Consider the following 66,048-nt stretch of genomic DNA (forward strand, 5'->3'; position numbering starts at 1 on the left):
CAGATTTGACTAAAGGAAAGACTATTTCCTGGGGAGCGGGGACAGAATTTGGGTGGAAAGTCACATAGTATAGAAATAAACAACACAAAGTACATAAATTTAAATTTTGTTGCCATGAAATAGTGTCTAAACAAAATGGAAAAGTGTCATGACCTCTTTATTCTACTTCTGAGTTTTCTCATCTGTAAAGTAGACATAACAATGGTACTATCTCATTGGACTATAAAAATGAAATAAGATATTGAATGCAAAACACTTGCAAAAATGATGCATAGTAAGTACTAATAGGAGGTAGCTATTGTTATTTTTAGGGTAGTATTAATACTAGTAACAGCAATAGTAAAAATTAAAATGTTGCCTTTAAGTTAGGAGAAAGAGAAATGAAGTTCTGATTTGGATTTAACAATCTTTGCAACCTGTTTTTTTTTTCTTTCTTTATCTCAGCCTCTCATGGAACGACACAACCACTCAATCCTGGCTGAATTTGTGTTCCTGGGCTTCCCCAGTGTGAGACACATCAGGGGCTGGCTCTTTGTCCTGTTGCTGTTGGTATACCTATCCACCATATGCGGTAACATGCTCATATTCTTAGTCATACGACTGGATGCGGCCCTCCACACACCCATGTACCACTTTGTCAGTGTCCTCTCCTTTCTAGAGTTGTGGTATACAGCCACAACCATCCCCAAGATGCTAGCTAATCTTCTCAGTGAGAAGAGGACCATTTCTTTTGCAGGATGCCTTCTTCAGACCTATTTCTTCCACTCTCTGGGGGCCTCTGAATGCTACCTTCTTACAGCCATGGCCTATGACCGTTACCTGGCCATCTGCCAGCCCCTCCACTATCCTGCAATTATGACTGCTACACTGTGTGCCAAGATGGCTGTAGGATGTTGGACTTGTGGTTTCCTGTGTCCCATTTCTGAGGTCATCTTGGTTTCCCAGCTCCCTTTCTGTGGCTACAATGAAATCCAACACATCTTCTGTGACTTTCCACCTCTGCTGAGCTTGGCCTGCAAGGACACATCCACTAATATTGTGGTGGACTTTGCCATCAATGCCTTCATCATCCTTCTCACCTTCCTCTTTATCATGGTTTCTTATGGAAGAATCGTTGGGGCTGTACTGAAGATCAAAACAGCAGCAGGAAGAAAGAAGGCCTTTTCCACATGTGCCTCACATCTCATTGTGGTCCTCATCTTCTTCGGGAGCATCATCTTCATGTATGTGCGGTTAAGGAAGAGCTATTCACTGACTCTCGATTGGATGCTTGCTGTTGTTTACTCTGTGCTGACACCACTGGTCAACCCAGTTGTCTACAGTCTTCGTAACAAGGAACTCATTAAGGCCATCAAAAGGACCTTCCGGAAGGGGAGGAAGGCTAGTCCTATTCACCACTGACTTTCTTCCAAGGTCCTTCCTCCACCTCCTTGTTGACTTCATAAAAGTTCTACTTACTTTCGGCCTGGTCTTGGTTTGGTGGCAGGCTGCTTCTAGTCTGCCATTGTATCCCCAACCCTTTTACTTTTAATTTATCTAAGTTTTTATTTAAAGTGGATTTTATAGACAACATAATATGTGTTCATAGAATTTCTGACCAATCTGAAAAGCTTTCTTTTTAATTGGTATATTTAGACTATTTCTATTTAATGTAAGTACTAATACATTTAGATTGAACTCTATCATTTAGATAGCTACTTTCTCCTTGTTCCATTTGTTTTTTTACTTTTAATTTGACATCTTCTTCTGATTTATTTTTGGTTTAGTAATTTTTGACTCCATTTTATCTCCAATATTGATCTATCATTTATGCCACCTTCAAAGATTTATTTAGTCTAACTTAGGTACAACAATATCTGTAATTAACTAGAAATTGCTTTGTTGATAATATACCACTTCATGTGTAGCACAAGGGAAAAATACGATAATGTATTTACGTATTAAGGTTTATAGGTATCTATTTATTGCAAGAGAACAGGTCCTAGCTGATCTTGGCTGACCCAGCTCTCCTCCTCTCCATTTTCACTTTTCTTAGTGTACTGAGAATGCAACATTCTAGGATTAGATTGCTCATCCTAAGTGCTGCGATGTCAGTGATCCAGGCTGCCTTAGCTTGTATAAATTTAGGGAAGGGTGCTCTTTTGGTTAACCAACTGGGATGCAATATGGACATGTATAGTGAGACTCCATCCACTCTGGGCAACTTTCCCAAGCCTTGGAAATGTGCTTATCATAGATCCTAGGCCTCCATTTATCTTGTACGTCTGTCTGTGAATAACCAATCTAGATATCCTGATTTGTTGTGTGACTGTTCTGTCTCTCTAAACTCATACACTTGGTAGAGAACTTCACAACTCTATGTCTGTCTTCAATACCACTTTCTTCTTGCTTTGGCCACACTATTTTACCCTATATATTTTTATACTTACAATGAACACACAGTATATTGTTACTGTTTTTCCTATAAACAATCAGTTATATTATTGTAAATGGATGGGAGTAAAAGACATTGCAGGGTGATGAGAGGTTAGTGAGTACTGAGGAAGGTGATGGAGCTGTGTGTTGAAGAGATGTGACGCTGTAAGAGAGCTAGCAGCTATGTGCAAGGTCCTACTGATACCAGTTCTTGAGAGCTCATTGCTAAATTATATGGAATTTTGTAAACTAGTACCTTGAAATCAGATGTGGTAAGAGAATTAACAGTATGTAAATCAGCAAATGCTACAAATCAGGGCCTTTTCTCAAGAGGAGGTTATGTCAAAGATAAACAAAGCCAGACACCAGTTAAAGTGGTAAGGAATAAGGAAGAGGGTCCACTGTAGGATAATATTTAGAAATAAACTTATCCTACATCAAGCACACAAAGTAAATTCAGTGTGAGTTTAAAATGACATGCTTTTCTTCCAGAGGCTTAAGACGCTTGGACCCCCCTGGATTACTCACAGAGTTGGGTTTTTTTGGAATTGTAAAAATTCCTTAGGCCTTTTCTCTGAAGCAGTACACCCCGTGAAGCCTGAGATCCAAGGGCATGCCACCCTTCCTCAGAGATACGGGCCAGAGGGTTGACATATGTTAACAGCATATTGTCAGAGGTCTATAGGTGCTCTGCCCTGAAGGAAGGTCACAGTCATTACTTCATACTGAGTAAACTGAGTGAATGCTTGAAGATATTATTCTATTAACTCTGTTCCCCTATAGCTGTTTTCGTCTTTGTGCCCTGCTCGGAAAACTAGTCACTGTTTAGAGGAAGAGATTTACTACACAAGTGGTTACATTGATATGAGAAATATTCAGAGATCTAAAAATAGATCTGCCATTCAATCCTGTAATTCCTCTGCTGGGCATATACCCAGAAGACCAAAAATCACAACTTAACAAAGATATTTGTACCAGAATGTTTATTGCAGCCCAATTCATAATAGCTAAGTCATGGAAAAAGCCCAAGTGCCCATCGATCCACGAATGGATTAATAAATTGTGGTATATGTATACCATGGAATACTATGCAGCCTTAAAGAAAGATGGAGACTTTACCTCTTTCATGTTTACATGGATGGAGCTGGAACATATTCTTTTTAGTAAAGTATCCCAAGAATGGAAGAAAAAATACCCAATGTACACAGCCCTACTATGAAACTAATTTGGGACTCTCACATGAAAGCTATAACCCAGCTACAACTTAACAATAGGGGGAAGTGGGAAAGGGGGGGGTGGGTAGAGGGAGGGGAATCGGTGGGATCACACCTGTGGTGCATATTATAGGGGTATTTGCGAAACTTGGTAAATGTAGAATGTAAATGTTTTGGCACAGTAACTGAGATAACGCCGGAAAGGCTATGTTAACCACTATGATAAAAATGTGTCAAATGGTTTATGAAGTGAGTGTATGATGCCCCATAATCATATCATTGTATACAGTTATGATTTAATAAAAAAATTAAAAAAAAAAAAGAGAAATATTTCCTTTCAAGTTAAAATTCAGCTAATAGATAATGGATTAGGTGTGTACGTGACTGGAAGAGTATAAAACTTAAACTTGGAATAAAGAACTTTGCTATATGCCATCCCACGGTGTATAGTCTGTTTCTTGACTTAATAATTACAGGAGCGAGTTTACACCTACAGCAAAGCTGCTGCTCGTTCACATCTCCGTTCACGCAACAGTCCACCCTGTGCTGAACTCAACTTTTATCTGCATGGGAGGTAGCTGAGTATTTTAAAGAGAGAATGAGTATAGAGAGGGGGAAAATAGGGGACTCACCAGAGTCAAGAGTAGAGAATTACAAAGGGTTGGTCAAGATAAATGCAACTAGGCCAGCTACATCTGCTAGCTAGCAATTATTTAATTTGTATTCTATCCTCCCGCAGAGTGGAAAACAGAAGCCCTATTATATGTGATGATTATATTGCAAAAGATGGCTTTCACATGGCTTGAGAAAGACACTCCTGAGTTGTAAGAAATTCATATACATCTCAAGAGGATAAAAGAAAGCTCCACAATTGCTAGCCATTTTTAGTAACTGCTCTAATAAAACATGGTTAGCTGCCAGTTGGCTAGAATAAACCATAAATTATTCTGGTAGCCCTGGACTTTCTCCAGTAGGCACTGGGGAGGAATTACAATCATCTTAAGAATGTGACCCTGAACTATTAAAAACTATGTCAGTGTTCGTTTAAATCTTTTAACGCATCTGTGTTGTGAGGCAGAAGGTGGTTGGAATCATTTTTGCTGACAGTCTACAGTTTTTATAGACCAAATTTGAAGTTTAGTCAAGAAATGGCTTCAGAGACACATGGCTAGAGTTTGACTAGGGAGAGAATTTTTGTTAGGGAAAATCCAGCTATTAACATTTACCCCTACACGAGTAGATATAGGGCATCATTTGAGAGGATATAGCAGAATTGGTGGAGATCTTTTAAGGTTAAAGGGTAGTCTAGTCTACAGAAAAGAAATTATTGAAAATAAAATAGAAAAGGGTAGAAAATTTAACTAAAAAAAAGATGGTGGTTATTTAGTGCATAACTGCCTTATAAAGATTTAGGCAACCCGAAGAAATCTGTAGTCATTACATAAATTATTAGTTAAAATATAGAACAATCAAAGTAAAAATAATAGTGATGCAAAAATTAAATTATTAGTCAAAAATCTATCACCACACACAACCAAATTCTTGCAACTCAGTTTCAAAAAAAGAAAATCTTGAAGGAAGAGATTAAAAAACAGAGAAGAAAAATCAGGCATGGAAGTGTGAAAGTGAAAAAAATATTCAGACCTCCTCACAGTACATATTATAGTTAGTAAGTACATTTTCGACATTTATCAGTACATTTGATTATTACTTTCATAGGTGAAAAGTAATATTTTCTTTATACTTCTAAAAACGTTTAACTGATAATAATTATACATATTCATAAAGTATAATACAATGCTTTAATACATAAAATATAGTGGAAATGATCAAATTAGGCTAATTAACATATTCATTGCCTCACATACAGTACTAATCATTTCTTTGTGGTGAGAATATTTAAAATCCACTCTTTTGGCTACGCTGCAATCAAACATTCTAGGAGGTGGCTAATGTCACGTAAATAGTTGGAAGAACAGCTAAGATTGAAGCCCAAGATTGTGAAGCAGGGCTCTTTCCAAAGAAAGATAACACTGCACAAAATAGGAAACTGCAGTGTGTAAGAGAAGATAAAACCACTGTAGACATGAGCCACAGACAAGAACAGGAGCCTGCCCCCATGGTAGTTATGTCCTCTGCCTGTGCCTGTCCTCAGCCTTCTGGGGTCCAAGAATTCCAGTCACATTTTAGAAAAGGTCCTATCATAATTGGAAGGCATATACAGGGTGCCCATAAAGTTCATGTGCAATTTTAAAACAGTGTGCAATTTAAGATTATACATGAACTTTATCGCCACCCTATATTACTCTATATGCATTCTCTCAAGTCACATAATACCCATTTGAACCCAAAGTTCCCACACCGGTTATTGTTTATTTTACTGAAGAAAATTATTGCCTTGAGAGATACTCAATTCCAACTTGGACTGGTAGTGAACTAATAGGTAATGAGGACCTTATTGAACTTGCTGTAAGTCAGTTCCCTTCCTGAGAGAGCACTTTAGTGACCCCAGGAGATCTGCTCAGATGGCCCAGGGGCTTCTGCCTTTGTAAAGGCCCTATAAAGAATCCAGGTCATGGGAGAAGAATGTTTTATGGCTTGACTTCCTCCCACAGCTTCCATCAAAGTGCTAAACTTCAGCAAGAAGCAAGAAGTGAGCAGGGAGTTATCTTTCATCTCCAGACACTAAGCAGGGGCTGTACTCCCAAGTCAAGCCTGGGCAGAGCTCTCCCCAGCACCAAGCTCTGGGTAAGGGCCTTGTCAGGCAGGTGTTGTCATCCTCACATTCTTTTCTAGTATGAGCTCTGGACAGAGACTTGGAGCATTCAGAGATAAGGAGAATTTTTTTAAAAATGAGGGTCCACAGACTACATCATTCAAAATACAAAAACTATGTTTTTTTTTTTTCTTTTACAAAAAGATATTCTTTTCAAATGCTATAGTGAAAATTCTAGGTTCTAAATTCTCATGTTGATGATGCTTTTAACTAACTGTGTTACCTTGAGCAAGTCATCTCTCCTTTCTGGGTCCCATTTCCTTATTTTACAAAATGAAGACATTGAATAAGGTGATCTCTGAAGTTATGTCGCCCTCCTCACCTTATTCAAAGAATATGTATAAATCATAATATAATCCTTGGAATGGGAATCTTTAATTCTATAGATTTCACTAAGCAGGACAATTGGGTTACAGAATGGATTGTGCAGGCTCAAAATGAGTTGTGTTAATCAGGGAAAGACATTTTAAGTTTAATTATTAATAGAGTGGATATTCTAAATCAGGCTGCTGACTGGAGCTGCAGGGAGGGATGGAATTGAACCAGCTTCTCCAAGCATTTCCTGGGTGGACTTTCCTCTGCAGGTAACCTAGGGAAGGCAATAGAACTTTGATGGCTGCCTTCCTGTTAGGACATCTGTGGCTCAACTTACTTCCCTGTCCATCTATGCTTCACATTCTAGGGACCTGAATGGTGAGCAATGTACACAGGCAACTGGAGCCAGGTGACAGAATTTGTCATCTTGGGTTTTCCCCATCTCCAGGGTGTCCAGACATACCTCTTTATCTTGCTACTTCTCATTTACCTCACTACCGTATGGGGAAATCTGCTGATATTCCTGGTGATCCGCCTGGACTCCCGGCTCCACACACCCATGTACCACTTTGTTGGTACACTCTCCTTCTTGGAGCTTGGCTACACAGCTGCCACCATCCCCAAGATGCTGGCAAACTTGCTCAGTGAAAAGAAGACCATTTCCTTCTCTGGCTGTCTCCTGCAGATCTATTTCTTTCACTCCCTTGGAGCCACTGAGTGCTATCTCCTGACAGCCATGGCTTATGATAGGTACTTAGCCATCTGCCGGCCTCTGCACTACCCCACCCTCATGACCCCAGCACTGTGTGCCAAGATTGCTGTTGGCTGTTGGCTGGCAGGCTTGGCTGGGCCAGTGGCTGAAATTTCCTTGGTCTCGCGCCTCCCATTCTGTGGCCCCAATCGCATTCAGCACATCTTTTGTGACTTCCCTCCGGTTCTGAGCTTGGCCTGCACTGATACATCTATCAACATCTTAGTGGATTTTGTTATAAATTCCTGCAAGATCTTGGCCACGTTCCTGCTTATCCTCAGCTCCTACGTGCACATTATCCACGCAGTCCTCCGCACGCCTTCGGCCGCGGGCAGGAGGAAGGCCTTCTCCACATGCGCCTCCCACCTGGCCGTAGTCATCACCTTCTACGCGAGCATCCTCTTCATGTACGTGCGTCTGAAGAAGACCTACTCGCTGGACCATGACCGTGCCCTGGCAGTGGTCTACTCAGTGCTTGTCCCCTTCCTCAACCCCTTCATCTACAGCCTGCGCAACAAGGACATCAAGGAGGCGGTGAGAAGGCAGCTGAAGAGAGCTGGGGTGCTGGGGTGAGCTGAGGCAGCTGCCCCGAGAAGGCCAAGGCTGGGCTGAGGGCGTGGGGACACTAAGGGTCAGCTGCAGCAGAGATGATACACAAGCATTTGGCCCTTTTCTGCCCTGAAAGGTGCAGCCTGGCTTTCGGGGCTTCAGCTTCCAGCAGCTTCTGCCGGAGCCACACTCAACTTTAGGATGAGAGACTAGAGAGGGGCGCTTTCTCTCGACATGGTGTGATGCGGGGATTTTAAAGCCCCAGAGATTTATGCACTATACTTAGGATTTGGGTCAAAACTGTGTTTTACCTATTATATGTATATATATTTTTCAAATTTACTGGACTTCACATAAATATATTTTGTCATGTCCTATGCAAGAATATGCATTAAATAAAACTTAGACGATGTAATAAATGATTTTTTATGTACCAATTGTAATCACTTTATGTGGAAAAGACTGGTATAGCATAGATAAAAGTATGATTTTTATAATCACACATATACTGGATATAAATCCTGTTTCGTTTGGTCACTTGTTAATCACATAATTCTTGGAAAGTAATTTAGCCTCCCTGAGTCTTAATTCCATCATTTGATAACAATGCTTTCTTGAAGATTGTTCTGAGAATTAGTGATAAGATTTGTAAGCTACAATATGCAGTGTCTGGCATATAGGATGACAGAAAAAAAAAAGTTGCACTTATTTTCATTTATTTTATTCTGCCCATACCTCTCATCACTACTCTTAGACTTAGAACAATATCCAGTAAAATATAAATAAACAAAAATACTTCCTAGGTACTTTTCCCCAAAGGAAAAAAGAAATAAACCAGCTGTCGGGAAGATTTGTGAGAAGTGGGTAATGGTCACTTTTGGTTTTGACAAGTCCCAGATGCATCTCTTAATAGTCCTGCTATCTGGGCTCAGTATAAAGTATGAAAGTATAGAAGTTGAGTTTGTAGCAGGAAGTAACATTATTATCTTAGTTCAGCTCCTTTGAATTCTGCCTCTGTCTAGCTGGCAAATCCTCCATCCTTCATTCCTTCTCTTTTTTGCTGACTTAGGCTTATGTACAAGCATGTGTACTGCTTGTCATTGACATCAAAGACAAAACCCTTTCTCTCTGTTTCTTTTGCTTTTGCAAGCAGCCTGTTAGTGAATTGATCTACTAGCCAACAACAAATCTTGGAAAGTCAACACGTAATTTGCAGAGTCCTATGCTAAGTGTCTGACATTCAAAAGGATGAGGAAATCTTTTTTCTGCTATTTGTGTCCCCTTACTATCGGGAAATGTGGGGCAAACAACATGACATTAACTGTAATAAAAACAAAAGATAGAAAAAAAGTCATATCAAAATAAGGGTTGTTATTGGTTCTGACATCAGTGCCAGGGATATTAGAAGTAAGAATCTTTCTTGAAGATTGCAGTTATTTGGAGGGGAGTTAAGAAGCAGCAGGCAACAGTGTTAAAAGTAATCATTTCTGGACTTTAGTGTTAAAGATTAAGGATGTCCTTGTGAAAATAATCAATGTGCAGAGTTGAGAGAGAGAAGAGGATAGAAAACAGCATACATTCAAAGAGATGGAAAACATAAGAAACAAACTTTGGAACATATACAGGAAGTGAAATAGCCTAAATACTGGGAACAATGAGACTGGTTGGATTATCACATCTCATGGGAAGGAAAACAGTAAACTCAATGGATACTGACATTATTATTCTTAACAGCAATAATGATTCATTAGACACAGAGGCCTCCAAAGGCCAAGACCACTTATATGACAGTCAGTCAATGAATCCTGTGCACCTTCCCTCCCTAAGAGAGAGCCTGATGCTGAGTTACTACTCAGACTTTAAAAAAATAAGACTTGAAGACTGAAGGATAAACCCTTTCACTCCTTTAAATAAGATAATTAGTGATCATTTTTACCCACTGAATATCCTAATTGCTTTGGAACTCTTCTTAGGTTTAGTCATTAGGATGCAAGTTTTGTGAAATAGGTTCAAGATAATGGTCAATAAGAAGAACCTGGTTCTGTGACCTGATAATTACATTCCTGCCCTGGATTCCTAACAAATAATTCTGTGTACTTTGACTAGTTATTTCAATTGTATGTTTCATGTTTCCTATTTGATAAGAAGGTTAAAATTAATTTTGGAGAATTGTTATGATGCAGTGATGGGGGGGGAAGATGGAGGACAAAAAGGATCATTCACCTGAGCTCTCCTAGAATAACTGTGGAAAAAGAGAGAACCCAGCCATACCTGGTGTGGGGAGCTTACCTGGAGTCATAGCTCAGGGAGGTAGGAGGTAGGAAGATGGAAACAGTGTATGATTCAAATATGTGGAAATCTGATGAATTAGGCAAGCGATTGCAACCCACTGGAATCAGCTGGAGCCCCGCAGATGTCCAGGACAGAAAGAAACCTTTCTGGAGTTTTTAGTTTGGTGGGGGGAGCTGCACATTGAGTGGAAAGCTCAGAAGATTGGGTAGACTCAAACAGTATGCAGGAACCAGATTTGAACACCAGTTGGAGTGGATTTGCCATAGGTTTGGTGGCCAGCTAGGTAACCATAGGTGGCTAGGTTTTTGCCATTATGGGAAGGTTATGAGAAGATCTTAGCTGGGGCCTAAAGCATAGCTGTCTTAATTCCACCTGCTAGAATCAGAATTCCATTCTTGGGACAGGCTTGGAGACTCCCACACCCCATGAGAACTAGAGTTGAGGACACCGTGAGACCTGACCTGAAGGATTCTTGTGAGCTTTAAGATCCCAACCCAGCAGGGTCTGAATGCTGAGGAAACAATCAGGTGATCACCAGGGGCAACTATTAGGATTAAGGACCATACAGGTTGCTGGCTGTGTCCTCTGTCTACTAAAAAAAAAAAAAAAAACACAGCACCCCTAGTGTCCTGGTGACATATTGAAACACACTGTCATCAAGAGCAAGGACTCCTGTTTTTTTTTTTTTATTTTTGGCCATGAGGAAGAATTTGGCTCTGCTCAGGCTGAGGCCACTTTAAGACCTAAACTCTGAGACAAGGTAATTTGAAGCCAAAGAGGAGGAAGAAAGAAAGAAAAGGACAAGAATGGGAACAAGAAGAAAGAACACTTGAGGAGGAACCAAAAGAAAAATTCAAGCAACATGAAAACAGAGCTACTCCCCCAACTGACCATAAGGCAGCTATTGCAGAAGACCACCTATAAAGAATTAATGGATTTGACAGAAAGGGAATTTAAAATGTGGATAATATAGACAATAAAAGGCATGGTGGAGAAAATGGAGACAGAAACAAAAGTCAGATGAGAGATATATAGAACATAGAAAGGATATGGTGGAGCTTAAGGAAATGAAGGAGACAATCAGGGAATGTAAAGGTGCAGTAGGAAGTATCAAAAATAGGTTAGACCATGAAGAAATAAAAACCTTAGAGGTAGAGGATAAAGTTTTTTTTTTTTTTTGTAGAGACAGAGTCTCACCTTACCGCCTTCAGTAGAGTGCCATGATGTACACAGGACTCACAGCAACCTCTAGCTCTTGGGCTTCCGGGATTCTCCTGCCTCAGCCTCCCAAGCAGCTGGGATTACAGGCGCCCGCCACAACGCCCGGCTATTTTTTGGTTGCAGTTTAGCCGGGGCTGGGTTTGAACCCGCCACCCTCGGTATATGGGGCTGGCGCCTTACTCACTGAGCCACAGGCACCACCCTTTTTTTTTTTTTTTTTTTGAGTTAATCTAGGTAGTTGAAGAAGCAGAAAAAAAAAAAAAAAAAAACACAGAAAGAAAGCAGAATAGACGCCTAGGGAATTAACCAGCCTCCATCAAGCATTTAAACACATGAATTTCAGGGATCCCTGAAGGGGAAGAAGATTGTGCTAAAGGAATGAAAGCCCTACCATAAATGGGCTACCAATACTGAAAGCAGCCAACTGAACTATAGTGGCAGAGCCATTCCTAACGTCAACATTCTTAAACAAAACAATTTTCAGCCTAGTGTTCTGTATCCTGTTAAACTAAGCTTCAAAACTGATAGAGAAATCAAATCTTTTGCACATATACAAGCACTCAGGAAATTTGCCAGAACAAGAACAGCTCTACAGAAATACTAAGACCTATTCACAAGACTGACCATCATAATGGACCACCAGCAAAGTAAACACCCAGAAGCTAAAGGTCAAAACTTAGCTTCTACAACAGCACAAAGGCTAATCTACAAAACAGACTTTCAGAAAATAAGATGAACAGAACTCCACCACACCTATCAATTCTCTCAATAAATGTCAATGGACTAAATTGACCACTGAAGAGACACAGCTTGGATGATTAGATGAAAAAAACACAAACCATCCATATTCTGTCTGCAGGAAACACACCTATCCTTGAAGGACAAATCAAGACTCAGAGTTAAGGGATTGGAAACAGTATGTCAAGCAAATGGAAATAAGAGGAAATGAGAGGTTGCAATCTTATTTTCAGATACAAGTGGATTTAAAGCACCTAAACTTAAGAAATACAAAAATGGTCACTTTATATTGGTCAAAGGAACAATACAAGAACATATGTCAATGTTAAATATCTATACACCCAACTTAAATGCTCCCAGATTCATAAAATAGACCTTGATGGGTCTGATCAATATAATATCCCATAATGTCATAATAGCCAGGGACTTTAATACCCCTCTGACAGAATTGAACAGATCTTCTATACAGAAACTAAACAAAGATACAAGGGTCTTAAATGTGACCCTAGAACAAATGGAATTAATAGACATATACAGAACATACCATCCTAATGCTAAAGAATATACATTTTTGTCATTGGCCCATTGTACATACTCCAAAATCAATCACATTATAGGATACAAATCAAACCTCAGAAAAATTAGAAGAATAGAAATTATACCTTGTGTCATCTTACAGCACAAGGCAATAAAGGTGGAATCAATTCCAATGAAAACATTCATCCGCACACAAAGACTTGAAAATTAAACAACCTTATGTTGTGTGAGAGTTGGATTCAGGAAGAGATAAAAGAGGAAATTGTTATATTCTGCAAACATAAAAACAATGAAGACATAAGTTACCAAAACCTGTGAGATATAGCAAAAGCAGTCTTAAGAGGGAAATTTATCACATTAGATGCCTACATTTAAAAAACAGAAAGAGAGCACATCAACAAACTCACAAACCATCATTTGGAATTGGAAAAAGAAGAACAATCTAATACGGAAGAAGAAAAGAAATGCCAAAATTAAATCAGAGATTAAAGAACTTGAAATCAAAAGAATCATTTGAAAAATTAAAAAAACAAAAAGTTGATTTTTTGAAAAAATAAATGAAATTGATAAACCTTTGGCCAATTAACTAGAAAAAGAAAAGTAAAATCTCCAATAACCTCAATCAGAAATGATAAAAGGGGAAATAACAGATGACACAGAAATACAACAGATTATCACTGAGTGCTACAAGAAACTCTATGCTCAGAAATTTGAAAATGTGGAGGAAATGGATCAATACTTGGGATCACACCCTCACCCTAGACTTAATCAAGAAGACATAGATCTCTTGAACAGACCAATTTCAATAACTGAGACTGAAGAAACAATAAAAAATCTCCCAACGAAAAAATGCCCTGGTCCAGATGACTTCGACTAGAATTCTATCAAACCTTCAAAGAAGAGCTTATACCCATGTTGCAGAAATTTTCCTAAAAATTGAGAAGGAAGGAATCTTCCACAACACATTCTATGAGGCAAACATCACCTTGATACCAAAACCAGAAAAAGACCCAAGTGAAAAGGAAAACTTCAGACCAATTTCACTAATGAATATAGATGCAAAAATTCTCAATAAAATCCTAGGCAATAGATTACATATACTCATTTAAGAAATCATACATCATGATCAAGTAGGTTTCATCCAAGGGATGCAAGGCTGGTTTAGCATAAGCAAATCCATAAAGGTAATTCACCATATCAACAGAAGCAAAAACAAAGACCATATGATCCTCTCAATAGATGCAGAAAAAGCATTTGATAAAATTAAGCATCCTTTGCTAATTAGAACACTGAAGAATATAGACATAGGTAGCACATTTCTGAATCTGAATGAAGCCATATATAACAAACCCACAGCTATTATGCTGAATGGAGTAAAACTGAAAGGTTTTCCACTTAGAACTGGAACCAAACAAGGTTGTCTTCTGTTGTCACTGGTATTCATCATAGTGCTGGAAGTTCTAGCCAATACAGTCAAGCAAGAGAAGGAAATAAAGGGCATCCAAATGGGTGCAGAGGAAGTCAAACTCTCACTTTGCTGATGATATTATCTTGCACTTAATGAACCCTAAGGAACCAACCACAAGACTCCTGGAAGTGATAAAAAAAAAAAAAATACACCAATGTCTCAGGATGTAAAGTCAATGTCCACAAATCAGTAACCTTTGTATATGCTAATAACAGTCAAAAGGAGAAACTAATCAAGGATGTAATTCCCTTCATAGTAGCTTCAAAAAAAAAAAAAGAAAGAAAGAAAGAAAAGAAAGAAACAAAAAGAAGTACCTAGGAATAAACATTAACAAAATAGGTAAAGGACCTCTACAAGGAAACTCTAAGAAAAGAAACAGTAGAAGATATAACAAATGGAAGAAGATACCATGTTCATGGCTGGGAAGGATGAAAATGGTCAAAGTGTCTATACTTTCCAAAGCAATCCACAGATTCATTGCAATCCCAGTAAAATACTATCATCATGCTTTCAAGATTTGGAAAAAATCATTTTTCATTTTGTATGGAACCAGAAGAAACCCCATACAGCCAAGGCAATTCTTAGTAACAAAAACAAAGCCAGGAGTATCACCCTATCGGACTTCCAGCAATACTACAAGGCTGTAGTGACAAAAACAGCATGATATTGGCGCAAAGATAGGGACATCGACATTTGGAACAGAATACAAAACCATAAGTTGAAACTAACGTCTTACAGCCACCTGATCTTTGATAAACAAAACAAGAACATACACTGGGGCAAAAAATCTCCATTCAATAAATGGTGCTGGCAGAACCAGATAACCACATGTAAAAGACTGAAATTGGACCAACACTTCACATCACTTACAAAAATTGATTCAACATGGATAAAGATTTAAATCTAAGGCATGAAAAAATAAAAGTCCTTGAAGAAATTGTGGGGAAAACCCTTGAAGGGAGAGTTTGACCTCCTCTGCACCCATTTGGATGCCCCTTATTTCCTTCTCTTGCCTGATTGTATTGGCTACAACTTCCAGCACTAAGATTTTATGAAGAAGACCTCTGTGACAATTGCAACAACAAAAATAAACAAATGGGACTTAATTAAACTGAAAAGCTCTGTAGAACTAAGAGACAACAACCAAAGCAAACAGACAACCTTCAGAATAGGAAAATACATTTGCATATTACGAATCAGACAAAAGCTTGATAACTAGAATCTATAGAGAACTCAAATAAATCAACAACAAAAAATATCCAACAATCCCATGTATCACTGGGTAAGAGACATGAATAGAACCTTATCTAAAGAAGACAGACGAATGGCTAACAAACATTTGAAAAAATGCTCATTGGCCCTAATCATCAGAGAAATGTAAATCAAAGCCATCTTGAGATGTCACCTGACCCCAGTGAGAATGTCCTACATCACAAAGTCTCAAAGCTGCAGATGTTGGTGTGGATGTGGAGAGAAGGGAACATTTTTACATTGTTGGTGGCACTGCAAACTACTACAACGTTTTTGGAAGGAAGTATGGAGAATTCTCAAAGAACTCAAAGTAGATCTCCCATTTGATACTGCAATGCCTTTACTGGGCATTTACCCAAAAGAAAAAAACATTCTTTTATTATAAGGGCATTTGCACTAGACTGTTGATCACAGCTCAATTTACAATTGCTAAAATGTGGAAATAGCCTAAATTCTCACCAACCCAGGATTAGATTAACAAGCTGTGGTATATGTATACATGGATTCTCTTCAGCCATTAAAAAAGATGGAGACTTTACATCTTTTGTATTAACCTGGATGGAGGTGGAACACGTTTTTCTTAGTAAATCATCACAAGAATGGAGAAGCAAGAATCCAATGTTCTCTATTCTAATATGAAGGCAGTAAATGAGCTAATACAAGGGGAGGGGGTTAAGGCAATGAGGGAGTGGAGAGAGGGGAAAAGGGAGAGAGATTGGGGGTCAAGGTATATGGCACACTTCTTAGAGGTGAAACACAATTATAAGAGGGACTTTATCTAATAAATGCAATTAGTGTAAACTAATTCTTTGTACCCTCAATGAATTCCAAACAGTAAAAAACAAAAAAAGGAGGAAAAAAAATAAAGTAGCAGTTACAATGTGAAAAAAAAATTGTTATGATGATAAATAAATACAGCTTATGTAAAGTCCTCAGCATAGATTCAGACATTGCTTTAAAATGTTACCTTTTATTAAAAGAGCACTGGAACTAGAAATAGAGTTAATCATCAACTAATCGTCAGAATTTTGGGGGTAGATTTTTGAGACTTGTAAATCACAGTGCTTCACTTTTACATTTTCTGAATTGTAAATTCTGATAATCCATTAGTTTAAAGAATTACTGACCTAATCCAACCTCATAATTACAGAATAGGAAATTGAAGACCAGAGAAAAAGTGGATCGTCCAAAATGGCATAACTCAGAGGGGCAGAAAAAACAATGTAAATCTGGTCCTTAAATCTAGTCTAACAGTCTTTCCCTAATACCACATCCTGGAATTTCACAGGGGAAAGAACTACTGACTCCTAGGACTCTCTGAGAATTTGTTAGGATTCAGTAAACTTTTGGGGAAAGGAGATTGTGTCATTTAGTTTCTTATACAAGAAATAGATTAAATAAAGTTGTCAATTTACTGGGGAAAGAGAATGCAATAGAGAGCCTGTGGTTAAGTCCCAGCTCTGTCACAAATTGTCCTTGGTAAGTCATTAAAAATATTTTAGTTTTAATTTCAACATTAAAAACTACTTTATATTTGACTTCTTTACCTCAGGGTACTTTAAATTTCAAGTGTATTCATACTTGTGATATTCTTTTAAATAGTAATGTGTAAAGAAATAGAGTGGACTATTACTGCTATTAATTTTTCTGAAACTCCTTTGGGTCTAAAACTCTGTAAAACATCATATAACTGATCAGTCCATGGTTGCTGAAATAAGTTTAGAAAGTAAATATACTAACGGCAGAGACACCTTCTCTCCAGTGCAAGAAAAAAATTATTTATTTATGTGGAATAGTCAATGACAAAGAACTGCATAGCTGGAAAGGGAATTGTACAAAAGTTAACAGTGGTAATTTTCAGAATGTGTCATGCTTCTGCTAGCCTCACCCGTGTGTGGGATCACAGCAGGGGCGGAGCTCATGCTAGAGTTTCAGGAAGAAGCTAATCTGTGCCAAAAGCAGGGGAATCACCTCTACTCCTTAAACTGTCACAAGCATGGTGGGGGCAGTGATGAAAACAAGCTATCCAGTCACCACTCAAGATCTGGACACAGCAGTTTATCATTCTTTATAAACATAATAGAAAAAGTAACTATGTCAATAGGAAAAGGAATAGTGAAATTCTGCACTTCCAAGAGGCTTTTCAGAGTCTTCAGGGTGCAGACCTATCTCCCTGCTCTACCCACCCTCTTCTCATGGTGGAAGAGCCTTCCGATGGCGTCTTTCATGTCTTTGTTTCTCAGGCTGTAGATGATGGGATTGAGGAAGGGAGCAAGGATAACAAAAGCAACAGCAATTGCTGTGTCCCAAAACATTGAGTAGGTGGCTGAGAATCGCAAATACATGGCAGCCACACTGCCAAAAAATAGCAAGAACACAGCCAGATGGGCAGCACAGGTGGAAAAAGCCTTTTGACGGCCCTCAGCCGAGGGCATCCCGAGAATCACCATGATGATCCGGATGTAGGAGAGGGCGATGACCAGGAAGGAGGCCAAGATCTCCACCGCATGGATAGCATCCACAATGACCTCCAGGGATGTGTCTGTGCAGGCCAAGCTCAGCACAGGGGAGAAGTCGCAGAAGATCTGATGGATCTGGTTGGAGCCACAGAAAGGCAGGGTGGCAATCCATGCAATCTCAGGGAGCACAAGGAGAAAGCCACAGAGGCAGGAGCCAGCTGTCAGACAGATACAAAATTTAGGAGTCATGATGGTTGGGTAACGGAGAGGATTACAGATAGCTATGTACCTGTCAACGGCCATTGCTGTCAAGACACAGCCTTCTGTGATTCCAAGTGAGTGGAAGAAGTACATCTGCATAAGACAGCCAGCCAGAGAAATGGTCTTCTGCTCACTGACCAGGCTGGAGAGCATCTTGGGGATGGTAGTTGTGGTATACCAGATCTCCAGGAAGGAGAGGACGCTGATGAAGAAATACATAGGGGTGTGCAGGGCTATGTCTACCTGGATGACAATGAATATCATTAGGTTCCCAGTTATGATGAATCCATAGATGAGAAGCAAGGGAATAAAGAATAGGAGGCCACCCTCATGCAGATGTGGAAACACAGAGAAGAGGAACTCAGTCACCGTGGTCTGATTCCTGCTGCTCATCAACTGAGTCATCTGTGAATTGAAAAGGGGGTACAAACAAACTCCTAGAATTAAAATTTTGACCCTTGAATATTGCTTCATGCCTTTTCATAATTAATCACTTAAGTTGATTCTAAAATCCTTAATTTTTAATTGTTTTCTACTCCTGTTCTTCAGAGAAGTTGTTTTTCAAAAAAATGCCAAGACTATTCAGACATAAAAAAGATGGAAATTTTGTATTTTTTGTAAAAGTCTGGATGGATTTGGAGAATATATTCTCCTAAGCTAAGTATCATAAGAATGGAAAAACAAGCGTTATATGTACTTAGTATTAAATTGAAACAAGTATATTAATACCTATATGCTCATGTGAGAGAAAAACTCAATTAAATTCAAGTAGGGGGAAGGGGAGAAGGGATTGGGTAAGTTCTCACTCACAGGTACATGGTATGTGTATATGGCACATTTCTTGAGTTCCTGGGTGAAGGACAATAACAACAACATAGATTTTAAACTGTCAAAAGCAAACTATGTAACTTAATAAATATATACCCTCATATTAATCTGAAAAAAACAATGCAAAGACATTATCAGGAATCCTTCTCCCCCAACTTCTTTATGCTTTCCTCATATTTTGCAGCACTGATATTTAGCCTGAGATTGGGTAAAGAATTCATCTCTATGGCCCTGTCTTTTTTCTGTTGGTTTCAGAGTAGCATGTCTGTTTCACATTGGATGGTAAGTATGCAAAAGTCAGTAAATATTCCTTTTCACATCCTCTGCTTTCTCTGGAACTCCCCCTTCTCCTTTCTATCATTGGTTGATATTGATATTTTCTTTGTACCTGATGAGTGTCCAGTGGCTTCTAGACAAGCAGGTAACTCCATCTCCACACATCTCATCCCTTCCATGAAGGCCAGAAGAAGGAACTAATTCTGAATTGAAAAGTACTATTTCTACCATAATTATGTCTGCCTTAGGAAAGAAGTGTCACAAAAATCAGCTGTAATTAACTTTTTGGAGGTCAAAAGGCAACTAAAATTGTTGCCATGCTAATTCAGTGATAGCTATATACATTACCTCTCATCTTGACTATTTTAACATCTTTTTCACTAGCCTTCTTACCTCTAAGGAATCATGCTACAGATGAATATTCTTAAGCATGGCTTTTACTGGTTCTCTTCTCTTTAAACATATTCAAGGATAAAGCCCTTAAGTCTTAGCCCAAGAATCACTGCCTACTCTATTCTGCTTCTGATCAAATTTTGAAGGCAAATATCTTCCCCCATACTCAAGACCTCAGCCAAATAGGACCAATGTCTTGCATTTCCATTTTTGCTTATGCCATTCCTTCCCCTAATTTTCCTGATCCCCTCCTCTTAGAATCCCAGCTGCCAGTGTCCTCTAAAGGTTTCCACTGTTGTGGAAGTCTCCTCGATCCCCACAGCCAGTAGTCAGCACTCTCTCCTATGACCCTTGTATTTTAAATATTTATATATCAGCATTATCTCCCCCAAGTAGACTGAAAACTGCTTCAGAGGAATTATACAGGAGGAATGAAAAGTGTCATTGAGGAAATGCCTGGTCAAGATAGTAGGCACTTTATATATTTTACTTCACATATTTTCATTTCATTTATTTCTACCTAGAATAGAGAGACTGTTACTATTATTTTACAGGTAGAAATATTCAGAACCAGATAAGAGGAATGACTTGTCAAAATTCACATACCTAGGATCCAAAGCAATAACTTGGATGCCAGGTCTATTTGTCTTAGAAGTCCACTACTGTTCTGTATGCCACAGTGAGAAATATAGGTCAGGGTTAATCAATCATTCTTTTTTCTGCTCTGAGTGCCCCTGTACATCTAGAACTGTGCTAGGTGTAAAGTGAGAGAGTTTATATGGTTCTTTTAAGAAGTCAAGAGAAGATTCAGAACAATGCATTTCGGGTTAGGAAAACTAATTTATAGAGAATACCATTTGCCCTTTGCCTTAAGCTTTGAGGAAAAAATATAGGAAAATTAGGCTTTCAAAGGTAACAAGCAACAAGTCTCCCAGAAGGGCAAAGCCTACAAGGGGGGAGGTATGAGACATGGGAGGTGTTCTCTGACTAAAACATCCATTTCTATGTCCCTTTTGTATTTGTGTGCTGAGTGGTCATCATGGAGGACATTGATAGTCAGAGTAGGAAATATAGGCTATGAGAAAAGGCAAGGAGGCTCATGAAAGATGAAAAGAATGACTACTCTGGTGCTCTAAACTTGAGACCCTTCTCACTAAAGTTGCATCATGATTCCATTTATTCAAGAAACACTTGAATCACTGCCATTGATTCAAGGGATATACAAGGATGAATAGACACTATTCTTGCTCTGAAAATATACAATGATAAAGAAGTATACTAGTATGATTTAGCAGTGCTCAAGGAGCTCAGCTGAAAACTATTCCTTGCAGAGTGAAAAGAAAAGTCCAGAATTAGACTTGAATTGGAAAAAAAGCAGTAACTTATTCTGTGACTCTCCAGGAATCCACAATCCTTTGAGTTTTAACAGAATTTTAGTGTTGGACAGACATTAGATATTATCAGTATTTTCATCTGTTGGATGACTTATATTCCTTCTAATGTCCATTTCAGATTTTATGTCATTTCATACAATCTTTTAGGCTTTATCCTTGAATGTGTCTGAAAAGATGAGGGGCAGTAAAAGCTATATTCAGAAATTTATCTGCAGCATGACTTCATAGAGCGAAGAAGACCAGTAAAAAAGATGTCAGTCAAGGTCACGGGTGCTACATACTGCTAACACTGCCTTCAGTTAGCCTTGCAAAAATTTTAATTGCCCTTTTACCCCAATAAGTTAACACTGGTTTGATTATAAGTGCAGCTGATTTTTGTGACAGTAATGTTTCATTATTCCAATACTTTACTCAGGTAATCAGTTTCTAAAAATATAGAACTGTCCTGTGGAAGATCATAATAAAAGTTGGGTTCTGAAGACTTACCAGGTAGGCATAGTAGGAGTAAAAGGAAGATTAGAGGTCTGGATTGGGTGGTAGCCTTTCCATAACAGTCATTAGCACTTACCCTGCCTGAGACTGCAAGGACAGTCCTAAGAGTCTCTGAAGCCACCTGTCTCTTATCCTGGTTTTCAAGGAAGATACAGATATCTCTGAACCTTCTTCTGGGGATATCTACAGTGGAATGATTGTCTTTACTGGGATTTGCTCTTTAGATGATGCAGATTCTAAAAGGAAAACAGTGCCCTCTAAGGGACAAATTAGGAAAAAACGTTACATAGTAACCTCCCCCAGGGTCAGATTTTTAAAGCTTCCCGGTGGCTGTATAACCTTGTCTCTCATAGGGGAGTATAAAGCTGAGCACCAGGGCCCAGCATACCTGTGGGGATAGGTATAGACTTCAGTAAGAACCATGATTCTCTGGAGTACACAATTAGCAAACACTGTTTTCTTCTCCATTCATTTCTCCCTATGATTTCCATTCCTTCTGCTTATATAATAATAATAATCATCATCATCATCACAATAAATATATTTTAAATGTTTTTAATACAGATCTCATTTGGTCCTTTAAAAATTATTTGTATACTTGATGGCACCCATAGCTCAGTTGGTAGGGTGCCATCCACATACAACTGAGGCTTGAGGGTTCGAACCCAGCCTGGGCCAGCTAAAATCAACAATGACACCTGCATCCAAAAGATAGTGGGGCATTGTGATGGGCACCCGTAATCCCAGCTGCTTTGGAGGCTGAGGAAAGAAAATCACTTAAGCCCAAGAGTTGGAGGTTGCTGTGAGCTGTGACGTCAAGGCACTCTACCTAGGGTGACACAGTGAGACTCCATATCAAAAAAAAAAAATTATTTGTATGCTTAAATATTGTTAACATGGTCAATTTTATGTTATTTGCTTTTTACCACAATTTTAAATAAAACATATGATATAGACAAGACAAAAATTATTTCTGTTTTGCAGTGGAGGTGCTCTATGCTCTAAGACTAAGGCTTTCTCTATTTCACATAAGCAATATAAGGATGGAAGAAAGTGAACCTTGAACTTCTAAATTTAAATCTCATTGAACATTAGCTTTATCTTTTAATTATATTTCTAATGATAATTCCCAAATGTATAATCTCTGACTCAATCTTTTCTTAACTTCCTGTGCCCTACACAAGATACAATTTATACAAAAAGAAGGAAGATGAAGGACTTCCCTGAGTATCTGGTTGCATCTCTAACTCCACTGCCCACAGTGGATCCTGCTTTATGCCATAAATCCCAGAAACCAGTGTCCTTGTAAATATAATCTCACAATGCTGTTTTGAAGCATTGTTTTATGTTTTTGTTTTATACTCTTCCTTTTTCCAAAATTTTAACACTACTTTTCTTCTCTTTAATCAAAACACATAGCACACTTCATCTCTATAAATCTACTCTGTTAAGATTCAATAAATCATAATCTCCTTCAGGAAATCTTTCCTGATCCCCAGGCTACTTTCAGACTCCCTCTTTTATGGTTTATGGAGTGGGGATACAGCCCCCTCAATCCCAGGACTAGTGATGCCCTGACCCACCTGCACCAAACCCTTGTTGGAGGAGTCACAGCTATTTCCACACCAGTGGTGGGTACAGGAGATGTCCCTATTTCCTTGTCCCTTCCTGGGTGTTGGTGCTGCTTGTCTTTTGGGGTAGAGCCATTGTTGTCTCCTACCACCCTCTATTCCACACCTGTTTCCACTGAGAGGGGTGCAGACACCTTAGGATCACAGCAGGGAGCTCTCAAGTCAGGGAGGGCACATTCTCTATTGTCCTTTGTCCCAGGGAGCACTTGGGCTGCAGTACTGTTCCTTCTATGGGAAGCCTACCCCATGTGTTACGACTCCAGGGACCCTGGTGCTCCTTTGAGTCTAGGTGGTTGCCACAGTCTGAGTGGTGCTGGGGCATGTTCATGTTTGTGTGGGATACAGTGATATTGAGACAGAAGGGCTAAGACTCCTTTGTAAGATAGAGACCCACAATGGATGCACAAGCAGCACATATCTGCCACCTTGGCTTGGTTTGTGACAAGGGAAAGTGACCCTGTATATGCTGGCAGCGCAGTGCTTGGGCTCATGATGGTTGAAGGGGCTCACTGACAACTTGTCTCTGACAACTTGGGAGCCACCAGTCTGCCATCAGGTTGGGTGAGGGGGAAAAAATACCTCCACCTATCATTTCCATGTTTCTCCAAATTTCTTAGGGATTGATCTCTGCTGAAATCTTGTCTCTTCTTTTGCTATGTCCCCATGGGTTCTCTGGCAGGTTCTGACCCTCTTACGTGAGCACTCACTTGATCTGTGTCCATTCACATTCATATTTTCCTTTTTTCTAGGAAGAACTGGTGATCAAGATCTCTAGTCAGCCAGATTGAAAAAGAACACATTATTAAGATTATAAAGGAGAAACAATGGCATAAGTTAAATATGACATAAAATTTTATGCAGAAATCAAACAAAATGTAAAAAAAATTATAAGAGAAAGTTAAGTAAGTGGGTAGATACAAGTTGGTATATTTAACAACTTCAGTATTATGTAACTCCACCCATTGATATAAAATATAATATGAAGGTATTATTTAAATTATCAACAAAAATAAGGAACTATAGATATGTTACATCTAAATATAGCACTTTATAAAACTGTGTTGTAAGATCAATAAATTGATCCATACGCTTGATGAATGAGTAGAATGTCTCATAACATACATATGCCAATCATCTACAAATCAATCTATTACTCCAATGCAATTCCACTCAAAATACCACTTTGGGTAGGAAGGAGTAGAATAGGTAAAAGTGAAGGCCAAGGAAAAGACATTTTTTAAAAGAGAAGATTAAAATGATGAGGCTCATTATACTATATGTCAAAGGTCATTATAAAGCAGTATCAGTAATAAAATACCAAGAAAAACCAGGAAATAGACAGATGCAAATGTGGAATTTTGACATACAGGATAAAAAGTACAGTGATCTCTTGAGTAAAGATGTACAGAGCTGGTATAATAGGTGGGTGGGGAAAGGTGGAGTCTGTAATCAATAGTGCTGGAACTTTAGTTTTAAATCATTAATTCAATAGAATTAGAAGCCATAAATGGAAAGACTGATGAATTCAACTATGTTAATATTGCCATTCACCAAATGGTAGCATTCAAAAGATGAAAATATAAAATACATACTAGGAATCTGTATTTGTAACATTTATCTGATAATTATTATCATAATATATAAAGAGCTCCTATAAATTAATAAGAGAGAAACAACTAAATAAGAATATATGTGTGTATATATATAATTTATATATAAATAAGGATATATATGTATGTGTGTATATACATATATATCTGAAATCTGTGTGTGTGTTCAAACTCATTGATAAGTAGGGAAATGCAAACCAAAATAATATCATTTATTTATACAGCAAGAAAATAGCAACAAATATGGCCACACAGAATGTAAGACAAGATAATGCATGCATTGTTTATGGGAAACAGACTTTGGAAAACAATTTGGCAGCATGTAGTTGAAGATACAAATACTCTAGAACATTAAAGGTTCATGCCTAATGAATAATTAAATTGATTAAATTGTGTATCACTTATACAAGGCAGCTGTGATTTTCTTCTAAACCTGCAGCAAGATACATGGACATGAATGATTCTCAAAAACATAATGTTGACTGAATAAGCAAGTTGTAAAATAACACCTAAAGTATGATTATATTTACGTAGAGTTAAACAGACAGAACTAAACAATATATTATTTTTGACTGTGTATATGTGTGCTTACTAGAATAATAAAAACAAAATTTAGGTTAGTGGTAATACGTAAGATGGGAGGAAACAATTGGCTTGGGAAGAACACAGAATGGGCTTTCAAAGTTAATAATAATATTCTGTCTCTTAAGTGGGGTTATAGGTTCATGTGAACAAGAGATGAAAAAGTGGAGATAAAAGTGGAGATAAAAAAACAAGTAAGCTACCTCATTCATTTCCACTGGTCTGTGGTCGCACAGCTACAGCTCTTGTCATCGCCTTCCCTCCTCCGCTGCCGCCCCGCAAGGCTTCGCCCTCGCCGAGGCCACTTCCAGTGACTCGTCGCACTCGACTCCACTTCGTTCCCCACCAACCGCAATCATTGACGCCATGTCGGGTTATTCTAGCAACCGAGACCGCGACCGGGATGGAGGGTTTGGTGCGCCTTGATTTGGAGGAAGTAGGGCAGGACCCCTGTCTGGAAAGAAGTTTGGAAACCCTGGGGAGAAACTAGTTAAAGAGAAATGGAATCTTGATGAGCTGCCCAAATTTGAGAAGAATTTTTATCAACAGCACCCAGATTTGGCTAGGCGCACAGCACAAGAGGTGGAGACATACAGAAGAAGCAAGGAAATTACAGTTAGAGGTCACAACTGTCCAAAGCCAGTTCTGAATTTTTTACGAAGCCAATTTCCCCGCAAATGTCATGGATGTGATTGCAAGACAGAACTTCACTGAACCCACTGCTATTCAAGCTCAGGGATGGCCAGTTGCTCTAAGTGGATTGGATATGGCTGGAGTAGCACAAACTGGATCTGGGAAGACATTGTCTTATTTGCTGCCTGCCATTGTCTGTATCAATCATCAGCCATTCCTAGAGAGAGGTGATGGGCCCATTTGCTTGGTGCTGGCACCAACTATGGAACTGGCCCAACAGGTGGCAGCAGGTAGCTGCTGAATATTGTAGAGCATGTCGTTTGAAATCTACTTGTATCTATGGTGGTGCTCCCAAGGGACCATAAATCCGTGATTTGGAAAGAGGTGTGGAAATCTATATTGCAATACCTGGGAGGCTGATTGACTTTTTAGAGTGTGGGAAAACCAATCTGAGAAGAACTACCTACCTTGTCCTTGATGAAGCAGATAGAATGCTGGATATGGGCTTTGAACCCCAAATAAGGAAAATTGTGGATCAGATAAGGCCTGATAGGCAAACCCTAATGTGGAGTGCGACTTGGCCCAAAGAAGTAAGACAGCTTGCTGAGGATTTCCTGAAAGACTATATTCATATAAACATTAGAGCACTAGAACTAAGTGCAAACCACAACATTCTTCAGATTGTGGATGTATGTCATGATGTAGAAAAAGATGAAAAATTTATTCGTCTGATGGAAGAGATCATGAGTGAGAAGGAAAATAAAACCATTGTTTTTGTTGAAACCAAGAGAAGATGCGATGAGCTTACCAGAAAAATGAGGAGAGATGGGTGGCCTGCCATGGGTATCCATGGTGACAAGAGTCAACAGGAACGTGATTGGGTTCTAAATGAATTCAAACATGGAAAAGCTCCTATTCTGATTGCTACAGATGTGGCCTCCAGAGGGCTAGATGTGGAAGATGTGAAATTTGTCATCAATTATGACTACCCTAACTCCTCAGAGGATTATATTCATCGAATCGGAAGAACTGCCTGCAGGACCAAAACAGGCACAGCATATACTTTCTTTACACCTAATAACATAAAGCAAGTGAGCGACCTTATCTCTGTGCTTCGTGAAGCTAATCAAGCAATTAACCCAAAGTTGCTTCAGTTAGTCGAAGACAGAGGTTCAGGTCGTTCCAGGAGTAGAGGAGGCATGAAGGATGACCATCAGGACAGATACTCTGCGGGCAAAAGGGGTGGATTTAATACTTTTAGAGACAGGAAGAATTATGACAGAGGTTATTCTAACCTGCTTAAGAGAGATTTTGGGGCAAAAACTCAGAATGGTGTTTACAGTACTGCAAATTACACCAATGGGAGCTTTGGAAGTAATTTTGTGTCTGCTGGTACACAGACCAGTTTTAGGACTGGCAATCCAACAGGGACTTACCAGAATGGTTATGATAGCACTCAGCAGTATGGAAGTAATGTTCCCAATATGCACAATGGTATGAACCAACAGGCATATGCATATCCTGCTACTGCAGCTGCACCTATGATTGGTTATCCAATGCCAACAGGATATTATCAATAAGACTTTAGAAGTATATGTAAATGTCTGTTTTTCATAATTGCTCTTTATATTGTGTGTTACCAGACAAGATAGTTATTTAAGAAACATGGAAAATGCAGAAATGACTGCAGTGCAGCAGTAATTATGGTGCACTTTTTCACTATTTAAGTTGGATATTTCTCTACATTCCTGAAACAATTTTTAGGGTTTCTTTTTGTACTAGAAAATGCAGGCAGTGTTTTCACAAAAGTAAATGTACAGTGATTTGAAATACAATAAATGAAGGCAATGCATGGCCTTCCAATAAAAAATATTTGAAGACTGAAAAAAAAGATAAAAACAAGTAAGCTACTCTTTCAGTAAGACAAGAAAAGTGGTGGGGGGAAAGGCAGTATGGTAGTCTTGAAGAAACAATAAATAGAGGAAGAACATGCCCTTTTAAGAAGAATAAATGTACTGGAGCATATTTATAAGCTGAATAGGTCAACTAAGTAGAGAGGAAGCACCTGAGGATGTGCACATAAAAAGGACAACTGAAGAAGCATTATCTGCCTGAAATAAGACATATAGCTTCAGAGCATAGCAGGAGTTTATCTCAGGCACTAAGACTGAGTGAAAACAGAGTGAAGGAAAAAAATACGAGAATCTCTACAGATTAGTCTGTTCTAGGGTCAGTATTTGGTTCTTATAATTAGTTCATCCATCAATCCAATTATTCATTCATTTAATCACATTCATCTAATGCTTATTGAGGGTCTGTCTTTTAAAATCATCTTTTTAAAATTTAGGTATTCTGAGTCAATAGAGTCACCTATATTCTGATTGTTTTTGTGCTGTCTATGCCTAGGTTCTATCGGGGTTATTTATTTGTTTGTTTGTTTATTTATTTATTTTGCTGTTTTGGCCCAGGGTGGGGCTTGAACCCGCCACCCCTAATACATGGGGCCGGCACCCTACTCCTTGAGCCACAGGTGCCACCCAGGGTGTTATTGATTTTTTATTTCAAATCTGTTTTCAAATTCTATTTCCTTGCCATATTTACTGCTGCTATCACATGAGTTATTTAATATTCTGTGCCTACTTCATACATCGTTTTGTGAATGTGTTTTTCTTCTGGCTTTACCCATTTGGAAGTTACTATTAGGTCCAATTTCAGTGTTTTTTTTTTTAAGAGGTGGGGGAAAGAAACAAAATTATCCTTCCATGTATATTTCCCACCCAGTATGTAAAAGACTTTTCCATTCCCGTATCTCTCCCTGGGCTGGCTCATGTGTTTTCATCAATGTAGCTTGCATGTAGCAGGAAAGATTATGCACAAATCTTTTTGTGACTCTGGCCCCTTGGGGACAGCTGCTTCTGGGACCACTGAAGCCCATAAAGTCTCATGGGCGTCTCTCATTCCTGCCACTACCACTACTGGCCTTGTGACACACTGGATCCTTCTGAAGAAGTTCTGCTGCCCTATGTTGGGCAGCTGATGGCAGACACTTCCATAACACACTTTAAGTTTGTGCTGTACTGTTACTAAACTGCTCTGAAGCTTCTTTAGTGAAGAGAGGTGAAAATTCTCTTGCCTTTGAACCACACTTTGTTAGCTGATTCCTTTTGTCTCTTACCCGTCTCAGCAAACACTTTGTAATACTACATATAAGCAATTCTTTCACCCCTTGAGCAGAACAGAAAACCAAATATATATTTTCATCTGACTTTTATGCTATCTTAAAAATCTAGTTTCCTCTGGTGTGGTGACTTCATGGTAGGGAAGTGCAGCAGTAAGTGTTCCCCTAATTAGCCATGTGGGACATAGAGTTGCTTTCCCTTATGCTCTGGAGGAGAATTCTCCCCGAGAAAGGCTTTCTCCCACTTCACTATTCCCCGAGAAGCTAAGAGCTGTGGTTGTGGTTGAAACTTTCCTACTTATTGGGCTGCCTATCAATGAAGATGAAGACATTTATAAAAGAGGAGATGATTCTCTTTGTTTCTGGACGAGGTAGGTATGAGGGGTGAGCTTTGTACTTTGTGGTATGAGCGAGTGGCTTTGTTTGCTGTGACTGGGGAAGATTCTCACAGAACCACATTGATAGTATTTAATTCTGTTGGACTTAAACAAATGAAGCCTTATAGAAACTATGTTGAGGTTGTAAAAACACATGACACAGAGGAAAAGAACATAAGTCACGGGTAGCACCTGTGGCTCAGTGAGTAGGGCGCCAGCCCCATCCATATACCAAGGGTGGTGGGTTCAAACCTGGTCCCGGCCAAACTACAACAAAAAATAGCCGGGTGTTGTGGTGGGCACCTGTAGTCCCAGCTACTTGGGAGGCTGAGGCAAGAGAATCACCTAAACCCAAGAGTTTGAAGTTGCTGTGAGCTGTGACGCCACAGCACTCTACTGAGGACAAAAAAGTAAGACTCTGTCTCAAAAAATAAATAAATAAATAAAATAAATAAAGAACATGAGTCAGGGATGAGGGGCTTTGGGAAGTTTATGTTCTAGGACTAGAGAAAGTCATAAGGTAACAAGCACCTGGATAAATTATCTATTAAATTTTGTCTGGACCACTAGCTCTGTGACTCTTATCACCTCTACTAATTAATGGATGAAATCTTAAAAATTAGGATTATATTCAGCAGAATGAGGAAAGTTTCTTAGAAATAAAGAAAGCGGGTATCACCAGTGGAGCTTACCAGTTGAGATTAGGGGCTATCTATTCCTCCAGAAAACTTAAACATGCTTTTAGGTATAACTTTCTTGCAAGTACATTAAATCACTTTCCTTCTTAAAAAATTAAGTTTTCAAAGATCTGCCAATTTTTCCTTTTTCCAAGTTTCAATTTTTTCATTTTCAAATATACTGAACATAAAGACAATGCTACCTTCTCTTTTTATCTCCTCACTTCCTTTGAAAAAGAAACAGAGAATAATTATAAGGTTATTGTCTGTCATGCAGAAAATAACATTGAGTGTGATAAAATCAAAAGAAATTGGGATGTCAAAATAATTTTAAAATCTTACACATTATCTGTCATGCTTTGAAACTTGGCTTTCATTTAGAAGCCTATTGGGAGCTACTAAAAGGTTTTTAGACAGGAGATTGACAACTCTCCATGTAAGAAAGATTATTCAAGTAGCTAAATGGAGAGTGAATTGGAGTAAGACAAGTCTGAAAACAATAAGCTTAGATAAGAGGAATTAAGACTATATGTGACCCTAGCATAAATTATTTTTTCTTATAAGCTTCTATTTTTAGGGAGATATTTTCTAAAATAAAAACAAAGGGAAAGATTGTCCCTCAAGTTCTCCTGTTTCCACAAAGATTTAATAGTTTATTGTGTCTATAAAAAGCAAGAAAAAAGTGGTTGCCATATGTCAGGATGACTTCCTATTTGCATACGGCCTCTTGTAGTGAGAGTTCAGAGTAATTTTATCTACTTATTCTATCTATTGGCAATTCACAGTTATCTGGGTTTTTCATTAGATATGAGTAACTTTCTCCACTTAGAGGCCCCATCTCCAATAACCTCACTATCTAAATAAAGGCAGAATTCAGTCCTGCAAACAAACACTTATTAGCAAACAGACAAAAAAAGAACACCTACCATGGAAGTTCCAACTCTCTATCCTTTAGGCTTTCTAAGAAGTAGAATGAATGCAAGTTTTTATCAAACCCAATATATAGCAAAATTCTCCCAAGTAGAAAAGCTAACTTTTTAGTGAGATTGGATGCCGAATCTCCTGTGAAGGAAGGAACACAGGAATGAGTGGGTCAAGTGCCCATCACTCTTTTCTAAGACCTAAAGGTCATTCGGCTCATCATATCCTTATAGTCCTTCAAACAAGGGGTTGGGCTAATTTCCAGTCAATCTATGCATCTTACTCATTTGGCTTTTCATCCGAAATTTCTGTGTGCTATTGGTTTCATTGGTTTGATTTCATTGTCCCTCCCCTGCAGGGACATTGGGCAATTTCTACACCGAGGCAGAGGCTGGTGCTACTGACACCTAATGAGTAGGTGAGGGGAGGTGCTGAACATGCTGTAATGTGGGAACAGCCTTCCTCCTCCCCCAGTGAAGAATTATCTGGTCCATAAGGTCATGGTGCTGAAGTGGAAAAAACCTACTTTGTGCTAATTAATAAACTCTATAGTGTAGATGAAGACAAGAATATTTGAAGCACTCATAAAAATTGCCTGTGAAAGTAAACTGTTGATAAAGTCTTACAAATATTACCAAGCTACTCCTAGAATGTGATTTCTAGATTGCTGTACTTCACTATTAACTAGCTCTGTTTAGAGTAGAGATCAACTTGCACACATGGTTACATCACGTGAATGTAGGCCAGTGTTTTTCAATCTTTTTTTATCTCATGGCACACTTGAAACTATAGTTAAACTTCTGTGGCACATTTAAATTATGTTGATTAAAAAAAGAGTTAGAGAAAAAGAAGAATATACTTAGTGTGCTTTGAACTTTCTTTGAAAATTATCTAAACAATGGTCTTAAAAAATTTTCACGGCATGCCTAAGATCTTCTCATGACACACCACAGTTCCGTGGCACATGAGCTGAAAATCACCGGTCCAGACTGTTGTGTTTTAAAGTAAACTATACATGTATTCATGATAATATTTGATTTTTTTCCCTCCTTTTTCAATTGTTAATAATGAGGGAAGCCAGTACGAAGGAAAGCCCTTACCTACACTTTAGTTTTTAAGCTGCCCACTTCAAAATGTTTTTTTCTCAACAGAAGGGATCATTTTGTCACAATTTAACACAATAATTAAGTAAAAGAGATGAGGTATATATTAACCAATGTGATGTAAGCGTTCCTAATTCTATATGAAATCAGCACATTGTGCCCCATAAATGCATTAATGTATACATGAGCAACATATTTATGATTTAATAAAAAAATTAAAAAATTAAAAATGTCCATTTACTTAAATTTTTAAAAATTTACTATTATGATAAAAATTCAACTTAATATTGCTGTGCCTCCTTTTTTACATTTAAAATATTTTCCCTACAGTACATGATGAAAAACAGGTTTAAACAGTCTTAAACTTCTCAATAACAATTGTCAAACTGCCATTCAGGAGAGTTTTCACCAATTTACATGTCTAAAAAGAAAAACTCTTTGTTTATCTAACAGAATAGTTAACATAAGATATTGCAATTATTAAAAAGCACTTGAAAATTTGACAGGCTACACAACATATTTTATTTAATCAATTTAATTTCAGAGCTGTTCAGCTGCTTGAAAAGGAAGCTTTTATTTGTTCTTTTAACGTACTTATAAGTTTGAATTTTGTGTTTTATCAGCCAACAAGTAAAACCTCTGAAAATATGGAGCTAAAGAATCAGACGATGGTGACAGAGTTTTATTTCTCTGATTTCCCTCAGTTTGAGAATGGCAGCCTCTTATTCTTCATTCCTTTGCTCTTTATTTATGTTTTCATTGTTGTTGGAAATTTCATGATCTTCTTTGCCGTCCAGATGGACACCTGTCTCCACAAGCCCATGTACAATTTCATCAGCATCTTTTCCTTCCTGGAGATCTGGTACACCACAGCCACCATCCCCAAGATGCTCTCCAACCTGATCAGTGAACAGAAGAACATTTCTTTCATTGGTTGCCTCCTGCAGATGTATTTTTTCCACTCCCTCGGGGTCACAGAAGGCCTCATCCTTACAGTAATGGCCATTGATCGGTATGTTGCCATCTGCAAGCCCCTCCACTACTCCATCATTATGACACCTCGGCGTTGCCTGCAGCTCTCCACTGGCTCCTGCATCTGTGGCTTCCTTATGTTGCTCCCAGAGACCATGTGGGTTTCTTCTCTTCCCTTCTGTGGCCCCAACCAAATCCATCAGCTGTTCTGTGACTTTGAACCAGTGCTGCGTTTGGCCTGTACAGACACCTCCATGATGCTGGTGGAAGACGTGATCCACGCTATTTCCATCCTGACCTCTGTCTCTGTTATAGCCCTTTCCTATTTAAGAATTATCATGGTGATCCTGAGGATTCCCTCCCGTGAGAGCCGTCAGAAGGCATTCTCCACGTGTGCGGCCCACATTACAATTTTCTTGCTGTTTTTTGGTAGTGTGATGTTCATGTACCTACGCTTCTCTGTCCCATTCCCCCCACAGCTGGACAGGGCCACTGCACTGATGTTTGCTGTCCTTGCCCCGCTTTTCAACCCAATAGTCTATAGTCTGAGAAACAAAGACATGAAAGATGCCATCAAGAAAATCCTCTGTTCTCAAAAAACGTTCAATATCTCTGGAGCCTAATCAAGTTCACACACACCTGTTCAAAGAAATCTCATCACCTCTATAAATCTAAAGTGCTCACAAATCAGCTGCTAAAATTACCATGCACATTTTGTCTTCATGTTGCTGATTTGGTGTTCTTTCCAATTTTTAATGTAAGAACTATTGTTTGATCTGATAGAGGAAGTCTGCTGTGGATTTATCTACCTTGCTATCATTCAAAGATTATAACAGAATATCTCCTTCACCTTGTAACTACAAGTAATGTGTCATCATCTTCTTTGTATCAACAGAGAATATTGGCCTGAACAATAATCATATTTATTACTCACACGTTTAGATGTTTCCCTTATGTACACTTTCATTCTATATTCACAATCCTTTGTCACTTGTTAATTTTTTCACTTTAACAAAATTAGCAGAAAGCATATCAGTGATATCATTTTGGCTTGGGAAAGAAGCCTGACTCCCTGACATCTAGTTGAGAGACCTGTGACCTCTCCACAGGTGTCTTCTGATACCTTACCATGAGTACACTGTACACACAGTCACTGAGTCTGTGATATTGATGTAATGCTTCCAGTCATCAACTTTTCTTTGGATTAGTCTCACGTTGTTTTAAAAATTTCAGAGAAAACACTCCTGGGTACTTAAAGGTAAAATAGATATATAATATATAGGCTTGGGAGCAAAAAATGTAAATACCCAAATTATATTGATATAACAATATACTGCTATATCTTGGTATTTTATTAAATTAATAATATTATTATTAAACATATTCTATGTTAAGTTTTATACCTCAAGATCTTTGTTCTTCTTTTTTTCCTGTCTGGAATGTTCCTCTCTTCCTTCTTCTCTGCTTTGGAGCTCACATTCTCCATTAAAAATTCACCCACATTTCATTATCTGCAATTAAACATTCCTGCCTTCCTACCAAAGAGCTATAATAGCAGTTTTAGAGGCTGAGTAGATTGATCCAGAAAAAGAGTTTTGCTCAGCATCTGTGGAGAGAAAAGCAAGGACAGAGGCAGCTCTTGGTTGGACCATGAAGACCATGAAGACCAGCAGGCGAGCAACTGGTGTGGGGAAGGGAGAGGGGTCCAAGACAAGTATTGGGCCAACAAAAAAGCCTCAGTCAGCTGTGGTAAGGCAGATAGGTATGTCCTCAGCATACTTAGGAATGTTGAAATGGAAGAAAGACCTTACTCCCAACTCCAGGTCCACTGCCCGTCCAGTCTCCTCCCCTGCCTTGGGACTCAGGCTCACCTTTGTCCCCTTTCCCTCCTGTATCACCAAATACACTCCCACCTTATTATGAGCTATTTAATACTCATGACAAATATTTTTGCATAAATAGAATTGTACTTATGTTATAAAACTTACATTTATTTAAGGTAAGCATTCAGGAACTCAGATATTTTTTAATCTTTGAATTCCTGCTTAAAAAAAAAAAAAAACCTTAGTGGGAGGCTGAGGTGGGTGAATTGCTTAAGCTCACGAGCTCACAAGTTGTAGAACAGGTTGGGCTAGAGCAAGACCCCATCTCTAAAACTAGCTAGACATTGTGGCGGGCACCTGTAGTCCCAGCTACTGGGGAGGCTGAAGCAAGAGTTTGAGCCCAAGAGTTTGAGGTTGCTGTGACCTATAACACCACAACACTCTACCCAGGGCAACAGAGTAAGACTCTGTAGAAAGAAAGAAAGAAAGGAAGGAAGGAAGGAAGGAAGGGAGGGAGGGAGGGAGGGAGGGAGGGAGGGAGGGAGGGAGGGAGGGAGGGAGGGAGGGAGGGAGGGAGGGAGGAAGGAAGGAAGGAAGGAAGGAAGGAAGGAAGGAAGGAAGGAAGGAAGGAAGGAAGGAAGGAAGGAAGGAAGGAAGGAAGGAAGGAAGGAAGGAAGGAAGGAAAGAAAATAAGAAAGAAAGAAAGAAAGAAAGAAACCAGCAAACAAACAAATTAAAACAAAAACACTCCCTTAGCATTCTATTTATAATCCTAATAAATTTTATCATTCATTTTCAAATATGTTTGACAAATGTTTGTTCTGGTTCATAAGCTTGGCTAATAAATTATTTTAAACTACATTTAAATATGATACACATAATTGAGTACCTCAATTTTTAACTTAATACAAAGACTACTCAGATTTTTTTTTAAATTTATAATTTAAAACAAAAATTATAAATATGGCTAATCCTAAATATTTTTATCGGTCCATTATTGTGATTGATGAGATAAAATTTCATCTTAAACAGCAACCTTAATATCTGGATTAAATTTATTAATTTTATTAACTATACATTTTAACTCCAAAAAGTTGATTAACAAAAAAAGTCTAAGTTAATCACTAAATTACAAATTTGAAATTAGAATTACAAAGTCTATCTGCTAGTATAATGAGTCGAATTACCTTAAATAATACAAATGCAAAAATACTAAATATATATAGGGTTTCTCATGCAAAATAAAAGCAAAGGATTTTGACACTCTTAGATATTTCTATAGTTGGCCTTAAAATCTTATTAAGTTTTACAGATTCTAAACTATTAAGGAAATAATTATGTAACCCACTTCTTTATTCACACAACAAATATTTACTATGCCAGGCCTAGTTTTAGGTGCTTGAGATACAGCCAATAATAAATTTGCTGCCTTTCTATATCTCTTATGCTTACTGAAGAGAAATGATTTAAAAATAAGCCAAAACTAGAACAACAATTTCATGAAAACACATGTTGTATGGGAAATAGAAAAGAAAATATAGGGCAATAAAATGATCCCATGTGGGTACAGAGATTATAACTGCCATACATTGATCAAGTGAAACCTCATTTAGAAGTTACCACTTCAACAAAGATTTGAAAAAAAGGGAAAATTTACCATGTGGATGGAAGGATGATGAATAATCCAGGCAACATTGAAAGGTAGTGAATTAGCTCTAAGGTAGAAGGCATTTGGCTTGTTTGAGGAATCAAAGATTCCATTATGGTGAATATTGAGTGGGGAATATTTCTGGGATGATCCAGAAAACCAGAAGATGAACTCAGGGAAATAGAGGTGGATCACAGAGGGCCTTAAAGGCCATGGCAAGATTCAGACTTTCCTAATTTACTCCAAGAATAGGTGTTTTAGTAGACAATTTGGAACAGAGGAGAATTGTTATCTGATTTAGGGTTTAACAGAATCATGCTTGCCTGTGTTGAGAAGGCATTGCAGAGAGGCAAGGGTGGAAATTGTGGTCCTTTGGAGGCTATTGCAGTAGTCCTGGTGAAAGAAGATGGTAGTTCAGATCAGGATAGAGCAATGGGGATGGAGAAATGTGGTTTAATTCTAGATATATTATTAATTTGACATCAGAACCAACAGAATTCCTGATAGACTAAAAATAGAGTATGCAAGAAAGAGAATGGTCATGGATAACCATCAAGAATGATGCAGTTATCATTAACTGAGACAGAAAACTGCAGGAAGAAGGTATTGGGGTACCAGAAGTTTAGCTTTGCATATTTTAAGTTTAACTGAACTCTTAGATATCTAATAACAATATTGAGCAGGCTGTTGCCTGAGTCAGATACTCAGGAGTGAAGGCACACGAGCAAATCAGCAGCATATGTTAAGCATTTAAAGCCATGATAGCCGGGTGTTGTGGCAGGCACCTGTAGTCCCAGCTACTCGGGACGCTGAGGCAAGAGAATCGCTTAAGCCTAGGAGTTGGAGGTTGCTGTGAGCTGTGTGAGGCCACGGCACCCTACCGAGGGCCATAAAGTGAGACTCTGTCTTTACAAAAATAAATAAATAAATAAAGCCATGAGATTGGATAAATCCATTAAACATCTGGGTTTGGGGGCACTCCAACATTATAGATTTTGGGAAAATGAGAAGTATCAGAAAATATGGCCCAGAAGGAGTGAACAATTAGAAGGAAAACCAGGTATTCTGAAAACCTGGTGAATAAAATACATCAATTTTGTGATGGTTGTGATCAATTTTGTAAAATTTTGCCAACAGTCAAATAAGATGGGAACTGAAAATCAGACATTGGGTTTAGCCATCTGGAGATAATTGCCAAACTTAATAAGAGACGTTTCCTGGAGTGGTGGAAGCAAAAACCTGTCTGGAGTAGAATATCAGAAGAGGCACCAATAAAAATTAGAAATTCCAAGTACAAACAACGTTTTATAAAATTTCGCTACCAGTGAGAATAGAAAATTCAGGCAAGAAAGAGCAAATAAGATAATTAAAATATTTTTTGACTCTGATTCACAACAAAGAATATTTTTTATTTTTAAATGATAATTTAGAACTCATAAACAAACATTTACACATTCTTATCCATATTTCTAGCAGAAAAACAGTTCTACAAAATAAAACTTATATTTGCTACATCATGATACTTTGATATTTTTGATCTTTTTTATGTGGCTTTGTATAATTCTATTTTATTAAAAATACTTTTGCTGGGTGTTGTGGCGGGCGCCTGTAGTCCCAGCTACTCGGGAGGCTGAGGCAAGAGAATCGCTGAAGCCCAGGAGTTGGAGGTTGCTGTGAGCTGTGTGATGCCACAGCACTATACCGAGGGCTATAAAGTGAGACTCTGTCTCTATAAAAAAAAAAAAATACTTTTGAATTAATCTCATCACTCAGTAATGGGTTGAGTGAGTGGTCACTAATGTGACCCTCAACTTGTAAATAAAATGAAATTAGGACTTTAACTCTGTTGACCTTTAAATACAATCTAACACATAGTTTCTATTTTTAACTTTGTATTTATCGATGGCCTCTAATATATTTATAATAAACTATTTCATTGTATTAACAGTCTATTTCATTGTACTAAAATAAAAATAACAACTTTTATTTTAAAAATACGTTAATCTAAATGTGATAAAGAAGATATAGGCACTCCAACAGTGTTAATAGGATATCAAAACGGTATAATCCTTTCTAGAGCAATTTAGCCCTACGAGTCAAAAATTTTAAAGCATACATATCTATTTAGATGTAAGGAACAAGGAAGTTATCTTTGATTAATTAGGCTTTAAGAAGACAGAGAAGGAATGAACCATAAAAATACATAAGGTAAAGAATTCATGCAAATGCTTTGAGACTAGGAACAACTGAACTAAAGCAGGTCAGTGCAGATAGGACACAGTGAGTAAGAGCCCTGAGATGAAACTCAGGGCAAAATACTCAAAATGTTAGAGGCCATGCTATGAGATTTAGGGTAGGGCATTATATTCTTAGAATAACGTTCCTGACAAGATCTGGATAGTAGATTGGACTGTAACAAAAGTAGAAGTGAAAGGAGTTTAATCCAAACTGCAAGTGAAGACATTGAAGAAATTTAGGTAGGAAATTATATTCTTAGAATAACATTCCTAAGATCTGGATAGTAGATTGGGCTAGAACAAAGTGGAGGTGAAAGGGTAATTTAAAAGACCTGATGAGTCATCTTTTCCTATGGACAAACCACCTCCTAAATTGATGGCTTAACACAATCTAAGTGTTTGTTTTACAATTTCATGGGTTGAAAGTTTAGGCTGAAACTGAATGTGTGGTTTATCTGACCCCGGCCTACTCATGTCTCCAGGGTCAGCTTGCCAAGCTAGGACAACATGAGCTAAGACAATTTTACTCTTGTTCATAGGGTGTTTTACCTTCCAGGAGGCTGGTCTAAGTTTGCTCCTGCAATGGCTGGAGCTCTCTCTCAATGGAGTTGAGACAGAGTGTAGGTGAGTAAGGGCTCTTGAGGGCTAGGGTCAGAACTGCCACACAATCTCTTCTGTTACATTATGTTGCCCAAATCAAGTCATAAAGAGACAGGAGAAGAGAAAGACATTCCATCTCTTGATGAGAATAGCTGTCAATTCACCCTTAGGGGGATGCAAGGAAGAGTTAAGACTACTATTTTCTTTGCAGTATAGAACTGTTGGCCTCCACACATTATGCTCAAATCCACATTGGAACCACTGGAACTAATCATGTACATATGGGTTGAAAAACTGGAGAGCTGTCTGGATTTGGAACAATAGTAGAGGGCCATCCTGAGCTCAGTAAACAGAGCTGGGCAGCACAGCCTTTGCAAAGTTAGCAATGTTACTGCAATGAATTATTTCCTCCCTGGGAAAGCCAAACAAGCTTTGAAAAATTTAACCCTTTCAGAAGGTATGGAAATAAAAATAAATAAATAAATCCCTAATTCTGTTCAAAGGAACTCTTTTTTTTTTTTTATTAAATCATAGCTGTGTACATCAATTGGATCATGGGGCACCATACACTTGGTTCATATACCATTAGACACATTTTCATCACATTAGTTGACATAGCCCTCCTGGCATTTTCTTAGTTACTTTGCTAAGACATTTACATTCCACATTTACCAAGCCTCACATATACCCTTGTAAGATGCACCACAGGTGTGATCCTTTCAATGCCCCTCCCTCTACCCACCTCCCCCCTCCCTCCCCACCCTTTCCCCCTTCCCCCTATTCTTAGGTTGTAACTGGGTTATAGCTTTCATGTGAAGGTCCTAAATTAGTTTCATAGTAGGGGTGAGTACATTGGATACTTTTTCTTCCATTCTCAAGATACTTTACTGAGAAGAATATGTTCCAGCTCCATCCATGTAAACATGAAAGAGGTAAAGTCTCCATCTTTCTTCAGGGCTGCATAGTATTCCATGGTGTACATATACCACAATTTATTAATCCATTCAATCCTGTAATTCCTCCGCTGGGCATATACCCAGAAGACCAAAAATCACATCATAACAAAGATATTTGTACCAGAATGTTTATTGCAGCCCTATTCATAATTGCTAAGTCATGGAAAAAACCCAAATGCCCATCGATCCACGAATGGAAAGGAACTCTTGATAAGAATTTGCATTCACACACACACACACACACACACACACACACACACACAAAGAATTTGCATTCACATAGACTATTGATCCTGAGCATATCTGTCAAGAAGGCTCACATTTTACTAAGACTCTCGGAATTCATGACACAGTGGAGAAGTAATGAGAAAATCTCAGAAGAGGAAGTTTCTATTAATTAAGCCATGGGGAAAGAGAATTGGTGCTTTTTCCTAGTTATCAAGGGAAATAGCCTAGTAGAGAAATCTCCCTGAGAAACCTTTGCAAACAAGTATAAGAGTCTTTCCTGCTGAACTGTAGGGACTTGAAATACATAAACTCAGGACAGGGAAGGAAGTTCATTGTCTGTGAAGAGGTAAGAGGAGAAGGCACAGGGGTCCTAGATGTAAGGGGTGCCATGTGAGGAGAGAAAGAAAGAGCCTTGCAGGGAGAGGGAAGAGGACTCAGCTAGTCCTCCTTCTGTTGACTTAAATAACAATATTTGGGGTCATATTTGAGATTGCCTAAGTGGCTTAATAGAATTATTCTCAGAGGGAAGAAGGAATACAGGATTAGAAATCAGTGATACTATTGTATTTTTTTTGGAGAAAAACAGATTGAATGATTAAGACTTTTCTACTGTTAATGGTATTGTTTTTCTGATTTCATGTCTTGCCCTTTTCTAAATTAATTATGATCCAGAGGATCGAACCAATAAGATTATTAATAAATAGAGGTCAGATATCAGAGGAACCTATTATTCAAAATCTTATCCCAGGGTATTGATTAACAGAACACAGTCTCTACCCCAGACCAACTTTTTGTGTTTGCCTTCCCTTCTCCCAGTCAGATCGGGTCAGCTCATTTCTCTCCTTCTAGTCTCCATCATATGAACATCTAACTGGAATATTAATCTCTGCAGAGTCAAATATCAATTTTTCAAAACATAGACACCACGATTTTATTGACAGGATGAGATCGTCACTATTGGGAAATAGATACAGATGCTAGAAGCACAATAAGACAATAACTATAACTGGTTTAGAAGTCAAAGAAAGTCTCACTCTTCTGCAAAGATAGTGCTCATCTCTACAGGTTTACAAAAGGAGATGGTATGTAAATGTCCTTTACCCTTTTTCTTAATCTCTTTGTGTGTAGGTGAATGCTCATTAGAATTGAGAGCATTGAGCTGCCAGGTATGGGAGCAGCCAGTTAAAACACAAAGAAGCCAGAATGAAAGTTAATAGTGAAGTCATTAATTTCATGTTGTGATAATATGAGCAGAAAGCTAAAACCAGAGAAGATTGTTTGTGTAGAATGGATTGCAGGCAGAAAACTGAAGGCAGAGAAACAAGTTTAGAGGACAAAAGGATAACATATAAAAATCAAGAACTCTATATATTGTATAGAATAAGAATGAACAATTTTGAAATAAAATTTAAAAACAGCATGATTCAAATAACATCAAAAATATGAATAGTTGATAAATCTAATAAAATATATCACAGACTCCATATGCTATAAACTATAAAACACTGATGACAGAAATTAGCAATGACAACTAAATGGAAAAATATTATATTAATGAATAGAAAGATTCAATTTTAAAGATGCTGGTTCTCTACAAACTAGCCATTCAATGCAACTTTAACCAAAATACCAGTATATTTTTTTTGTTTGTACTTCAGAGCTATTGATAGGAGGCTTCAGAAATTTATGTTAAAAGGCAACAGAAAAATATAAGGCAGTGTTTTGAAAAAGAATGAAATTGAAAGAATCACACTAAACAATTCCAAGACTCACAATGTAGCGAAAGACATCAAGATAGTGAAGCGTTGTCCAAAGAACAGATAGAAACAGTAAAACAATGAAATCTAATAGAGAGGGTAGAAATAGATCCCACATAAATGGCCGGGTAATTCAATAGAGAAAGGAAAGAATTCTAAAAAATGCTATTGTAACAAATGCACACAAATATGCTTAAAAGTCCTTCACCACACACAAAAATTAACACACAGTGGATCATAGACATGAATACAAAATAAACAAAACTATAAAACATCTATAAGAAGCAAAGAACATCTTTATGAACTTCAGTTAGCAAATGTATTGGCCTCAATAGCAAGAGCATAATTTATAAAAGAGAAACAACTGATAACTGCACCTAAAATTGAAAATTTTTACCAGACAAATTAAATGTTAAGAAAATAAATAGGAAAGACATACTGGAAGAAAATACGTACAAAACAACATTCTTGTCAAAAACAAACATACCCAAAATACATAACAACTCAAAACTTGATCATGAGAAAGTAAACAGATTTTTTAGAAATTAGCCAAAGATTTGAACAGACATTTCATAAAAGAAGAAATGTAGATGTCAAATTAATTTAATTACAAATAATTTTTTAAATAGCTCAGAAGAAACATTTACTGGGGAAATGCTGGCATGCCGTATAAGCAAGTGTTTTTGGTATTTTATGAGCATAGTGTACCCAAAGAGATATTATTTTTCAAACACTCTTTGTGTGCTTAATATTTCTCTTTGATTAATTTTTCAATCTGTCCAGTAAGTTGCCTTTCTGATTTACCAGGAGAGTGATACTGCAGGCCAATTGATGAGTTCCTACTTTACTTTTTTTAATTTTTTTTAAATGTTATTAATATAAGGGTATTTACCATTAGGTTACATTGTTTGCATTTGTTAGGAAAAGTCTGAGCTGTACTTGAGTCCTTCACCCAGGAGGTATGCCATATATCCCTTCATTGTACTCATTGTCCTTATATGTCAGAGAAATGTAAATCTTTGCACTATTTTTAGAAATAGCATCTTCATATTTCAATGCAACTTTCAAGGGACGTGGCAGCAAAATCTCTAAATGTGTTATAATCCTACATTTTCGCTCTTCCCTTTGCATTGTGACAGTCTTTGTTAGGACAAAAAGAATTTGAATAGGGAGACTTAGATATTCATCGAGAATCTCTTCTTCTTGTCAACATCTCTCATGGACTAACACTGTCAATCCTGATTAAAATGACCCAAAATCTTTCACCACTTAATTTCACTTTGGTCCCTTTTTTCTATGTTGGTTACAATTGATTAGCTTAGTTTTTTCTGCTGCTGAAAACGGAGTCTCCTACCAAGGTTTCACCTGCTTGTGCCGAGAATTGTTACCCTCTGTGACCTCATTTGATGTGGTGTGACAAAGGAGCAGAATGCTGGAAACTAGGAATATTCAGGAAAATGCAGAGTATATTTTTAATAAAAATTACATAGAGAAGAAGAGAGTGAAAAGTTTTCTGTAATTTACACTAAAAATGTTGGAGGTTTTCTTCAGTGTATGACTCAAAACAATTTTGTCAATTATTATAGACTTATTGTATACTTATTATTGTTTATATAATTATAAATATGACTTTTAATCTTATTTTCTTATTGTTTATATTCCATTTCTTTAGAATATAAATTTCTTGAATGTACAGATACTTCCTTTGCCATTGAATTCAAGAAAACTATAGTTGTATTTGACCCACAGTAAGCCCTAAATGAATATTTCAGTAATCTATGAATAAAAAGAAATACATTATTTACCCAAAGCGTATTTTGTATTTGACTCTCATGTGAGCTAATACAGCTAACTTGTTCATCTAGGAAGTGACCCGTGTCTTTCTATCCATAACAGCTAAGGTTGCTGAGACCATGGTGAGAGGCAATCAAACTACTACAGTGACAGAGTTTCTCTTCTCTGGATTCCCCCACTTTGAAGATGGCAGCTTCCTCTTCTTCATCCCTCTGTTCATAATCTACATATTCATCGTTATTGGGAATTTCACTGTGTTTTTTGCAGTCAGGATGGACAGCCGTCTCCACAATCCCATGTATAACTTCATCAGCATTTTTTCATTTCTGGAGATCTGGTACACCACTGCCACCATCCCCAAAATGCTCTCTAACCTCATCAGTAAGCAGAGGACCATCTCCATGATCGGCTGCCTCTTGCAGATGTACTTCTTCCATTCCCTGGGGAATTCGGAGGGAATTTTGCTGACCACCATGGCTATCGACAGGTATGTTGCCATCTGTAACCCTCTCCGTTACCCAACCATCATGACCCCCCGGCTCTGTGCTCAGCTGTCTGCAGGCTCCTGTGTCTTTGGCTTTCTTGTGTTACTTCCAGAGATTGCATGGATTTCCACACTGCCCTTCTGTGGACCCAACCAAATCCATCAGATATTCTGTGACTTTGGACCTGTGCTTCACTTGGCCTGTACAGACACCTCTGTGATTCTGATTGAGGACGTGATCCACGCAGTAACCATCATCACTACCTTCTTAATCATCGCCCTGTCCTATGTAAGAATTGTCATTGTCATCCTGAGAATTCCCTCCGCTGAGGGAAGGAAAAAGGCCTTTTCTACCTGTGCAGGTCATCTCATGGTCTTCCTCCTGTTCTTTGGTAGTGTGTCCCTCATGTACTTGCGTTTCAACGTCACTTATCCACCAGTTTTAGACACAGCCATTGCCCTGATGTTCACTGTATTTGCCCCTTTCTTCAATCCCATCATTTATAGTCTGAGAAACAAGGATATGAAGAATGCAATTAAAAAACTCTTCTGTCCTCAAAAATTGTTGAGGGTTAATTCTAAGCCAGTTTCTCTTCGATTGTTTTGAAATCTAAACTGTTACTACGTGTTATTACTCTATGCCTAGTTTTTGTCACATGGAAATTCTATCATTCTGTTTATCCCCCATATTTAGAAAAACATACTTATATTCTTGTGTCATCTATATGAAACTTACTGTGTATATCATCAGAGAACCTATGATGTGATTGAACAAGTATAATTTTTTCTTCTGAACATTGCAATTAAAGAAAAATTGTTTACCATTTCAGAGGATTAGAACTACAGGATTTGTACCTCAGAAGCTAATCATGTATGCTGAAGAATCATTCTATTTAGGAAACAGATTTGGGAAAAGCTTTCTGTTTAATTATGGAGCATGGATTACCTGAACGTGTTTATCTGGATGTCAATATCTAAGAAAAAGCCAAAATAATATTTGCTATAGTTTTATTATTAATACTTTATTATGGTTACCTCCTTATTATAATAATAAGTATACATATTTAATAAGATTAGATTATTGATATCATCAGGCACATTTAAGAAAAAGCTACAGTGTCAAACACTATTTACAGCAATACATTTTGATCCACACATCTAAATTTTAGCTATTGTTTGCCTTTCCAGGGCTAAAATTCTTCACTTTCTTCATTTTCGGTCAAGAATCTTCAATGTATCCTCTGAATGGTAGTTTCAAAAATAATAGGATTCAATTAACTTTTTTTATTTTAATTTATTTATTTTTATTGTTAAGTCATAGCTGTGTACATTAGTGCAATCAAGGGGTACAATGTATGGGTTTCATATACAATCTGAAATATTCTCATCAAACTGTTCAACGTAGCCTTCATGGCATTTTCTTAGTTACTGTATGTAGGCATTTTGACTAATTGCTCTGACATTTTCCTCTTTTCATGCTTTCTATGATTGTGTTAATTTAATTGTCTATCTTAATTTATTCATAATCATTTAAATTATATTTTTGAATATAAGAAAAAATATTGGTTTGAAGATAGCAGTTTTATTTCACATGTTTAAATTTTCTTCTTTAATAAGTCCAGTTAGATGACCAAATCCAAGGTCATATTAGTTTTTTACAGATTCTAAACCCAAGACTTATAATCATGGCAGTAATTCCTTATTTACCGTGTTTCCCCAAAAATAAAACATCCTCCGAAAATAAGACCTACTTATAGATTTCCTTCTGGGTGAAATATAAGGTATCCCCCCGAAAATAAGCACACAACCCCCCCCTCTGTCTCAGAATGAAAATTAATTTACCGTAAACTGGTTGCTAGGGCCACCCCAACTGGCATCTAGCAACCAGTGACGTTATGCGGAGTCCTCACGTCCGTCAGTGCTGTGTGGAGGCGGAGCAGAGGTCGGAGTGAACAATGAGTTGGGGTGGGAGAGAGGAGGAGACTTTTGTAGATGCGTGTAGAAGAATAGGAGGATCAGAGTGGATGGGTCACGGTGAACAATAAATGTGTACTGTATTCTTCTTCATGGAAAAATAAGACATCCCCTGAAAATAAGACCTGGCACATCTTTGGGAGCAAAAATTAATATAAGACACTGTCTTATTTTCGGAGAAACAGGGTAGTTATCTGACAGTGGTCGTATCAGTATGCGAACACAAACACTTGAAGCCTAATATAGTTCTCAACATATTTCATGTTAATATCTCTAGAAATGAATGAAAAATAAAACTATACATCCTGAGAAACAGGGAAGGGTAACTTCAATAGACAAAATTTAAATGCTTTTCTTAAGCCAGAGTGCAACTTGATGGGGGTTGCAGAGTTGGAATTAATGACTATGTAGAATATTCGTAGCTACAAAGTAACTTGCCTAGGTATTTGTCCCCTAATCTCCACCTGGTAGATGATATGCTAAATAGAACTGGGGCAGCCCGGATTCAATAGTTCTGGTTTAGGATTGTGCAACCAATGGGGGGGGGGGGGAGGAAGCAGGTAGTGGTTTCTCATAATAAACCTTTACTATATCCATTTTTGTTTGTTTATTTGTTTGTCTGAGACAGAGTCTCATGGTGTCGCCCTTGGTAGAGTGTAGTGAAGTCACAGCTCACAATCACAACTCACAGTCACAGCTCAAACTCTTGGGCTTAAGCGATTCTCTTGCCTCAGCCTCCCAAGTAGCTGGGACTACAGGCCCCCGCCACAGCACCAGGCTATTTTTGGTTGCAGCTGTTGTTGTTTAGCAGGCCTAGGCTGGCTCAAACCCACCAGCCCAAATGCATGTGGCTGGTGCCCTACTCACTGAGCTACAGGCGCCAAGGCAACTATATCCATTTTTTTTGCCATAAGAATTTGAGCTCTAATCTAACAAGGAAACTATTAAAATTAAAGGGTTGCTAGTACATTTTGGGGGGTGGGGAAGGCACAAACCTGGAAAGACAGGCACATCTGGATTTCCCTAGAAACTCTAGAAAGGCTCTTTTCTTGCAGTAAGATTACATAGAAATGGAGGAGCCTTTGCAAATATTGATGGTTGCATTACAATCAGCTAAATCTATGGTAGTTAAAGCAGCTTTGTATGACTTCTTGCCCAACACAAAAATTAATCCTCTTTGAGGAGAATATCCACATCTAATTTTCTCTAAAATTCAGCATAAATAATTTATTTAATTAAAAAATTACCATAGAATGTGGATACAAAACCATATAATGAAATCCCAAGAGGAAAAACAGGTAATAGAGACTTACGAGAGATTGACATATTGGTGTTATCAGATATTAACTTTAATTTGGTATTATTATATTTTTTAAAAGACAAAATCAGTAATTTAGGCAGAAAATTGCCATTTAAAAATTTAAATGAAATGAATACAAATAATAATATAATAATTAAGGCTAAAAATTGAATAGATGTTTTTAACAGCAAATTAGCCACGGGCAAAGAAAGAACTAGAAAATTGTTTTGCTCCAAAAAAAATTTTAGAATAAAGCATGGAGATATTAAAAAAAATAATTAAAAACACATATATATTTAAAAAAAGGAAATGTGAAAGACATATAAGGTTTTCAAGAAAAAGTGACGGAAAGAGGGGAGACAGCAGAACCAAAGCAAGATTTGAATCAACAGACAAAATATTTTCCAAAAGTGACATCAAGAAAAAATTTACGAAGTCCCAAAAAACAAAAATAAGACACAAAAAGCATATCATACGTTAACACTTATTAAAAAAAATCAAAGGTAAAGAGAAAATCATAAATGCATTGGGGTAAAGATGCTCAGGATATATTATTTTCAACAAAGCATTTTGAGAGCTGTGTTTTAAATAGACTGGAAGCAACAACAACTGTTAAGATTCTTCTACACAGTAAAAATATTCTTCAAAGATGAAGATTAGATAAAAACATTTTTAGGTTTGCAAAAATACGGGGACTTTTTAAAAAAACATCAGAACTACATAAGAGATTTTTTTTTAAGCAGAAGTGAAATGATTTCAAAGCTGAAAATAGCAATGTAGAAGAAAATAAAGATCAAGAGAAAAGATAAAATGACGGGGATAGGTTCTAAGAATATATATGAGTAGGTGAGCAATTTCATCAGTGTGAAAACATCAGAGAGTGTGCTTACACAAACCTAGATGCCATAGCCTATTACTCCTAAACTACAAATCTGTAAAGAATGTTACTGTACCTAACACTGTAGGCAGTGGTAAATCCAGTGGCAAGCATTTATATATCTAAACATAGAAAATGTACAGTAAAAATATAAAATGGTAACCCTGAATAGAGCACTTACATAAATGGAACTGGGACTTTCAAGACTAGAAGTTGCTCTGGGTGGGTGAATTTAAAGGCTCAGGGACATTACTGTACACCACTGTAGAATTTATAAAGGCTGAACTCTTAAGCTACACTAAATTTGTTTTTTAAATATACACATATTTCTTTTTTTTCTTTTCTTTCTTTTTTTTTTTTAAGAGGCAGAGTCCCATTTTGTCACCCTCGGTACAGTGCCATGGCATCACAGCTCACAGCAACCTCCAGCTCTTGGGCTTAAGTGATTCTATTGCCTCAGCCTCCTGAGTAGCTGGGACTACAGGCGCCCACCACAATGTCCAGCTATTTTTTTGTTGCACTTTGGCCAGGGCTGGTTTCAAACCCGCCACCCTTGGTATATGGGGCCAGAGCCCTACTCACTGAGCCACAGGTGCCACCTTTTTTTCTATATTTTAAATACATTTTTTTTATTATTGGGGATTCATTGAGGGTACATAGAAGCAGGTTATATTAAATTTGTTTTAAAAATATAATTTTCAATCTTTAGTAATAAATTTTGGCATATTGTAACATTTTTTACCTTATAAATTTATTCATTTTTTATTGCTGACTCCTTTGTAATAACATTTAACTTCAGACAAAGTCACGTTGTACAGCTATACGAAAAAGGTGCCCTTTCTTAATATCTTTATCCTATAAGTTCTTCGAAATTTTTTCCTACATCTTAAACATTTTTGTTAAAAACTAATATGCAAACACACACTAGCTTAGCCCTAAACATTGTCAGGTTCATCAAAATCACTTTTTCCATCTTCACATCTTGTCCCACGGGAAGGTCTTCAGGGGCGATCACAGGTTTGGCCCTGCCATCTACTGTAATAGCAATGCTTTCTTCTTGAGTACCTCTTGACCTTCCTGGGTTGTTTTACAGCTAACTTTTTTTTATATGTAGAAATATACTCTAAAATAATAATAAGAAATAGAGAATAACCAATAACGAGGTCATATATTATCATTATCAGGTATTATGACCTATGCATTATCTTACGAAATCATCATATGTATATCCATCTGCCAGTGACTAAAAAGTCATTCTGACTCTATGTGGATTATATTCATAAATTTTAAGTAAAACAATGATGAAATATACTGTGAGAATTAAAATAAGCAAAGATTTACAATCATAATACAAAATACGTGAGGAAGAAAAACTTGAAGTAGTCTAATGTGTTTGAATTATCTTGAATTTGCTCAAAAATACTAATTTATGTTAGTTTTTATAAATCTATGAGTATATTTTTAATATCTAAGATTACTAAAGTTTTAGTAAAAAAATATATAACCATCTAATAGGTGGGAAATATAAGAAGACAAGTAATGCCTTCAAAAGACATAAAAAGACAAAAATACATATAGAAGATAAGAATATATTTTCTATTCATTACATTCAAAGTAATTAAACTAATACTCCAATTAAAAGACAAACATTTTCTCACTCAGTAAAAAAATTTAGTGCTGCTCTAAGAGGCATATTTTAAATTGGTAATGCCTCCTAATGCCACAACCCTTTAATACAGTTCCTCGTGTTGTGGTGACCCCCAACCATAAAATTATTTTCGTTGCTACTTCATAGCTGTGATTTGGCAACTATTGTAAATCGTAACGTAAATATCTGATATGCAGGATATATTTTCATTATTACAAAGGGGTCGTGACCCACAGGTTGAGAACCACTGCTTTAAATATGTGAATACGGAAATATGGGATGTGAAAGATAAATTTTAGATCATGCAAATATTCAACAAATTGATATAACTATACTAATATTCAAATAAAGTCAATTTAAAGCAAGTATTGTTGAAAATGAAAAGGAAGCTACACTAATGATACAGCTGTCAATTCACCAAGATTCAATAATTCTATATTTGCATGTTTTAAATAACATTGATTTAATGTTTGGAGACAAAAATTAGTAGAATTAAAAGGACCAATAAGGAAATTCCCAGTAACAATAAAGGTTTGAGAAACAGGCTAGCAAACCGAACATAAATGATGAAATAGAACACTTGATTTGTGCAAAGTTTACACAAGTATATTCATAGCGTAAAAATTCAATGAGGCATATATTTATCATGTATACTATTTTTTACATAATTTATATATTATCAATTTTTTCTGAAAAATTTTTATTTCCATATTATTTTGTTTTTATTTCATTTTTCTTTTAAATTTTTTTTAAAGTAGCATTGGATATGGTGAGAGGCAAAGTTTTAACATTTTTTTCCTTTTTAATGGAGACCTACTTATGCCACATTCTTATTAAATCAATCTACTCACCCAGTGATAACATGCCACCTTTATCCTATGATATAGCTTTCATTTTTACCGCTTTTACTCTAGACCAGGCGTCCTCAAACTTTTTAAACAGGGGGCCAATTCACTGCCCCTCAGACCGTTGGAAGGCCGGACTATAGTTTAAAAAAAAAACAAACTATGAACACATTCCTATGCACACTGCACATATCTTATTTTGAAGTAAAAAAACAAAACGGGAACAAATACAATCACACCACCTCATGTAGCCCGCGGGCCGTAGTTTGAGGACCCCTGCTCTAGACTGTCCATTAAATCTTCTAACTTACTTACCTGTTCAGAATCTCCTTGTGCTATGCTGATTGGGTACCAGTAGCTATATTGTAAATTTCAATCTGTAGTTTCTCTCAGTTTTCATTTTGCATTTTTAAAGAAATTCTCACTTAGTGACATGATTTTTAAATGATTTTTCTTGTTACTTATCCTGTCACAAGTGAACAAACTTTATTAAGCTTGCCTTTAAATGAAAAAATATTTATTACATTAGAACAAATAACTGTTTTATGATACTGAGTCTTCCCACACAGAGAAGAATTCCATTTCTGATGGCAAATTTATGGAGTGAGGATGACCAGCTGGAACAATGGAGTTGTCATCGACTGAGACAGAGAAGACAGTAGTAAGAAGATGTTGTAAAGAGGAATGTCAGAAGTTTAATTATGCATATTTTAAGTTCAAGTGGACTATTACAGACCTAATAACAGCATTGAGCAGGCTGTTACATGAGTCACATACTGAGGAGGGAAGCAGGATGGAGGTGCATGTGCGAATCAGCAGCATCTATCAAGCACTTAAACCATGAAACTGGGCAGGAAAACCAAAGGGCTAGCTATGGGGCACAGAGACAATACCAGATTTGGGGGACTACAGGAGGGGTCAGAAAATACAACCCAGAGAGAGAGAGAACAATTAGATAGAAGGAAAACCAAGGGTCCTGAATATAAGTCAAATAAAATACATCAAGGAGGAGAGAATTGTTAACTTTGTCAAATTCTGCTAATAGTCAAATAAGATAGGAACTAGAAAGTGACCACTGGGTTTAGACACCTAGAGGTCACTATCAAACTTAATAAGAGAAGTTTCCTGGAGCAGTGTAGGCAAAAGCCTGGCTGGATTAGTTTAACAGAAGAGGATCAAAGAAAAATTACAGAAATTCCAAGTAAAAATAGCTGTTTCCTAGGATTTTACTCCCAATGTGTATATTTATACATTCTTATTGATATTTCTAACAGAGAAGCATTTTTACAAATCTCTATTATACTTACTCTATGTTATTAAAAGTATTTTTGAAACTGATTTCACTGGTTGTGACTTAATTGTAAACACAATGAAAGTAGGTCTTTAACTCAGTTTAACTTTGGATATAAGTAGTTTCTATTTTTATCTCTGTATTTATCTATGGTCTCTAATGTATTTACAATAAACCACGACTTTGTATTAAAAGCAAAGATTTATTTTAAAAGTATAATAATTTATCTGTGATGAAAAAGATATACATGCTTTGATATCGCTAATAGACACCAAAATGACATATTTTCACCAGCAATTTAGCAATCTGAATCAAAAAGTTAGTAAGCGTGACTATCCAATTAGATATAAAAGATAGAAGATATCTTTGATGAAGTAGCTGAGAGTGAACCAAGCAGAAAAAATACGCAAAGGAAAACATTTGTGTAAATACTATGAAGTTAGAAAGATCTGGATGCAGTGCAGGAACCTGAAAGCAGGGTAGGTCCTGACGGGACACAGTGTGTAAGCGTCAAGAGATGAAGGTGAGAGGCAAAATACTCAGAATGTTACAGGCCATGCTGCAAGATAAGGGAATTTAATCCAACCTGCAAGTGAAGACGTTGAAGAGAGTTAGATTCCTAACAAGGTCTGGATAGTAGATTGGACTGGAAAATAAGTGGAGGCGAAAGGGTAATTTAAGAGACCTTATCAGGTATCTTTTGCTAAGGAAAAACTACCCCCCAAATTAATGGCTTAACACAATCTAAGTGTTAGTTTTATAATTTCATGGATTGGAAGTTTGGGCTGGAACTGAATGTGTGGTTTATCTGACCCTGGCCTATTCATGTCTCCAGGATCAGCACTGATTGGCTAGAGCTTACCAAGCTAGGACAACATGTAGAAACTGTACTAGCTTGCCAAGTTAGGACAAATTGTCCTCTTGTTCGTGGGGTGTTTTACCTTCCAGAAGGCTGGTGGTCTGAGTTTGCTCCTGCAATGGCTGGCTAGGGAGTTGAGATAAGAGTGTAGGTGAGTAAGGACTTTTGAAAGCTAGGGTCAGAACTGCCACAAAATCTCTTCTGTTCCATTGTGTTTGTCAAATCAAATCACAACTAAGAAGAGAGAAAGACTCCATGTCTTGATGGAAAGGGCTGTCATTTGACTCTCAGGGAGCATGGATACAGGAAGAGTTAAGATTGTACTATTTTCTTTGCTATATAGAGATTATTGGCATCCTCACATTATGCTCAAATCCACACCACTGGAACTAATCATGTACATATGGGCTGAAAAAGTGGAGAGGGGTCTGGATTTGGAAGAGTGGTGGAGGACCTCCTGAGCAGAGTAAACAGAGCTGGGCAGCACAGTCTTTTGCAAAGTCAACAATGTTACTGCAATGAATTATTTCCTCCTTGATAAAACCAAACAAGCTTTGAAAAATTTAATCCTTTCGGAAGGTATGGAAATAAAAAATAATTCTTAATTCTGTTGAAAGCAACTCTTGATAAGAACATATATTCACATAGCCTGTTGATCCTCAGCAAATCTGTCAAGGAGGCTCACATTTTACTAAGACTCTTGAAGTTCCTGACACAGTGGAGAAGTAATGAGGAAATATCAGAGGAGGAAGTTTCTATTAATAAATCCATGGGGAAAGAGAATTGGTGCTTTCCCCTAGTTATCATGGGAAATAACCTAGTAGAGAAATCTCCCTGGGAAATCTTTGCAAACAAGTATAACAGTCTTTCCTGCTGAACTGAAGGGACTTGAAGTACATAAACCCAGGACAGGGAAGGAAGCTCATTATGAAGAGGTAAGCAGATGTGCATGGGTCCTACACATGGGCATGTCATGCGAAGAGAGAAAGTCCTTTTCCCTTCTCTGGGAAAGGGAAAAAGACTCAGCTGGTGCTCCTTCTGTTGACTTAAATAACAGTATTTGGGGTCATATTTGAGATTGCATGAGTTGCTGAGTGGAATTATTCTTGGGGAAAGAATAATTACAGGATTAGAAATCAGTGACAATGTTGTATTTATTCTGGAGCTTGAGGGATTGAATAATAAAGACATTTTCAGCAGTAATGGTATTGTTCTTCTACTTTTATGGCCTTGGCCTTTTCTAAGTTAACTATGATCCAGAAATATGCATTTCACTAGAACTCTCTGGTTCCAAGCAAATTGATATAAACCAATTAAGATCAGAGGAACCTATTATTGAAATCTTACCCTGGAGTATTGACTAACAGAACACAGTCTCTACCCCAGACCAACTTTTTGTGCTTGCCTTCCCTTCTCCCAGTCGGATCGGGTCAGCTCATTTCACTCCTTCTAGTCTCCATCATATAAACATCTAACTGGAATATTAATCTCTTCAGAGTAAAATATCAATTTTGCCAAAACATAGACACCACAATTTTATAGAAAGGATGAGACCGTCACTATTGGGAAATAGATATGGATGCTAGAAACACAGTAAGATAATAACTATGACTGTTTTAGAGGTCAAAGAAACTCTCAATTCTCTCCAATTGTAGCCTTCATCTCTATACAGATTTACAAATGAGGTCGGTATATAACTCTTCTTTATCCCTTTTCTTAATCTCTTCATGTGTGTAGGTCAAGTGTTCATCAAGCCCCAAGTATCAGAGCAGCCAATTAAAACACAAAGAAGCCAGAATTAAAGTTAAGAGCTTATTGGGATACTATGAGCAGAAGGTTAAAACCAGAGAAAATGCCACTCCCCTCTGTTCCATTTTCCCCAGAGGACTAGTGCACCAGTAGAAGGTCAGTAGATCAGCGAAGGCTTGGGAGTTTTCTCATGGTTGAGGGAGCCCCAGTGCTAAAGGACTGAAGCATTTTTCTGAGTCCTGGGGGAAGAAAGGAAGAGAACTGGTAGCAGAAAAGTACTGGGCTGAGTTAGAGCACGACAGCAAGGTTGTCTGTTGTTCCCCCCAGTATTAGGTCCCCAAGAGACACCCCAAGAGCCTCTGCCAAAGGCTCCAGGTAAAGAGAATTAGTTCATTTCTAAATGGTTTATATTGCCTAAAAAGAGATATTATTGTTCAAACTTCCTTTGTGTTCTAAATATTAGTTCTTGACAAAATTTCAATCTGTCTGTAAGGCTGGCTTTCTGAATTACCTGGAGAGTAATGCCTGAGTGACATTGATGAGTTTATCCGCCCTACTTTTAGATATATTAATAGCATTTTCATACTTCGTGGAACTTTCAAAGGACATGGTGCAATAACCTCAAATTGTGTTAAAATCCTACATTTTGGCTTTTCCCTTGTCATGGTGATGGTCTTTGTCAGGACAGAAAGTATCTGAATAGGTAGACTTAGATATTCATCAAGAGTCCCTGCTTCTTTTCAATATCTCTCATGGACTGAATCTCTAGGAGTCTGATTAAAAAGACACAAAGTATTCCTCTGCTAAATATCTCCCTGACCCCTTCTCTTTCTTCTGGCCAATTTTTGCTAACTTATTTTTTTCTACTGCTGGTAATAGGGCTTCCTACCAAGGCTTCCCCGTGATGTTTGTGCCTAAAAACTTGACTCTCTTCTTTATCCACATTTGATGTTACTCTGTGCTGTGATAAAGAAGCAGAATACCAAAAACTGGGAATATTTACAAAAATGCTGAATATATCTTTATACTAATTATAAAGAGAAGAGAGTTAAAAATTTTGTCTAATTTATACCAAAAAATGTTAAAGGATTTATCTGATATGTAACTCAAAATGATTTTGCCAGTTATTACAAAGGGCAATTGTTATTAGTATCCTTAGAAGCTTATTTTAGTTTATGTAATTATAGACATGACATTCTTTATACCTTATTTTCTTATTATGTGTATCCTTATTTTTAGAATATAAGCTTTATAAATACAAAGATACTTCCTTCACTGCTGAATTCAACAATGCCACAGCTGTGTTTGGCTTATAGTAAATCCTAAATGACTATTTCAATAATCTATGAACGAAGAGAAATACATTATTTACCCAAAGCATATTTTGCATTTGACTCTCATGTGAGCTAATACAGCTGACGTGTTCATCTAGGAAGTGACCTGTGTCTTTCCATCCATAACAGCTAAGGTTGCTGAGGCCATGGTGAGAGGCAATCAAACTACTACAGTGACAGAGTTTCTCTTCTCTGGATTCCCCCACTTTGAAGATGGCAGCTTCCTCTTCTTCATCCCTCTGTTCATAATCTACATATTCATCGTTATTGGGAATTTCACTGTGTTTTTTGCAGTCAGGATGGACAGCCGTCTCCACAATCCCATGTATAACTTCATCAGCATTTTTTCATTTCTGGAGATCTGGTACACCACTGCCACCATCCCCAAAATGCTCTCTAACCTCATCAGTAAGCAGAGGACCATCTCCATGATCGGCTGCCTCTTGCAGATGTACTTCTTCCATTCCCTGGGGAATTCGGAGGGAATTTTGCTGACCACCATGGCTATCAACAGGTATGTTGCCATCTGTAACCCTCTCCGCTACCCAACCATCATGACCCCCCGGCTCTGTGCTCAGCTGTCTGCAGGCTCCTGTGTCTTTGGCTTTCTTGTGTTACTTCCAGAGATTGCATGGATTTCCACACTGCCCTTCTGTGGACCCAACCAAATCCATCAGATATTCTGTGACTTTGGACCTGTGCTTCACTTGGCCTGTACAGACACCTCTGTGATTCTGATTGAGGACGTGATCCACGCAGTGGCTATCATCTTCTCTGTCCTTATTATTGCCCTCTCTTACATCAGAATCATCACTGTGATCATGAGGATCCGCTCCGTTGAAGGTCGCTGGAAGACCTTTTCTACCTGTGCAGCCCATCTCTGTGTCTTTCTGATGTTCTACGGCAGTGTGTCTCTCATGTACCTGCGTTTCTCTGCCACTTTCCCTCCAGTTTTAGACACAGCTATTGCACTAATGTTCTCAGTTCTTGCTCCCTTTTTTAACCCTATCATCTATAGCTTAAGAAATAAGGACATGAAAATTGCAATTAAGAAGCTTTTCTGCTCTCAGAAGATGTTTACAGTATCTGCAGGGTAATGCAGCTCATGGGAACATTTCACTGAGGATGGTACTCTAACATACTAAACCATAAATATAACATACAACTCATTCACTTTTGCACAGAGACTTTAGGTCTCTTTATCCAAGTCTTTCTTCCCATTATCCATATTTAATTTAGATAGCATGGACAACCAGTCTAGACTTGCACAGATGGGTAAGATATAGAAAGGAAATAAGATCTTTGAGACATTAAAATAGTTTACAAATGTTAATTTTTATTCCTTACATAAACATTATTATTTAAACCTTATATTACATAAACACTAAAACCAAGTAAGGATGATAAAACATATGAGTTAAGAGAATAAGATCTGTAGAAAAGTTTAAGGTTCATACTTCAGTGACACCACAAATTAGCTTTGTGCTTTGAACAAGTTATTAATTTCTCTCCATTTTAGTTTTATTGTTCTGAGTGTAAAACTAATATATTTTAAAACTTGGACTTTGGATGGTATAATGAATACTGAGTTATTCTATGCAGTTGCTTAAAATACTACATAACACAGGGCAAGTGCAAAATATATGTTAGTTGTTAATATTATTTGCCACTAATTATAAATATTTGTTCTTGATGTTTTAAGGAATGTTATAAAGGGTGACATATTAAAATCAAAAACACATGCAGAGGAATAGCTGTGATTATTATTATAATATTCTCTAGGACTGATTAGAAATAACTTGCATTTTACTATGACAATTTTGATTTAATTTATCCAATTGAATTGAATAAAATTATTTAGTTAATAGTAGTCTCAAACATACTAAGAAGTGGTAGATCGATAAGATATAGATATTATTACAGATATGTATTATACTGAACTACCTTATCCTTGTTTTTATTATCATTCCCTATGAAATGTATTTAATGCATTGCTACCTGAAATTTTCTAAGATTAAAATTTAGATTTCCGTATTAAATTAATGCTTAAAATCACATATTTAAAGTTTCCTGCACCAAAAATTAAAGGTGAATAAAAATGTCAGGGTTTGTTAAACTGCTAGGTGTCCTAAGTACTGAAAAGTGCTAAAAATGTAAAAATAAAGATTGGAGTATATATAACACTGCCTAAGGATCTTCATAAGGGTTATTTTAATACCTCAAAATATAATATTTCGCACTCTTTTCTAGAAAAGAAAAAAACTTTTGCTTGGGTAAAGTATCCAAAAAATCAATTGATTCTATCAAGTAGTCTCACAGTGTACAAAGATACATATTTTAAAAATCAGCAGCACCAAAAACAAAATAAATTAAAACCAAAACATCAATTCTGAGGGTAAAAAAACCCAGCACCCAATAGATTCCAAAATTTCAAACATTTTCTTAAGAATAAGTGCATGAGACCCAAGTAAGGGAAATATTTATCCACCAGATATTCAACAACAAAATAGGAGAAGAGAGCCTAGGAATTAACTGGATGGAATTCTGTACATAATCTATTGGAAAGATAATCAAAGCTTGGAAAGCAGAATTAAAAGCCATGGTGTACTTAGGAACTCTGGACAGAGAGAATGGAGCTAAATTTAGATGTGGAATTTCCCAGATTACAAGGGAGCTGTGCCCTAAGCTATATTTAGAAACAGATGTGGAAATCAACGTGAAATATACAAGCTAGAGAAGTGATGAACTTGTAGGTAACCTGAGGATGCTAAAATAAAAGAAAATGTAAAATTCAACAGAAAGCAAACAGGTGGGAGGAGTCAGGGTGGAATGGGTAAACTCACACCTGGTGTGTACAATCACACTATCAGGGTGAGGAGCACACTTGTAACTTTGACTCATACTGTACAACAACTGATGTAACCAAAACATATGTACCATCATACTATTCTGCAGTGAAAAATAGAAGAAAAAAGTACTTCTGAACACAATAGCAATACTCTATAACTAACATTAGACTTCACAGTAGGTGCTTTTGTATTTTCTATGAGCAATTAGATTTAGAACTTTTACATTCTTCTCTTGTAATTTTTTTTGTATCAATCTATGTTGTCTCTTTCCTTTTTCTGTCTCTCTGTCTCATACACATAGGCAGAGATGTTCTTCATCTAAAAATAACAAACAAATCACTTTAATTTTGCCCTACACTGTATATATTCATATCATTAACTTTGTAAAATGCATAGTTTAATAATTTGTTGGACTGCTGTAATTAAAGGAGGAGGGACAAAGAGACACAGAAATTTGGATTTGGAAGCAAATGCTCTCTCAAAAATTTGTCCACTTCCTCCATGTTTTTAAGTTCATGAGCATAGAGATTTTGATAGTATTCAGAGATGATGTTTTGTACTTCCATGATATCAGTTGCAATTTCTCCTTTTAAATTTCTGATTGAGCTCATTCAAGTCTTTTCTTTTATATTTCTGGTTAATTTACCAAGAGACTTGTCAATTTTTTGTTGTCTTTTCAATGAATCAACTTTTTGTTTCATTAATCTTCTGTATAATTAGCTACTCATTTCATTTAGTTCTGCTCTGATCTTGGTTAGTTCTTTTCTTCTATTGGGTTTGGGATTGGTTAGCTCTTTCTTTTCCAGTTCCTTGAGACTACTCATTAGATTACTGATTTGTGATCTTTCTTTCTTTTGGATGTGGGTGTTTAAGACTATGAGTTTTCCTCTCAGGACTGGTATCCCATGGATTTTGATAACTCTCTTTGGAAATGCTCTAAGCTTTTTCTTCTTAAATAAATTTTGTCTTCGTTAAAGCTTACGTAAGTTACTTTTGTTTTCTATTTCACACTGCTTGTGCTTGCTCCAGTTTTACTCTCTGTTTCTACCCATTTTTCACTTTCCTTCTGACCCTCAGCTGAACTTTCTACTACAGCTGAGCAATTGAACCAGGTCAACTGGGGTTGAGGTCCTGGGACTCCTGGCCTCCAGTAGGACAGAGCTTGGATTGAAGCTACTGCTTACCGGGTAGGATTCTTAGCAAGTTATGTTCTTTTAGGCCTAGTTACGCTTGGTCAAGCTCTCCCTGAATTCATGAGAGCTAATTAATTATCCTCTTTGAGCACTTGGCTTGTATACATTAGGGAGATTACTATCTTGCAAAATTTGGATTTATACTCATTTCTATGTTCCATGTTAGATATTAATTTTCCAAAGGAAAGGAATCACATAATATTAATGTTTTATTTTTCAGAAGTTTGAGTGAACGGATGAAAGTGGAAACCATCTTGTCAGTAGTAGCATACAATGCTGTGAATTTGCTTTAGCTTTCAGAAGACTTCCCTGCTTGTCATTTCTCTGCCTAAAAAGGGTTTAGCCTATGTGTACACAAAGAAGGCAAAATGGGGGGGGGGAATCAACATTGTGGAACCTACAGCAGCAAGGTCAGTGGATTAACTGATACTGGGAAATACTGGCTCCAAACTTCAAGGAAAGGAGAAGGAAATGGGGATGGAAATAACATACCTGCACAAAAACAGGTAAGCTAGGCTGAGAGGTTAAGAAACAAACAGGATGGAAACCAAGCTCCCTCCTTTCATTTGCTCACTGACCTCCTTTCCTCCACTGTATCAACATCCCTCAAATCTAAGTCTTAGATTTCAGCACCTTAATTCATTAAAAGTCAATTCAACCAAAAGTACCACAGAAAGAGAATTTTTTTAGGTATGTTTATTCTGTTTCTTAGCGTTCCCAAGCTATATTATTTGTCCTGGATTGAATTCCCTGGGATAGGAGTTTTACTAATCACCAGCCTGACCTCAGTTAACCGCTTTCCCTAATTGGAGCCGTTTAGTGATGGTTGTTTTCTACTTAAAGCTTGAGTCATCTGTGTAGATGTCCCAAGAGAGTTTACCCTACCTTTCTAGTTATGCTCAGGAAATGATCCATACATACAGACACACATATAAAGAGAGAGTAGGATAGAGGGACACTAAGGCAGAGAGAAAGAGAGAGGAGAGGAACTCTACAGGGAGAGTCAGATCTGTATGTCACTGGGTGATGAAAGAAATTTACCTACAATGAAGGACTCAGGGTAGAAACATAGGAAAATAGCAAAGGAAGCTTGTTTTCTCTTTATACTCCACATCAGAGTAGTGAAGGTTGTCTTTATCCCTGATTATTCTGACCGTGGAACCTACAGCATCAAGGTCAGTGGATCAGCTGATACTGGGACATGGGACAGAGCCAGGGAAGGAAATAACATACCTGCACAAAAACAGGCAGTCCAGATAGGTCTATAGATATTGTGAGTAGCTGTTGTGAGTAGCTTGCTCCTTGTTTTGAGCAAGGAGTTAGGAATGAATGTTACTGTGCAGGTTAGTACAAAGCATAAAGATTTCAATTAGTACATTTTTTTAGGAAGCAGGTGGGATGCAAATAGGACCAAAGTTTAAAAGATTACTTTAAAACCACACATCATCATTGTGATTCATTTTCTGAAATGTTTAAGGAATAAATGTTTTAGGAATTGGTGAGGTTGCCAGCCATTTGTTGAGCATTTAATGGCATTGACAGTTGTACTAGACTTATCACTATGGACATCTAGATGAAGGTGAAGGGCTCCATACGCAAAGCTGAATGGTGTTTCTTTATGGTTCAGATCTTTCTTATCCTTTCCTTGGTATAATCATTTCTCTTCAAAAGATTAGAGAAATGGGTCTGGGTCTACTCAAGATACAGCTTCTTGAACTAGAAAATTGGTTTATTTGATAGAACACTGTTCTGAGGACCATAGTTAGAAAATGTAGGGACTACTTTTAGGAGACATTAAGACTTATGAAAAAGATCAAATATGTTTGCAAAAATCAAGAAAGCTTAAAATAAAAATATTTTAAAAGTAATATATATATGTATACATAGTCCCCAAACTTTCCACATCCCTGTGTGTATATATATGTTCTTCTAGGTGTGTGTGCATGAGCACATATATACATGCATATGTTTCACAGAGAATAGAAATACACTGGTTGAAGACATGTGATAATAGCTTTTTAAAACTAGAGAGTCACAGGTAGAACTTGGTTAAGAAAATAGGAGAAAAACTGAAAGAGAGATGAGAGGGGGATTTTTTCAGGAAGGAGAAAATTCCTTTAGGAATGTTTAGAAATCAGAAAATGTAAGTTACATATTTGGAATAATAGTTTTGCTAAACTGGATTGGTAATTAGCAAGTTAGTATAGCAACAAGAGATAAGGTGGCTTTGTTTCCTGAAGAAAATGAAAAAAATTATTATTTTTAGTAATATGTTAAAGGAAGATGATGCTAGCTGCTGTGTGCAAAAAAAGAATTTTGATGGGACTTAATCACATAATCAATGAACAAACACATGCATAGGTATTATAAACTATTAATAGAGTACCCTTTCCTAAGGAATATGCAAAACAATAAAATCATCAATGACAGAGAAAAAAGAGTTTATTATTTCCTGATCCAGTGATTGGCAAAGAGTTATCCAAGAGAATTTGAGATTTTTTTTCGAAGAAGGGAAAATTTGGAGGAAGATAATGGTGAGAAAGTAAAACTTAAGTATACATATAAAAATGGAGTCACATGAGGAAACTAACACTTAGCAAAATTGCTCTTTAAGAAATGGAAGCTTGAATTGGAAATTCATTGCAAAAGTGTATACATTAGGACTAAGCATCTAAGTAGGGTAAAAGGAGAGATAATTATCATAAAAGATATTCATGATATATTAAGAAAAAAATAACTTAGGCAGAGTTTGATGGCTAATTTGGTTTCAGAGCCTAGGGAATAACAGAAATAATAATGAGTAAATTTGGTATCTAGGTGAACAAAAATTAAGTTGTTGAGGAAAATTGGTTTAGTGCTGAAGATAAGGATGGTGCACTCATTTGGTAATAAGTAAGTACTGCAGATTGAGTGGCTTAAACAGAAATTTATTGTCTTACAATTCTGGAGATGGGAAATCTGTGGTCAAGTTTGCAGTAGGAGTGCATTCTTCTGAGGTCTTTCTCCTTAGCCTGCAGGTATCTGTCTTCTCCCCAAGTCTTTATTTATGTTTCTCCCTGAAACTGCCAGTTGTCAAAATTTATGCTTCTGAGGACACTAGTCACATTAGATTATAGCAAACCCAAATTTCCTCATTTTAATTTAATCACCACTTTAAATACCTTATCTCTAAATACAGTCACATTCTGGGGGGGGGGGGCGGATTGGGGCACAATTCAGCCCATAAAAGTGGGAATGGCAAATTTGGGTTAAGGTGAGGCTCAAAGAGGAAGAGTCCTGAAGCAAATGTGTGGCTCAGGAGAGAGAACCAAAGCAAGAAATTCTGAGGTTACATTAATAAAAGAGAATAGAAGGCAGAAGCTGATAAGTTTTTTGATTAAATGAGATCTTGAAAGATATGATTCTTCTGTGTGAAAGGAAATTTAGAAAAAAGAGAAAAATGAAGATAAAAATTGTGGATTATCTTCATACTTAGGACATGGAATGGAATAGACATAAGGGACACCAGGATGGTGTGGAATCTAAAAGTCAAAGGAAGGAGAGACTTCCAAAGAGTGGGAGATCGAACTTCAGAGGCTAGTGACAATGAGGGAAGAAGGAGGCCATTGAATTTTCAATCAGAAAGCCAGTAGTATACTTGAAGAAAGAGATATGGAAAATTGAGAATAAATAATTTATTCAATGAAATTTTAAAATGAATGAAGAAATAAATATCTATTACAATTTAAAAAAATAATGATATTGATACAAAAGGGATAAATGGTCTGAGTAGAGGTGGCATTTTTTTCTCCAAGATTTAAACGATATGTGCATATTTGATAGCAGAAGAAAATAAATGAATAAAGTAAAATAAATAATTCTGAAAAGGGAATAAATTTATAGGACAATGTCTTATAACATATGATGTTTGAATTGTATTCCACAGACTCCCACAGCTTTTTCCATCCATCTAACTACCCCATAAAATTCTGCTAGAGCAGCTCTATATTTATTGCTCATTAGTTTCAGTTTTCATGAATTATATTTCATTTATCAAAAACTTCTGGTATAAAACACCCTTGCAATCTTCTTGTCTAGAAAACTCAGTACAGAGAGGATGGAAGGAGACAGAATGGTTCATCCTTTGAAAGAAAATAAAATAACATACAAGCATTTCTATAGTTTTCCTCCTCAGAATATTCTGTGAATTATTCTTAAGAATATATATTTGTAGCCGGGCTTTGTGGCGAGTGCCTGTAGTCTCAGCTACTCAGGAGGCTGAGGCAAGAGAATAGCTTAAACCCAAGAGTTTGAGGTTGCTGTGAGCTGTGACGCCACCCCACTCTACTGAGGGCAACCTAGTGAGACTCTGTCTTAAAAAAACAATAATAAATAAATAAATAAAAGAATATGTATTTGAAGAATGAGTTATCTAGAGGAAGAAAGAGAAGATGGAGAGAACTCACCAATGATGGCTTTGTCTTTATCATTAAAATCAGTCAAGTCATAGGCCTTGCAAAAATCAGATGAAGTGGGAGCTTGAGGAAAGAATTTTGGAACAGTTGTGAGGAGAGCACTAGGGAATCAATAAGACTTGAATATGCGAAAGAAAATCATCTTAATTGTCTTTCCTTCCTTGTCTAGCCTAATTCCATGTTTATCTAAACAAAAATGTTTCAAATGATTGTCTGCTGACCAGCAGGACCCAGTGCCTGGAAGTTTGCTAGAAATGCAAATTCTGGACCCCCATCTGACCTCAGACTTGCTGGATTAAAACTCTGGAGACCAGCAATTGTCATTTTAAGTTGCTCCAAGTGGTTCTGACACAAATTAAAATGTGAGAATCACTGTCCCAAAATGCTGGCTGTGCTTTCTGACTGGATTTTTCCCATTCTGCAGCTTTAGTTATGAATGAGCAGCTATGGAATACGGACCAGTTTCTTCTGCCTTTGTCTTCCTCTACACCCCCAATTCAGGCGTCTAGCCAGAGTCAGGTTTCTGGTAAGTGTATTCCTCTGATCAATAGCAGAACCTCCTAGAAGGCTTGAGTGCCCTGGGAGTGAAACTCTCACTTCCAACTTGGAGATGGAGAGCCCAAATTGGACCACCTCACAGGAATTTATCTTCTCTGCTTTCCCTTATTCCTGGGGAAAGTCTGTCATCTGCTTCATCCCACTGCTCTTCATCTATGCTTTCATCGTTTTTGGGAACCTGGTCATCATCGCAGTGGTCCATCTGAACACTCACCTGCAAACCCCTATGTACTTCCTTATTAGTGCACTTTCTTTCCTGGAGATCTGGTATACCAC

The 66,048-nt window shown here is 37.3% G+C and overlaps 7 protein-coding genes and 1 pseudogene across 8 annotated transcripts in view; 7 read left to right on the top strand and 1 right to left on the bottom strand.

The window, feature by feature from the left end:
- The first annotated feature begins 450 nt into the window (after positions 1-450).
- LOC128595452 (olfactory receptor 6N2) lies at positions 451-1,401 on the top strand. The gene has a single exon (XM_053604068.1). The coding sequence runs from the start codon at positions 451-453 to the stop codon at positions 1,399-1,401; it is 951 nt and encodes a 316-aa protein (XP_053460043.1).
- A 5,690-nt stretch (positions 1,402-7,091) lies between these two features.
- Positions 7,092-8,079, top strand: LOC128597016 (olfactory receptor 6N1). Its single transcript, XM_053606977.1, has one exon. The coding sequence runs from the start codon at positions 7,106-7,108 to the stop codon at positions 8,042-8,044; it is 939 nt and encodes a 312-aa protein (XP_053462952.1). The 5' UTR covers positions 7,092-7,105; the 3' UTR covers positions 8,045-8,079.
- Positions 8,080-17,648: 9,569 nt separating this feature from the next.
- On the bottom strand, positions 17,649-18,762 carry LOC128597017 (olfactory receptor 6K6). Its single transcript, XM_053606978.1, has one exon. It carries the CDS (start codon positions 18,719-18,721, stop codon positions 17,693-17,695), a length of 1,029 nt encoding a protein of 342 aa, XP_053462953.1. The 5' UTR covers positions 18,722-18,762; the 3' UTR covers positions 17,649-17,692.
- Positions 18,763-25,789: 7,027 nt separating this feature from the next.
- Positions 25,790-27,977, top strand: LOC128597018 (probable ATP-dependent RNA helicase DDX5; annotated as a pseudogene). Its single transcript, XR_008383188.1, has one exon. The product of XR_008383188.1 is annotated as a probable ATP-dependent RNA helicase DDX5 (transcript).
- A 5,006-nt stretch (positions 27,978-32,983) lies between these two features.
- On the top strand, positions 32,984-33,937 carry LOC128596475 (olfactory receptor 6K3-like). Its single transcript, XM_053606093.1, has one exon. The coding sequence runs from the start codon at positions 32,990-32,992 to the stop codon at positions 33,935-33,937; it is 948 nt and encodes a 315-aa protein (XP_053462068.1). The 5' UTR covers positions 32,984-32,989.
- A 10,539-nt stretch (positions 33,938-44,476) lies between these two features.
- Positions 44,477-45,448, top strand: LOC128596476 (olfactory receptor 6K3-like). Its single transcript, XM_053606094.1, has one exon. It carries the CDS (start codon positions 44,477-44,479, stop codon positions 45,446-45,448), a length of 972 nt encoding a protein of 323 aa, XP_053462069.1.
- Positions 45,449-56,864: 11,416 nt separating this feature from the next.
- Positions 56,865-57,815, top strand: LOC128596477 (olfactory receptor 6K3-like). Its single transcript, XM_053606095.1, has one exon. It carries the CDS (start codon positions 56,865-56,867, stop codon positions 57,813-57,815), a length of 951 nt encoding a protein of 316 aa, XP_053462070.1.
- Positions 57,816-65,784: 7,969 nt separating this feature from the next.
- LOC128597523 (olfactory receptor 6K2) overlaps positions 65,785-66,048 on the top strand; it is a 1,090-nt gene continuing 826 nt past the window's right edge. Inside the window, exon 1 of the mRNA XM_053607955.1 lies at positions 65,785-66,048. This exon is cut by the window's right edge and continues 826 nt beyond it. Within this exon, the coding sequence (XP_053463930.1) occupies positions 65,825-66,048 (224 nt within the window). The 5' untranslated portion in view covers positions 65,785-65,824.

The sequence above is a fragment of the Nycticebus coucang genome, chromosome 10 (genome assembly GCF_027406575.1).
Source record: "Nycticebus coucang isolate mNycCou1 chromosome 10, mNycCou1.pri, whole genome shotgun sequence".
Taxonomy (NCBI): Eukaryota; Metazoa; Chordata; class Mammalia; order Primates; family Lorisidae; genus Nycticebus; species Nycticebus coucang.

Bases quoted from the DNA above. Each gene is read 5' to 3' on its own strand.
- LOC128595452 (XM_053604068.1), top strand. From the start codon at position 451: ATGGAACGACACAACCACTCAATCCTGGCTGAATTTGTGTTCCTGGGC.
- LOC128597016 (XM_053606977.1), top strand. From the start codon at position 7,106: ATGTACACAGGCAACTGGAGCCAGGTGACAGAATTTGTCATCTTGGGT.
- LOC128597017 (XM_053606978.1), bottom strand. From the start codon at position 18,721: ATGAAGCAATATTCAAGGGTCAAAATTTTAATTCTAGGAGTTTGTTTG.
- LOC128596475 (XM_053606093.1), top strand. From the start codon at position 32,990: ATGGAGCTAAAGAATCAGACGATGGTGACAGAGTTTTATTTCTCTGAT.
- LOC128596476 (XM_053606094.1), top strand. From the start codon at position 44,477: ATGGTGAGAGGCAATCAAACTACTACAGTGACAGAGTTTCTCTTCTCT.
- LOC128596477 (XM_053606095.1), top strand. From the start codon at position 56,865: ATGGTGAGAGGCAATCAAACTACTACAGTGACAGAGTTTCTCTTCTCT.